The sequence below is a fragment of the Manacus candei genome, unplaced genomic scaffold (genome assembly GCF_025592945.1).
Source record: "Manacus candei isolate 608988 ecotype Guabito, Panama unplaced genomic scaffold, ASM2559294v1 h1tg000065l, whole genome shotgun sequence".
In the NCBI taxonomy this organism is placed as follows: Eukaryota; Metazoa; Chordata; class Aves; order Passeriformes; family Pipridae; genus Manacus; species Manacus candei.
In genome coordinates this window covers 7165418-7235517 of record NW_026138113.1, presented here as the reverse complement: position 1 = coordinate 7235517, position 70100 = coordinate 7165418, and the positions used below count along the sequence as shown (strand labels likewise).

Below are 70100 nucleotides of genomic sequence, written 5' to 3'. Positions count from 1 at the left end.
CACAATTACCAGAAATTCACCCCAGAAAAAGCCAGAGGCATAAGCACAGCTTTTATTAGGATTACAACTTGTACCAGTGTGATGATGGTTATGGCTGGGGTGCTGTCTGATGGAAGGTCAAGGATTAAAGGGAAAACCAGGGCTCAGAAATCAAGTGGCAACCTCAGCTGGGCCTTCTCCCCATACAAAGTTTGACCATCGGACAGTGAATGCTGTTAGAACAAACTTGCTTTGGTTTATTGGTGCACAGGGGTTTTTTACATCTAGTTGTGAGCCACTATTCCCACATGACACTTTCCTGTGGTTCTGCCACAAGAACATCAAAGGTGTTGCACTCACAATCTCAGTCGAGGCTCAACACAGCGCACGAAGTAATCAAACTCATCCTCCTCCTCCTCGTCCCAGGTCCTCCAGAGCCACTGGTAGAAGAACCTTTTGAAGCAAAGTAAGAGTTTAATCATGGAAAGGAGGAGAGTAGAGGCAACAGCACTGGAAACACAAATGGAACCAATCTGAGAATTCGTCCCAAAGCATCACCGCTCTCCAAATCAGTGCTACTGTCAAGTAAGCTGCTTAGTATACAGAGAAATCATCTTCTTGCCTGCTTTTTAACTGCATAAAGAGTTTTCTTTTGTATGTCTAAGTTCAAAATTCATAATGGTCTGAGTCCCACATTCATCAAAAGAGAGTAAACAGCTAAAAGCTGGATTTGAAAAACGGGACTGACTCTCTTTGGATCCTCTTTTTTCTTGTTGGGTTTTGGCCACAAGACTTCAGGACATGACCCACGGGGTATTAGCAGTGTAACTGTCCTACCTGACATGCTCTACAGCCAGTGCTGTCTGGTCAAACTCTCCTGACTCATCATACACAACCCACAGCTCCTGCAGCAGGATCTGATATTGCTTCAGCTCCAGGAGTTCCTGCATGCACTCCAAGGTAAAGCTGCTGTCCCGTGACTCGCACAGGAAAGGGTCACCGAGCTGCACAACTGCTTTCAGAGACGAGTAATCCACATCAACAACCTGTTGGAACAAAGAGCTGTGAAGAGCTCTCAGAACCTTAGATCCAGCTGAGAAAGGGGGACATGACATGCCTAAGTCAGGAGGGCACACTGGCTTCCAGCTGACCCACACAAACCAACACAAATGGCACAGTACAGCCAAGGCCACCTCTGCAGCTGAAGGGATAGCCCAGAATGAAGCCTCTCAGAACCACACCCCTAGAGAGCCTTTTCCACATTCAGAACTTCATTCAAATCCCTCATAATGCTCATAACAAGGCCACGAAGTTTCTCCCTAGTTAGGTTTCTTGTTTTGCTGCTTTTACAAAATGGCAAGAGCAATATCCTCAGACTCAAACAAATCAACACTTCACAGTTCTTTGGGACTCATTTGTCAAAGTGCCCACAGGATACAAACAATCCAAGGGTTGGTCTGGGCCAGTGAAAGCCATTTTGTCAATAACTGGGCAGAAGAGCTGAGGGGGTACAAACTTTTTCCCTCTTCAACCATGTAATGGAACTGCAAGTTTGAACATCCAAGGCTTGCAACAAAGATGTACGACCTGGACATTGAGAGAACTAGAAAAGGATTATCCCAGCTGAGTCTAAGACAGGTGTATGCAAAGCACAAGAGCCACTGTCAGTACCAAGGTGGGTTAAAAAGAAGAATCTTACTGATAAAAAAATCAACTACATTACAACCAACAGCTCTGGACTGAGTATCCCCTCTGTGCCCTTGCAGTTCTACCTCACAGCTCATTCACACCAACTCGGTGTTCCCTCTTCCATTTCAAGCAATGAGCCCTTAGAAAAAAATTCCTATTGCCCTGGCCATCACTGGCACCTAGATATGACAACATTATTATTATTATTTTCTACCAGCTGGTAACTTCATAGGTATATGACCAGTCTGTTACAGACGTTAATTGGAGAAAAATGCCTGAGCAACAACATTCCACTTACCCCAACAACAACCTGAAACACATCAGTGCGCCAGACTGCCTGCCAGCCAGATGGCTCAAGGACCTTCTCCAGGTACTCAGCTATGAATTGCTTCACCTCAGAAGCTTTGCAGTCAGCTAAAACAAAATTGAAGACAGTACATTTATGCAAGGAATGAAAGAAAAGTCCTTCAGATAACTGGAAAATGAAAGGCAACGCAGTTCAAATGTTCCTCTACCACCTCCAGAGTTTTGTTTCTTCTTTCTTTCTTCTTTCTGTTTTGCTCATGGTCAGAGTCAGCTTTTTTGCTGTTTCTCTTGGTATTGACAGAGTTGGAGAAGCATCTGTTCTGTGCTTCTCTGGAAGAAGAGATCCAGTACTCAACCCTCAGGGTATTGAAGATTTCAGTGCCAAAGGTACTAAACACATAACCTGTGCCTTACCTTAATCAGGCTTACTACACACAAAAAAATTCAAGTAAGACAAGTTAAAACAGGCACGGAATCCACTGTTAACATCTCTGCCTTCCCAGCATTCAGATTTTATTAACTTATATCAAAACCATTGCCTCCTGGTCCACCAGCTAGAGCAGCTGAGGTTACAGCATGAAAAGCATCTCCCAGCTTCACATACAATTGACTCAATTCAACTGGATCATTTAAACAGTCACTACAAGAAAACTGACACCACCTTCTTTTTCTACTTTGAAAGTACTTACCCAAGATGTAATCCTGGTAAGCACTAAATCGCTCGTAAAAGAAAAGATGATCGGTGTGAAAAATATCTGGAAGAAGCACATTCCCATCTGGCACAGCCCTTCCCAAAGCAGTCCCCACGTTGCCACGACTGCCAGAGTCACTCCCGGAGTCAGCATCTTCCTGATCTGTGTCTGGGAAGAGGAGAGGGAGCAAAGCAAACCCCACAAATTGTCAGTTCAATGCAGTTATCACTCACTTCTCTATTCTCACAGAATTCCTGTTCAAGACCTATCATGAACCTGTTGTCTACAACACATGTGAATTATTCTTAGTGAAGAGACTATCCTACTTGGTTAGTTACTCTCTTCTCCAGAACATCAACCCTGTCCCAAAGAGGGTCTCATTTATCCCCACCTGCCCTGAGCCACAGTTACTGTACTAATTTACTCTGTTCTCCGGGTAAGATCTAAAACCCTTTAGGTATTACATTGCCATTCATGTACATATCAGGCCTTGTTAAACCCCGCCTACATCACCCAGACATGGTATCAAGCAATAACCCAAATTATTTTGGAACATGCATAAAGACAGCTGATCCCGGTTCCCCGGGGCAGACCCGACCCGAGCCGAGCCGAGCCGAGCCGGGCTGGGGCAGCTCGGGCAGCCCGGCCCGCACTGCAGCTGCGGATCCGCCCCGGGCCCATCGCGCGTCCCTCGGCACCGCCCGAGCGCTGGGCGCGGAGTGCCCGCGTCCCTCCCGGCTAGCCCACAGCCCCCTCCCTCCCCGCCCGGCACTCGCAGCCCGCACCTCTGTCCGCCTCCTCGGCGCCGTCCTGTGCGCCGGCGGCTCTCCCGGGCGGCAGTGCCCAGCCGTCCCCCTGCGGCCCCAGCCATCTCGGCTCGGCCATGACCGACCGACCGACCGACCGACCGCCGCCTTCAAACCGCCCGGGCACAACGGCCGCGCCCCCCTCCCGACCGGCCGCTCCGGCGCCCCGCTCTCATTGGCTGGCGGCAGCCAGCGCTCCGCCGTGATTGGCTGCGGGCAGCAGCGGCCGTTGGTGCGCGGTCCCCTCAGCAGCGCCCGCCGCTCCCCGGGGCCCGCGAGCCCGGCGGGGCTCGCTCCGGAGCGGGGAAGAGCCTTGGGAACCTGCCCCTGTCATCCCAACCCATCCACCGGGGCGCTCCTGGCAGCCGGGACAGCGCGGGCGAGGAGCGCCCTTCCGCACACAGTGTGGCCACCGGGGCTGTTCCGTCCCTGCGCAGAGAGATCCGCGGCGCACGGAGGGACGCGCGGCCGCGGAAATGTTCAAACACCCAACCATCTCCCCCCTCAAAGAATAAACACTCCATACAAACCCAAACCCAAAAAACCCCACCACACAACCCTCGCAAAAAAAGTCTCACCCCCGCAACAGAAGGGAATTCTCTGAAGGCCAGGCAGGCCCGCTCCGCTCTGAGCTCTGACCGGTCCCTACACAAACACAAAAGACATCCGAAAATATGAAGCCCCGGCATCTCCCCTCCGGTCTCTTCCACAACCGCAACTCTTCTCCTCAGGCAGCTCCGCCTGTTCTGAGCTGGGCCCACAAGCGCCGGCAGCGATTAAAGCCCAAACAATCGCTCCGGCACAGCAGCGGCCACGCGGGGGCTGCCTGAGATCTCTGACAGCGCGGCCAAACGCCGCCCTTGGCTCCCGAGCATCGCTCCTTGGGCAGCAGCAGCGCAATGCCCACAGCATGACCCGCTCAGAGGAAACCAAGAGCCCAAGGCATCCCAACATCGCACGAGTCGGAGCTGCCAAAGGGCCACTGAAATCGACCTTTGTCCCTCGTAACCCCAGAAGAAAAGAGAATGTCTTAGTCCCCTGGACTTTTCTTCTGTCAGGATTTAACCATTATACCGGGCATGCATGTTTAACCACACTCATGTGGTTTTCACCTATCGTAATTAGTTACAAAATGACAGGCAAACATCTTAATCTCCTCCAAACGCCCCATTTTTTTTTTTTTTTTTGGTAAGGTCAGGCTTCAGAGTAGAGCTGGGAAGAGAATGGATCAAGAAGTTGAATTGGATATTGGGAAGAAATTCTTCCCTGGGAGGGTGGGGAGGCCCTGGCACAGGTTGCCCAGAGAAGCTGTGGCTGTCCCATCCCTGGAAGTGTCCAAGGCCAGGTTGGACAGGGCTTGGAGCAACTTGGGCTAGTGGAAGGTGTCCCTGTCCATGGCAGGGGGTTGGGACTGAATGATCTTTCAAACCCAAACCATTGTATGATTCTTAGACAATATAAGGCTTGGAAATCATAAAATATCTATGAAATGTGTAGAATAAGCAGCTGACACAAGCCAGCAAAGCTGTGATAGTGATGGGAAAGAAACAACAAATATACACAAAAGAAAAAAGAAATTTAGAAAGAGACTGCTACAGAAGACATTTCTGTGTACTTTGCTCGTCTTTGCACACATTTTCTTTGTTGCCATGGCAATCACTTTAGTCTTTCTAGGTCTCCATTTGAGCACTATAAAATGCAGTTAATATTTTTTACTGCATGTTTCAGTAATTCATTTGCAAACCACGTTTATGGCAGGGGATGAATGGTGGCACATGCCAGTAGATTGCTGTTAATTAGTTGGCTTATTATTAATTGGGTAACATAACTGATGTTCTTTGACAGGTATTTCATCTGTCATTAGATTTCCTTTTGTAGCAGTAGAAACTTAAACCATTGGAAAGTGTTGGAAGCATTGAGCATCAGTCACTTAATTTCAGAGAAAAGGCACCCTGCCAGCCAAACACCAACTTGAACCTGCACTATTTCTCTCCCAAACTGCAGAGGCACATCAGTGACTAGCACTGCCTTTAAAAACAGCTGCACAGGTGACTGTGTGAGGACTAAGAATGTGCTAATGTGATAAATACCTGTGACAAACATGCTTCACACTCTTAAACAAGCACACCAAACCTGGAGAAAAGCACAAAAGGGCACAGTTTAAAATAAACCTTTGAAGGACAGATCTGAAAGACTCTTTGAGGACTCTCAAGTAAAGTGGTACTTTGTTAGACTACTGCTTTCAGGTTTTAATCTGCTGCTGAGAGATTAAGGGTTTACTAGAGTGAGTTAAGACCACCCAGTCATTTACCAAAAATTACACAAGTGCTTCATACTGTGTGGCTCAAACTGCAGGCTGTGGACCAGGAGGTGTGTCTGTGGACCCACACAGACTGTCCTCAATCACAGCAGTCAGGCAAGATCGACTAGAAACAGGCCCAATAAAACAGCTGAAATTATTAATGTTCCTATATGAGCCACAGGGATTAAAGCATTTGTAAAAAGCAGGAAAGGGAAACTATTCCTGCTAGAATTGGATGATCAATGCACCAAGGAAGCTAAGAAATCTGCTTGCCTGTGGGCATAAGGAGGAACTCTGAGCTGAGGAGCTTCTCAGAAAGCTAAACCCTCCCTGAGAAGTCCAGTGTCTGCAGCCTATTACCCTTCCCACGTGGCATCAAAACATTCTGGAGTGGCCTCAGTATCTATTGAGATCTGGCCTGTCCCACAGTTCAGTGACAGGAGCTTTGTCTTCCAAGGCATTTGTGAGATGTCCAGGCTGGGGCAGACCTGCTGGAGAGCAGCTCTGCAGAGTAGGACCTGGGGGTCCTGGTGGACAACAAGCTGTCCATGGACCAACAGTGTGTCCTTGTGGGCAAGAAGGCCAATGAGATCCTGGGATGCATTAGGAAGAGCACTGCCAGCTGGTTGAGGGAGGGGATCCTGCCCCTCTGTTCAGCCCTGCAGAGGATCACCTGGAATGCTGTGTCCAGTTCTGGGCTCCTCAGGACAGGAGAGACATGGAGCTCCTGGAGCAGGTCCAACAGAGGGCTACAAAGGGCTGCACTGGAGCACCTCTCCTGGGAGAGAGGCTGAGGGAGCTGGGCCTGTTGATGGACCCACTGTGGTCCCTTCCAACTTCACCCACTCTGGGACTTGGTGCAGCTCACTCCTGAGAATTACAGTTCTGAAAGGAAGAGAGAAAAGAGCTACAAAATGAGGTTTTTAGCCCCAGTTCTTTAATAAGGATTACACTTGGGAAATAAATGCACAACATCAAAACACAACACAGGCATGTGATCTAATCAGTAACTGTAAAAATTGTCTGCTGCAATGGACACTCAGAAAACAAAGGTACCAAAACTTCCTTTCCCATTCCACTTGAACTGATTGCCCTCAACAGAGACAAACATATCCTGGGATAGGAAGCTTTCATCAGCTTCTGTAATTCCCAGTTCACTCAGTCTTTTCTTGTGCCTCTTGCTCTTCTTTGCAGCAGTAGCCCCAAGTTCATTTGCAATCTCACAGTTGCCTTCAGTTTGCCCAGAAGTCCCAGCTCGCTCATAACGTTCCAACTCATCAGTCACACACTCAGGTTGTTGTTCTTGCCCCACCTCCTCCACAGAGGCTGTCTCATCACCTGACTGGGCAGGTTGTGTATCTCCTAAGGCAGGAAACAGTAAGAGTGTCACCACAGTCATGCAAAACAGCCCCATCACTAAAACCTCATGGAATTCATTTTCTTCAGTCTTAACATCTTCACCTCAGCCCACTCACTCTTTGGTTTGCTACTTCGTGACAGCCACACATTTCAAATACAAATTATGAATTATTCAGTCCAAAAGCCTGGGTATACTAGATTTACTAGTTTTAGGAGTTTCTTCTAAGAAGAGAAAAATCAATACCTTTTGTTGCCTGTGCTGAAGCACCCTTTACCTCCGAGGGTCCTGGTCTAACCAGGACCACACCATATCCTTCATTATTATGGATCACATTCTTAACCATGGTTATCTTGGGAACATCATAAGGCTCATCTAAGAAGCTCTGCAGAAAACAAAAGAAAAATCCCACACGTCATGTCCAGCTAAAGGGCTGCTGAAGTCTTCCAGTTTTAGGTGGAATCAGTTCTGTGTATTGGCTAGGGTTGGATAATTTGCCTATACAAGTGGCATTGCAAAAGGCATTTTCTCTTTCTGGCAGATAAGAAATCAAACCAGTTGACTGCTGTGGTGGCCAACCCAAGGCAAAACAAGTACCATTATCATCATATGTGACATGTAGGAGTTTCAGCATAATGCAGCCAGGCTTTAAGCCAACCTAAACCTGAGTTACTGGCACTAATTCTAGCAGCTGTAGGCTTTTGGAAAACAAGTGCATTGTGCCTGGGACTGACCTTGATGAGTATTCCCTCCTTGCAGTGGTGGATGCTGTTGCGGCGAAGGGTGCACGTACTCCCTGGATAAATTTCCACACCAGCTCCCTGCAAGACACAATTGGCAGCAGTTCACAAATAGTTGAGGCACATTTACAATATCACTTGATGACTCCGTTGCAGATCTGTGTGTTCACCTCCCAGATTGCACAATGCAAAATTTTGTTACCACAAATTAAAAAGCAAGACTCAAGGTTGAGGCCACAGGGATTGTATTATTGCCACCAGGCCATAAAAGCCAGGTGAAGAGTAGCTGCACAGCCTTGCATTACTTTCTTGTTCTTTAATCATCCCTCTCAACACCCCAAGCCCCATCATTCTTCAAAATGTCCTAATCACAGCTCATTTCTGTGTTTATCATCCTTCTGTAAGAATCCATGGACAAGGAGTCCAAAAGGGCATTTCACTTGCAGAACAAACACAAGGTTTCATAAGCAAACTATGTACAGGCAGAGAAAACAGAAAATCACTTTAAAAATATTGCAGGATGTGAATCACTCCAGCAATGCATCAGTTATTATTTCATAGATGTCTGCTGCTGCAACATCATTTCCCATCATCACACTCAAACCAGCATGAGACATTTCAGTAGACACTGTCAGAGGATACAAGACCCCTGGGACCAATCTCTTCAACTCAATAACGTGTAGCTGTCTCAAATTAATTTGTAAAGGTTCTCTCCAGAGCGACAGAAGTCACGCTGTGACTGGCTGTACCACTTCCAAACAGAAACCTTCAGTTTAATTTAGGAAATAAGGTAGAGTTAAGGATTAGGCTCTACCTTGGCCCCGTAGAGATCAGAGTTCTTCATCACCAGCTCAGCCGACATCCGCACTGTAATGCCTGTGGTTTCACACTGTAACACACAGTTCTCCAGGGTGGTTTTCCCACGATGGATATCTGCATGCACAGAAACCAGTTATTGCTGGATGAAACAGTCATGCAAAGACAAAGCCCTCCTACAGATAGACAGCCTTGTAGCATTTTTGCACTGTGATAAAACTCCCACAACAGCTTGGAAGTACAGAGTATAAGTTATTTTGATGACCACATTAGAAGCAAGTTGAGAAGAGGAGGAAGCTTTGATAGTTATACCTGTAGGGCTCCTCTCTAGAATATTTTGTTGGAACTAGTGAACTCCAACACTGGGTCCCAGCTTTAATTCTAACACTAAATTATGAAAGAGTCACAAAAAGGTCAGGATGCTTTGACACTTACTTATAATCCCCTCCACAGCATCGTGTTGCACCAGCTTCAAACCGGAGATCCTCACATCGGCTCCTGTACAGTCAAAAAAATTGTCTCCTTTGCCCTGCTTTTCTATCACGATATCATCTGGCATCCCATAGCCTGAAAGCAGAGGGGAAGGTGCAGGTGTGAAGCATAACTGGTGACAAAGAGGTGCTCAGTACCTAACAGACCTTTAAATTAAAGATGGAGGTTTAAAACTTGAAGTACTAATACACTGAATAGGATTTTCTACCAAGTGCCAGGCTACACCCTTCCCTGGGCCCCTCTGTGCCAAGGTACAGGCACTCAGAACCCAACTCAAATTTACCTTACTGGAATGGCACACAACAAAATGCAAAATTAGCTGAGACAGTTGAACAAATGGGTAACTGAGCTCACATTTGCTAAGGCCAAAGTTCTCACTTCTATGCCTTGCTCCTTAAAATAGAGCACCTCATCCTTTAAGGGGTGCTACTGCAGCATTTGTATTACTGCTTCCTCAAAGCTTGAAAAGCAACAAATACCACCACACACAATTTGAGATCAATGTCAGTCTTGAGATAAATAAAGCACTTTATCAAGGTTCCTTATCCTGCAAGTACACTGGCTATCAGCATGTTTATCTGTATAAATCAAAGACACAAGAGATGGGCAAGAAAGAAAACAACACTCATAAAACAAAAAGGGCAAGAAAAATTGAAGTCCAGAAAGGCAAGAAATTAAACTCTCACCCTTCTTCCCATTAAGAAGCTTTGACAAGATAAAAATGCCACTGTATAAGTATGTGAGCTGCACAAGCCCCAGCGATAAACAATTACACTGCAACAGAATGGGCCTGCCTAAAGCAGAGGAATTGCACTGAGTTATCAAGAAGAGTGAGGAGAAACACATCCTAGACAAGGCAAAAGGATTTTAAACACAAATATTTTGCAAGAAAAATCATAGAATGACATATGCTGTGTCTGTTTCTACAGAAAAAAATGTGTTACACCAAAAGGTGCCTCCTTTACCCACATGCTTCACAAAATACAGTCATTGCTGATGTGCTCCAAGTGCCGTAAACCAAGTTCCAACAGCCCCTGGCTCCTTCCCTCTGCATTCCCCAGGGCTGTACTGACCGTGGGGCTCAGTGTACCCCTGAAGCAGTTTAAGACATGCAAACAAGGACATCTCTCAAGTACTCAAGTCAGTGGCTCTAAAAACTGAAGCCTCTCAGAATTACTTCTGTGCTTCCTAGATCACAACAATCCTGTAGAATCCTCTCTATTACCTTTGTAATCACAATTTATACAGATAAACAGGAGGAAATAATAAATTCACCATTAATCAGCAATATCTGCAGTTTATTTGCACCATGGCTAATGAGAGAACTTACTCCACCCTGCCTTAGACATGGCACTAGAGCAGAAACAGCAGAAAAAAGCAAATGTTCCCAGCAAACTCTGCAAAGAGTAAATCCTTATGCAGAGCTAGTTTAATTCATTCCATTTCCTTCTTTCATGGACCTTTGTGCTATCAAACCTTCTACCTTCTAGTTCAACTGAGTCAGCAATGCAGAACACGCCATCTACAATGTAATGCCCAGGAAAGATGACAACTGTGTCTCCTTCATAGCAGGCACTTACAGCTGTCAGGAGGTCACTGTGAACCTGCAAAAGACAAAAAGAACAACAATCAGCTCCTGAAGAATGCTATAAAAATGGATGCATTTATGCCCTTAGACTTTGCTTTTCAATTAAATGTTGCTGCTTTTGTAAAGAAACCCTTTGTAATGGCACCAATAATACACAGTTTCTGCTCTGAATTCAGGAATTGTAGCAAACATCTGAATTGTGCCTCAAGTGACTTGCCATGATTTACTGAAGAAATAGGTGACAGAAGGTAAACAAAATAAAAAAGAATTATTTGTATCATCCAGTATTACCACTTATTGTATAAATTACAGTGACTTTTTTTTTTTGAACTGACAAAAAACCAGCTCTGGGCAAATGTAATATCTTTCACATGATAAATTAACTTATTCTTCCGCTTTGTTTCATGAGGGGAAAAACTATCAGCAGACAATTCCTATTACTGCACCTGCACTTGGACATCTTCACCACCAGATTTTGGGGAAAGTTTGTCCATCATCATCCACTGGAACTCATCTGCTTTAATGGTTGACGGTACAACATGTATGACCTTGGTACCCGTTGTCCTCAGTCCTTTAGCCTGGAGACTTCCATACTTTTGGTAACCAAACACATACCTACAACAAGAACAACACAGCCATCAGCTCCTTCTTCAGAAAACACAACCTATGTATCATGTTATTTTGCTCAGGGCCTCCTCCTTGCACAAACCCACCAAGTACCTCAGCTGAGGATTCTCAATCACTTTTAGCTTTTGTTTTAAGTGCTCTACTTTCTCATACAATTTGAGTCCTTCCACCATGGAGACGTTTTCTACTTCCGAGTCCGAGTCACTGGTTGAGATGCTGTTCCTCACGTTTAGAAACTTCCCATAGAGCTTTTCACATTGAGACAACAAGTTCTGGTAATCAGCTACAAGCCCAGAAGGCACACGGTGTTCAAGGATGTCATAATGCCTGCAATTCAGAGCAAGGGGTCATCTACAAGTCTCAGAGATCAAATACAAGATTGCAGAGAACCTGAGCAGTTTTGCATCACTACTTTAGTGAAGATTCTCTGCAGCCTATATTATTATATTACACATTTCATTTCAAAGTAGCAAAAACAGAAAATCTGAACAGATACAAACATTTGACTTTCTAAATAGGTGCCCATCCACCTTGAAAGACGGTACACAATTACCAGAAATTCACCCCAGAAAAAGCCAGAGGCATAAGCACCGCTTAAATTAGGATTACAACTTGTACCAGTGTGATGATGGTTATTGCTGGGGTGCTGTCTGATGGAAAGACAAGGATTAAAGGCAAAACCAGGGCTCAGAAATCAAGTGGCAACCTCAGTTGGGCCTTCTCCCCATACAAAGTTTGACCATCGGACAGTGAATGCTGTTAGAACAAACTTGCTTTGGTTTATTGGTGCACAGGGGTTTTTTACATCTAGTTGTGAGCCACTATTCCCACATGACACTTTCCTGTGGTTCTGCCACAAGAACATCAAAGGTGTTGCACTCACAATCTCAGTCGAGGCTCAACACAGCGCACGAAGTAATCAAACTCATCCTCCTCCTCCTCGTCCCAGGTCCTCCAGAGCCACTGGTAGAAGAACCTTTTGAAGCAAAGTAAGAGTTTAATCATAGAAAGGAGGAGAGCAGAGGCAACAGCACTGGAAACACAAATGGAACCAATCTGAGAATTCGTCCCAAAGCATCACCGCTCTCCAAATCAGTGCTACTGTCAAGTAAGCTGCTTAGTATACAGAGAAATCATCTTCTTGCTTGCTTTTTAACTGCATAAAGAGTTTTATTTTGTGTGTCTAAGTTCAAAATTCATAATGGCCTGAGTCCCACTTTCATCAAAAGAGAGTAAACAGCTAAAAGCTGGATTTGAAAAACGGGACTGACTCTCTTTGGATCCTCTTTTTTCTTGTTTGGTTTTGGCCACAAGACTTCAGGACATGACCCACAGGGTATTAGCAGAGTGTAACTGTCCTACCTGACATGCTCTACAGCCAGTGCTGTCTGGTCAAACTCTCCTGACTCATCATACACAACCCACAGCTCCTGCAGCAGGATCTGATATTGCTTCAGCTCCAGGAGTTCCTGCATGCACTCCAAGGTAAAGCTGCTGTCCCGTGACTCGCACTGGAAAGGGTCACCGAGTTGCACAACTGCTTTCAGAGACGAGTAATCCACATCAACAACCTGTTGGAACAAAGAGCTGTGAAGAGCTCTAAGAACCTTAGATCCAGCTGAGAAAGGGGGACATGACATGCCTAAGTCAGGAGGGCACACTGGCTTCCAGCTGACCCACACAAACCAACACAAATGGCACAGTACAGCCAAGGCCACCTCTGCAGCTGAAGGGATAGCCCAGAATGAAGCCTCTCAGAACCACACCCCTAGAGAGCCTTTTCCACATTCAGAACTTCATTCAAATCCCTCATAATGCTCATAACAAGGCCACGAAGTTTCTCCCTAGTTAGGTTTCTTGTTTTGCTGCTTTTACAAAATGGCAAGAGCAATATCCTCAGACTCAAACAAATCAACACTTCACAGTTCTTTGGGACTCATTTGTCAAAGTGCCCACAGGATACAAACAATCCAAGGGTTGGTCTGGGCCAGTGAAAGCCATTTTGTCAATAACTGGGCAGAAGAGCTGAGGGGGTACAAACTTTTTCCCTCTTCAACCATGTAATGGAACTGCAAGTTTGAACATCCAAGGCTTGCAACAAAGATGTACGACCTGGACATTGAGAGAACTAGAAAAGGATTGTCCCAGTTGAGTCTAAGACAGGTGCATGCAAAGCACAAGAGCCACTGTCAGTACCAAGGTGGGTTAAAAAGAAGAATTTTGCTCATAAAAAAATCAACTACATTACAACCAACAGCTCTGGACTGAGTATCCCCTCTGTGCCCTTGCAGTTCTACCTCACAGCTCATTCACACCAACTCAGTGTTCCCTCTTCCATTTCAAGCAATGAGCCCTTAGAAAAAAATTCCTATTGCTCTGGCCATCACTGGCACCTAGATATGACAACATTATTATTATTATTATTATTATTATTATTATTATTATTATTATTATTATTATTATTATTATTTTCTACCAGCTGGTAAACTTCATAGGTATATGACCAGTCTGTTACAGAGGCAAATGACATTAACTGGAGAAAAATGCCTGAGCAACAACATTCCACTTACCCCAACAACAACCTGAAACACATCAGTGCGCCAGACTGCCTGCCAGCCAGATGGCTCAAGGACCTTCTCCAGGTACTCAGCTATGAATTGCTTCACCTCAGAAGCTTTGCAGTCAGCTAAAACAAAATTGAAGACAGTACATTTATGCAAGGAATGAAAGAAAAGTCCTTCAGATAACTGGAAAATGAAAGGCAACACAGTTCAAATGTTCCTCTACCACCTCCAGAGTTTTGTTTCTTCTTTCTTTCTTCTTTCTGTTTTGCTCATGGTCAGAGTCAGCATTTTTGCTGTTTCTCTTAGTATTGAGAGAGTTGGAGAAGCATCTGTTCTGGGCTTCTCTGGAAGAAGAGATCCAGTACTCAACCCTCCAGGTACTGAAGATTTCAGTGCCAAAGGTACTAAACACATAACCTCTGCCTTATCTTAATCAGGCTTACTACACACAAAGAAATTCAAGTAAGACAAGCTAAAACAGGCACGGAATCCACTGTTAACATCTCTGCCTTCCCATCATACTGATTTTATTAACTTATATCAAAACCATTGCCTCCTGGTCCACCACCTAGAGCAGCTGAGGTTACAGCATGAAAAGCATCTCCCAGCTTCACATACAATTGACTCCACTTCAACTGGATCATTTAAACAGTCACTACAAGAAAACTGACACCACTTTCTTTTTCTACTTTGAAAGTACTTACCTAAGATGTAATCCTGGTAAGCACTAAATCGCTCGTAAAAGAAAAGATGATCGGTGTGAAAAATATCTGGAAGAAGCACATTCCCATCTGGCACAGCCCTTCCCAAAGCAGTCCCCACGTTGCCACGACTGCCAGAGTCACTCCCGGAGTCAGCATCTTCCTGATCTGTGTCTGGGAAGAGGAGAGGGAGCAAAGCAAACCCCACAAATTGTCAGTTCAATGCAGTTATCACTCACTTCTCTATTCCCACAGAATTCCTGTTCAGCTTAAGACCTATCATGAACCTGTTGTCTACAACACATCTGAATTATTCTTAGTGAAGAGACTATCCTACTTGGTTAGTTGCTCTCTTCTCCAGAACATCAACCCTGTCCCAAAGAGGGTCTCATTTATCCCCACCTGCCCGGAGCCACAGTTACTGTACTAATTTACTCTGTTCTCCGGGTAAGATCTAAAACCCTTTAGGTATTACATTGCCATTCATGTACATATCAGGCCTTGTTTAACCCCGCCTACATCACCCAGACATGGTATCAAGCAATAACCCAAATTATTTTGGAACATGCATAAAGACAGCTGATCCCGGTTCCCGGGGCAGACCCGAGCCGAGCCGAGCCGGGCTGGAGCAGCTCGGGCAGCCCGGCCCGCACTGCAGCTGCGGAGCCGCCCCGGGCCCATCGCGCGTCCCTCGGCACCGCCCGAGCGCTGGGCGCGGAGTGCCCGGGTCCCTCCCGGCTAGCCCACAGCCCCCTCCCTGCCCGCCCGGCACTCGCAGCCCGCACCTCTGTCCGCCTCCTCGGCGCCGTCCTGTGCGCCGGCGGCTCTCCCGGGCGGCAGTGCCCAGCCGTCCCCCTGCGGCCCCAGCCATCTCGGCTCGGCCATGACCGACCGACCGACCGACCGACCGCCGCCTTCAAACCGCCCGGGCACAACGGCCGCGCCCCCCTCCCGACCGGCCGCTCCGGCGCCCCGCTCTCATTGGCTGGCGGCAGCCAGCGCTCCGCCGTGATTGGCTGCGGGCAGCAGCGGCCGTTGGTGCGCGGTCCCCTCAGCAGCGCCCGCCGCTCCCCGGGGCCCGCGAGCCCGGAGGGGCTCGCTCCGGAGCGGGGAAGAGCCTTGGGAACCTGCCCCTGTCATCCCAACCCATCCACCGGGGCGCTCCTGGCAGCCGGGACAGCGGGGACGAGGAGCGCCCTTCCGCACACAGCGTGGCCGCCGGGGCTGCTCCGGCCCTGCGCAGAGGGATCTGCGGCGCATGGAGGGACGCGCGGCCGCGGAAATGTTCAAACACCCAACCATCTCCCCCCTCAAAAGAAAAAAAGAAAAGAACACTCCATACAAAACCAAAAAACCCCACCACACAACCCTCCAAAACCAGCGCCAAACAAACATTAGGCAAAAAAAAAAAAAAAAGGAAAAAAGGTCTCACCCCCGCAACAGAAGGGAATTCTCTGAAGGCCAGGCAGGCCCGCTCCGCTCTGAGCTCTGACCGGTCCCTACACAAACACAAAAGACACCTGAAAATATGAACCCCCGGCGTCTCCCGTCCGGTCTCTTCCACAACCGCAACTCTTCTCCTCAGGCAGCTCCGCCTGTTCTGAGCTGGGCCCACAAGCGCCGGCAGCGATTAAAGCCCAAACAATCGCTCCGGCACAGCAGCGGCCACGCGGGGGCTGCCTGAGATCTCTGACAGCGCGGCCAAACGCCGCCCTTGGCTCCCGAGCATCGCTCCTTGGGCAGCAGCAGCGCAATGCCCACAGCATGACCCGCTCAGAGGAAACCAAGAGCCCAAGGCATCCCAACATCGCACGAGTCGGAGCTGCCAAAGGGCCACTGAAATCGACCTTTGTCCCTCGTAACCCCAGAAGAAAAGAGAATGTCTTAGTCCCCTGGACTTTTCTTCTGTCAGGATTTAACCATTATACCGGGCATGCATGTTTAACCACACTCATGTAGTTTTCACCTATCGTAATTAGTTACAAAATTCCAGGCAAACATCTAAATCTCCCCCAAACGCCCCCCCTTTTTTTTTTATTTTTTTTTTTTTATTTTTTTTTTTTTTTTGGTAAGGTTAGGCTTCCGAGTAGAGCTGGGAAGAGAATGAATCAAGAAGTTGGATTGGATATTGGGAGAAATTCTTCCCTGGGAGGGTGGGGAGGCCCTGGCACAAGTTGCCCAGAGAAGCTGTGGCTGCCCCATCCCTGGAAGTGTCCAAGGCCAGGTTGGACAGGGCTTGGAGCAACCTGGGCTGGTGGATGGTATCCCTGTCCATGGCAGGGGGTTGGGACTGGATGATCTTTCAAGTCCCTTCTAACCCAACCCATTGTATGATTCTGTAAGTAATTAAGAATTATGAGATTGTCCCTACAAAACCTGCAGTACCACTGAACATGGCATTATATTAGAAATGAAATCCCCCATATTTAAAGAGTGAAGTGACACAGTTATTCACACAAATTCTTTGCTATAAATCCACAGCATTGAGATTCTACAGTAGGCAATACACACTGGTTATATGCACATAGAAGAATGTCTCTGATATGAAGGAAACTTCACTGAATGAAGAAAGATTTTTAATCTAACCTCAGCAACACATACTAACAAAATTTTATTCAAGCTGTACACTGAGTTAGGAGGAATAGAGTAATGGTCAAAAAGAGAAAATAAAAAAGTAAGAAATAATCAAAGAGAGAGGAAAGATAACAGAGGAACAGCAACAATAACTTTCACAATAGGAATGGGAAGAAAGAGAATATTTTGAAAGAAAAGGACTGGAAGAGGAATATTCCACCAAGGGAAAGAAGGTCCTCTTTTGGCACTTAGTCCCCTGGTGGGATGTTCTTTGTCTTCTATTTTTTTCAACACCTAGATTGAAAAGAGACTATCAGCATGAAAGGCCAGAAATAGCAAACACAACAGGAAGGGAAAAACTAAACAAATAAACAAGAAAGCCCAAATAAAAGGGAGGAAAAGCAGAATATCAAAGATAGCCTGGAAGATCCATGAGAAGCCAGACTGGTTTTGTGACTACAGGAGCCAAGCTTTGAACAAGCTCTTTTCCTGAGCACAGGAGCTAAATAAAGGATTCAATAAAAGGCATGAGGTGGATACAAAAGGAAAGAAAGGGGTAGCAAGTGAAGAGCAACCAAAAAAACCTCATTCTGTTATACATTTTAGATATCTGCTGTTAAATCTCCACTATTATAGATTTATGTCCATAACCTTAGGCCCACAGTCTTGCCTGTTCATATGCATAGAAGTAACTGTATGGCCATAGTGCTCTATAACTGTAAAACTATGGGCATGTAAGTCCATATATTATTTAAATGTTTGGATTATTTTTCTCCAAAGAGATACAATGAATTCAGGCTCAAAATGGGCAGATCAGTTCTTTCCCACCTGGGTGAAAGACTGGTGATCAGGACAATCCATTTATCCCTATTTGTTCCGTTTGCAGAATAGCTGGGGGCAGACTGTGTTCCATTATATAAGACTTCCACAGGTTCAGTTAATTATCCACAATCCTTGTAAAAGACAATTCTCTTGTAGTATTGTACTGGTTTTTACTGAAGAAACAGTTAAAGGACATATATCCATCTCAGCTGAGAGCACAGGTTGTTTATGCCTTAAAATAGTGTCTTGTTAATCATGTCCCACTGCAAGGCAACCTTAAATTACAAATAGAATTAAAAGATCACATAATTTTATGGCATGCAAAGAAAAAAATTATTAGTCAATATAAGGCTTGGAAATCATAAAATATCAATGAAATGTGTGGAATAAGCAGCTGACACAAGCCAGCAGAGCTGTGATAGTGATGGGAAAGAAACAAGAAATATACACAAAAGAAAAAAGAAATTTAGAAAGAGACTGCTACAGAAGACATTTCTGTGTACTTTGCTCGTCTTTGCACACATTTTCTTTGTTGCCATGGCAATCACTTTAGTCTTTCTAGGTCTCCATTTGAGCACTATAAAATGCAGTTAATATTTTTTACTGCATATGTTTCAGTAATTCATTTGCAAACCACGTTTATGGCAGGGGATGAATGGTGTCACATGACTGTAGATTGCTGTTAATTAGTTGGCTTATTATATACTGGGTAACATAACTGATGTTCTTTGACAGGTATTTCATCTGTCATTAGATTTCCTTTTGTAGCAGTAGAAGCTTAAACCATTGGAAACCTAAATAAACTGAACCTAATTAGAAAGGCAATTAAATTTTGAAAACCTGTTCAGTTTCATTCCCTCAAAAAGTCAAATCCAGTTATTTTCTTATGAACTATTTTGGAGCTTCCCATACGAGTTTGCATCCCAATATTTACATTTATCAAAGAGGGAGCCATACCACTGAGATCAAGATATCTGTCTTCCAGAAGTTGTAAACGTTAGAGCTGGAAATCATCTGCTTCTACCACTGCTTCTCTCTATTACCAGAGGATGCTTTCTCATGTGTGCTTTCTAGTGTGTTTTGAGTAGTTTTCAGCATCTTCTCAATATTGGCTTCTTCAGGAAGCTACTGGCTGGGTTTAGAATTGTTCTAGCAGCCGCCTCATATTTAAAAACCAACAATAACAGCATTGCTTATTTGGATTTTCATGTCTCTAGACCCTTCTTTTCTTGCAATTCGCATTAGCTGCTTCCAAGATTCTTACTGCTGAGCGCTGAGTTTTTCTTAACCACAAACATGCCTGGTATTGCTAACTCCTTAATCTTCAGAAATGTGAAATTTCAGCTGAATGACCTTGCACACTGAACCTTGTTTCCTTAATAAGGTGGTAAAACAGATGTTAGCCTTTCTGCTCACTGCAGAGGATACTGCAGGTTGTGTTTTTAAGATCCACTGAAGAGCAGACAAAGTAAGGTGCTCTAGGAACCCTGCTTTGAGCAGGATCAATGACCTCCAGTGTTCTCTTCCAACCTCTCTGTGATTCTGTGAAGTGCTTCACTAGAACTGGGTCCAACTGAGAACTGATCTAATTTAGGTGGGCTTTTTTTCCTCTCCTTTTTTTCTTTTTGTAATGCTGGAGAATTCAAGTTCATGTAGAGAGCTTGACTAAGATTCATCTACAACAGAAGAGCTATTGATCATGCTCCCTTAGGTTTGGGTAGGTCCCTTCTCCAGATACTCATCTCTGGAGGAAGATCTTCAAAGAGCCAAGAAGCAGCCGCTTTTAGAGGCTTCAAAGTTGTCAAGAGCCCCAGAAGAATAAAACAAGTCTTAGGCAAGGGGTCATCAACTGGCTGCAGAGATCCAAAAGGAACACAGCCCACAGCAAAATGTTTCCTTTCTCTGGAGACAAACAATAGGCAGGCAGATTGTTCCAACAGATGTTCAAATTGAAATCGAGGGTTGATGGGAATAAAGAGGGACCTTGGTCAAAAACAGAAATTGTAAACAGGCTTTGGCTTTATGACTAATACTGTGAGATTTATATATTGTATAACAGAGGGAATGATGTATTTTGCCCTATTTCTGTCAAAATTTTCACTGGCATTGGTAAGAAAAGGCGTCATTGCCATCACTGGCCCCTTAACTGCCTGTCCCTCTAGAGCTGCTGACCACATGTTTGAAATGAGAGCAGAGATGCTGTGATTAACTAGAAGGATGAAATCATGATAACTGCAGATGCAGAACACAACAAATAGTTAGGCATAATTATGCAGGAAGAAGGCATGTTTGAAAAGAATGAAAATCACTTGCACTAGTGATTTTGCATGATCGTTGCACCTCTCCATTCACTGTAAACAAAACAAAATCAAATTTACCAATGATGCAAAAGAATGCAGCTGTTGGTGATGAGATATGTTGTTTTGATCAGTGCTTCCTTTAGTTTCAGTTCAAATTTGAACATGGCTATTTAAAAACAATTCTTCTATGGTTTTGTGATAGTTCAAGTCCTTGAGGTTATTTTTCCAAAGGACAGCTGTGTGGTTATCTTTGATGACTAATGTGTAGTAGTGATGGATTTGGGGTCTTAAAAATTAGCTACTGAAGCGTGTCAGAAAAGGGACCAATTAGCCTGAAGTGATTTCTGACAAGCACTTGTCAGTGGGCTTATGATTGTCTTGGCAGGTGGTGGTTTGGAAGGTTGGAGCTCTCTGAAATGTGCTACTTCCACTGCTAGTCAGAGCAGGGAGAGACAGCCAGTTCATCTGGGGCATTAGAAGCCAGAATAAAGGCTGCAGAGTACACTGGACTTGTCTATTTGCTTTTCTGTGCTCTGCAATCTGTGCATAATCACAGTAATTTTACTACATGCTCCATAAATGTGTGTGTGTAATAATGATGCACCATAGAACTACTTACACATTTAAATTATAAAGCCAATTCCTTTTTCTAATGGAATTCTTAAGGTATTTTGGAGTTTTAAGAATATGTTGAAGGCCTTTCAGGAAAAAAATATTTCAGACAAAATACAGGTTTTGTGCTTGGTGCAGCGGGTACTGGGGTACATTCTAAGGTCTGTGGGTTATAAAACAATAGAATGTGTGACCCAGTGACCCCTAACAACTGCAATCTATTCAATTAACAGAACAGTTTGTATCAAAAAAGGAGGTTTTTTCCCTCCAAAATATCACAACATATTTTGGTTATTTAGGGAGGTGTTTTAATTCAACTATGAAAATAAAGAGATGCATTTCAACCCCTATCTTTAAATTGGGCTAACTAACTAAATAAATATTAAGTAGTGTAAAATAAATTAGTATTTTTCTTTTGAATTACCCCTTTAGTTTTATCCAAACCAATTTCCCCTCTGGTGGTCCTTTAAGTAGCTGCAACTCTCACCTTCAAAAATAAAAATTATAAATTTAGAAGTATTTGAAGCTACTGCATTTCTTTCCTTTGTATACATCTCCACTCTGTAATAGTGTCTATGATGTAGCAGAGATTTCCACTGAGATGGGAAATGTATCTTGTCCAGCTAAAAATAAAAAAAAAATAAATGCCAAGTTGCTGATGTTGGTTTTATACTCTTTTTTTTAGATATATCTTTTGTGTTGGGAGCAAAGCAGAACACTGTGTCCTGATGACAATCCAGTGCTATGTCTGTACAGGCAGGCTTCTTCACAAATTAACTAGAGATTTTCCTTGAGACAGGACTGCTGCTAATGAACTGTCTCCCTTGCTAACTTCCCTCCTCACTTTCCAGCACACGAAGAGCACAAAGCAAATATCCAGCACTGCAAGCAGACACGTATAAGTAAAAATCCCCAGCGTGAAAAATAGTCTTAATTATATCAAAAGTATGCAAAGTCAGTAATTTTGCAAGTCCCCCTCAAGCACAAAATTCTGTAGGTAACCCCACAGATAACTGGATCTCCACAGGCTCAATCCAGCTCACAGCTTTCCCTGCCACGTACAGCACCATCAGTGTGCAACAATGCTCACAGGGAATGAGGAGACAGCTCAGAACCAGGGTGGATCCATCCTTACCCCGACTTGTGGGCTTTAGAAAATCTTATTTGCACGGAGGACCTGATTTCCCAGATCGTCAAACACTCATTCTCCACTGTCCCAACCCTGAGCAGCATTACAAGGAAACCAAATATTTTAAAAAAGAGCCTTCAAAGTTTACTCTTCAGGTGCCGTGTACTATATGTGGCCATTTGAAACTAAAAACACAGAGACAGCTTCTGAGGCTCTGCATCCCTCACGGCCAGGGGGATGTGTGAATTGAGTACTTTGGATTATACCCAAAGAGAAGGGACACCAAAAGGGCAGATTAAATGCCCTGGTGGCAAATAGAGCATCCTGTTGATGGAAAGAAAACTGAAGCACTCAGGAGCACCTGCCCTGTTTGAATGGAGTGTAGCCACTCAGCACATCAGCCTCAGAATGCAGCATGACACCAAAAAGAACATGCATGAAAGGAACAGGACAGAAGGCAACAGGCAAGTTTGCATGTTCTTACAGACCCAGAGGAGAGGACACTGAAATATTTGTGGCTTGCTCACCACTTTTTAAAAAAATGAAGGGAGAAACCAGAAAAGGTTTTTTCAGTTTGCGACCAAAGGGAACTAAAATCTGGAAAGACTTTGTACCAAGAGAGACTGAAATTAAGCCTGTAATTCAAGCATGAAATTTTTAGGTTTTTTAGTGTTAAAATGAACAGTTTTTTTCACGTTCACATATAATAGGCATGATGTTCTGTGACAAGCTGGTCCTCTCCTCTTAGAGAAGACAGATAAATGATGAGAACTGTATAATGAAAGAATTTACAGCCAGTTCCTGAGCTACAGATTGTGACACTAATATTCCAATAGGAAGAGTTATCATTGAGATAGTTTGTCTTTGTATTTCTTTTTCTATTGTTACTGCAATTCCATTTAGAAACAGAGAATGCTCACTAAAGAGAACTTGTTCTTCCACCTCTTTCATTAACATAAACCGTACAACATCAGCTGCTTTTGCATGTTCCAGCAGAAAATACTGTATTTGGTATTTCTGCATAGAGGAAAAAGAAATAAAAGACACACAGGGTCACACCAACCTACTTCACATGCTGTGCAGTGTCCTCAGTGTACCAGACAGGATGTGCCAGCTGTGCTGCAGCACCTGTGTCACGGCACAGCAGCTTATCTGTACAAAAGGAACATTAATAAATAACGGCAGCCCAGCAGGTTTGATGGGAGGACAGCACTTAAACAATCCACTTGGTTCAAATGCTTGTTATTCCTTAAAGCAGTGTCCTCTCAGGCAATGTGACACATGCTCTGTGTCAGCGTACAGCTCAGAGCTCCTGTTTGCACAGACTTCTGTCTGTGGGAACTCACAGCCTGGAGGCTGCTAATGGAGTGAATGAGGCCCACTGATTAAGTGCTTTGGAGGCAGCACATCCTGACTCTTCTGGGAAGTAATGGGGCCTGCAGCAGAAGCAGACAAGCCCACACTCACAGCAAGAGTGGTCTAAAGGACACTCCAATGTCTTCTCATCTTTCAGAAAGTGAAAAGCAAAGCAAGAGAGCGTGGGTTTTCTCCAATTCAGTTCCATTTTTGTAGCCAAATCAATATTCTCATTTCTGAATAAGGGACCCATTATTCAGCTGTTGTAAGCTACCATATCCCTCCCAACACTCCTGAGACAACACTGACATGAACAAGCTGAGCCTCTCTGTATCTATCTCATCTCTTAGGTCAGGATAAGGCCTTCCCTGCAGGTAACAAACAAACATTTCATGGTCTTTATTATTTCTGTGCTGAAAGTACTGAGCCTTTATGCAGCTGACACAGTGCAAGGACACATAAGTATTGCTTAGCATCGTTCAGTGCCGTGACTTCCACGAGCTGGGCAATGACTGTGACACTGCTGTGGCCTTTGAGTTATGACTTCTGGAGGTACAGGAGAAAACTAACACTCAACATGAGTGACAGTATCCCTGCTGCTACCACTCTAACCTGCAGGAGATCTGACAGTACAACTGGACCTTTGCTTTCTAGACAAAGTTTGTCCAAAAGGAAAGAAGTGACAGGACAGAGCTTAAGGTGTCTTTGGCCTGGAAGCATCTACAGAGTTCAGCAGCAAAGAGCAGTTAATAACACAAAAGTAATTACCAGAGAGTAATGACAAATGCTGTCACTGGTTTTGCATAGTACTTTGAAATGCACAAAGAACATTTTCCATAGCAGGATTGCTTCCGCTTCTTTTTTCTGCTTATTTCCCTTATGTTATAATCCAGAGGATCAAAATAATGGTTTCAACCAGCTGTGAAAAAGTGAATAGACTGAGATTTTTATGTTAGACATTAGGAAAAAGGGATTGAGATTATTATGCCAGACATTAGGAAAAAGGATACTTCTGGAAATTTTCTGGGCAGTGTTGAGAAGCTTCCAGCATTAGATGTTTTTAAGAAAGGATAGCCAAACATCTGTCCTTAATGAAGGGGTTATAATGAGTTCATCTTTGGCTGATGAGGCTCAGCCCCATGACCCAGTGTGCTCTTTTGTAAACTGAGTTTTGAAAGGCACTTCCAACATTCCAGTGCTTTTTCATCCTTTAAAAGGAGATGAAGGTACACTTCACCTGGGATCTGCTTTTCTGAAAGGAAAAAAAAATGTCGTATCTGTAAGTATCCCTTTGCAAAGATCAATTCCCCCCTCTTTTCCCATCTGCTACTATGAAAATAGAGCTGTTTCTCCATCAATGCTGAACTAAAGCAGCTGGAAAGAAAAGCCTCAGTTGGGTGCTGTGGTGATTTATGGCTGTATGGACCTCCAGACAGCACAGCAGCGTTGTGGGAGGCCACGACTTCACCTTCAGAAATTCCAGGCCCTTGAGGCCAGTGGGAAAGCCTGGAGCAAGGAAGACATACCATCAGTAGGGGAGGAACAAATCAGGGAGCATTTAAATGCAGTGGACATGCACATGTCTGGGGGAGCTGATGGGAAGTGCTGAGGGAGCTGCTCAGTGTCACTGTGAGGCCACTCCTGATTATCTTTGAAGGGTCTTGATGGTCAGGGAAGGTTTCAAAGAAGGAAAAAAATGTCACTGCTATCTTCAAGAAGATGCAGGACACTGCAAGCCAGTCAGCTTCCCTCAATATCTGGGAAGGTGACAGAGATAATCCTTGGTAGTTGGCTGCTGGAAGCTGCACAGAAAGGAAAGGATGGGGCTCTACAGCTAAAGAATTCCATCACCACAGCTACACTGCTCCTCACCAACTGTGCTCGCAGGACAGACGTTCACAGTCACCTTCTTTTTATTCTTCTTTTCCCCAGGTCAGAACCTTTAACATTGGGTGTTCCATGCAGATTAGGAACAAACAGCAGGAGAAGAAATACTTGTTTTTCAAGTGGGATCCTGATCTCATTAGGTTATCTGGGGATAGAAGTGGATCCTTCAAAACATGACTGGTTTGTTGGAGCCAAAGCAGATGGAGAGCAGACTGCTGAAGCAGCAGCTGGAAAAGACAGCTGGTTCATTTAAAGCAGCACTGCTGCTGGTTTTAGGTAGTCTTGTTAGGAAGCTGGAACTGGAATGGAGACTGCTCAGGGTTTGGTGATGAATGTGCTGTTCTGCTGCCTCTGCAGCTGAGAAAAAAGGCTGTTCAGGGAGGATCTCTCCTGACACTACCTCAGGAGCAAAATTTGTATAAGATTTTGCATAAGAAAATGAAGGTGCTATCACCATATCAAATTATGGCCATAGGGAATAAAACAACCCTAATTTTTCTTAGTTCTCTATCACAGATGACTAAGTAGAAGAATATTTTAAGATGACACTTTCTGGTTGGTTTATCACCACTGATCTGCTGATTGCCAAGAATCCTCTCCATTGTACACTTCTGTTTCTAGGAAAAGTTTCTGTGAAAATGCAAAGCAATGTCACAAGCTGTTTTTTTATGAATAAGACACTGAAAGGCCACTCCTTGAATCTCTTAGTTGAAAGCTCAAATCTTTTGAGAAAGATTTAGGAAAAGAAATGTTTTTTTATAAACAGGGTGAGGTCACTTGGAACATGGAAGGCAGTATAAATGAAATCAAGAGTTAAAAAAATGTTAATATTAACAGCTGACGGAAGATAAAAGGTGATGGGATTCCCATTTCTGAATTGCCACTGAGGACTGGTTCAATAACTACAAAATACAGTGCAATTCTCAGAACAAGCTAATCCCCCCTGTCAATAATTACCAGGTCCTGAGATTAACAAGAAAAGGGCATTTTTGTTATTATAGGTGTAAGTAGCAGATACCATTAAAGTCCCCTATTATTCTGCTGTCAGTTACCATCTGTTAACAAAGCCTTCATGATCTGACAGCTTTTTCTTTAATTGTCACCCTGTGTTGGTCTCTAGTTCAGAGCCACATTGGGAGCTGAGCCTTTTTATGTCATACATATCATGTAGTGAGTTTTCCAAGCTTTGGAAAAGGTTGGATCACCTTTGACATGATCTGTATCTCTCTAAATGACATTCTCCTACACAGCCAGGACATGGCTACAGAGAATGCTTAGTGGGCTGATAAATTATGTAGAATCTGTGCTCTTTTGACAATGGAAGAGTGTCCTTCTGATCAAGAACTTCTTTCATATATAAACCTCAAGTTTGCAAGTCTCCTGTGAGAGACATGTCAACTCTAACACTTGTCATTAAGGTCTTTAATGCTTATCATCCTGCCATTCCTCAACTCTCTCTCAAGCGTAGTTTTTAAGTTTCCATAGATACCAGCTCTGTAGCTCTGTTATTGTTTTCCCCTTTCAGAAAATTATATTTATTCCCTCAAGAAGAAACTGCTTATACCAAGAAACCTGTACAGCTGCATTAATGTGTTGTAATGCCTCTCAGATGCCAGGCTCCCTGTGTGATATTCCCACCCCTTCAGCTGTTGTATTGTGTGTGTGGCAATTTAAGAAAAGGTCTGCAAACCTTCAGCACACTGAGAGGGAAGCCACAAAAACAAGCCAAAAGGAAACCCTCAAAGAAACATATTTTAATTACTTTTTTTCTCAGTTTTAGATGGTAAAATCTTCTTTAGAGGAAGCTGTGCATATGCTGGAATTCTACAACCATAGCGTTCTCTTGGAGGGGAAAAAAAGGCCACAGCTTATACATCAAAAACCAAAGCAAATGTCCAAATAATCAGGTTGCAATGCACGTTCCCCTCTTCCCCCACCCTCCCTGCAATAGCTGTCACTGCAGCACTTCTCTAGAGATGTGGGGAACTCAAGTTCAGTTTTCTCTTGTCTTTTAGCTTCCATCCTGAACACATATGCATGAAGAGAGAGCTAAACAGTTCTACCTCTGTCACACCACAGACAAGTAAAATGTAAGAAACCCAAGCCTAAAATTCTTTGTGATATAATCAAGTTTCACCTATGTAAAGATCTTAAGGTAAAAAAGTAATAGGGCCAATAGAATTAATCATCACACTATGGGTTTGGCTATGGAAGAGACTGAAGTTAGGAGCAAGCTTTAGGATGAGGAAAGAAGAGCTCAAAAAAGTCTATTCCTCAATTCCAAAAAATAATAGCAGGCTTTTTTATTTTCTGTAACTTACCCACTAAAATTCAAAGTTAAAGACAGAAAAAAAATCATCAAGAGACAAGGATCAAGATTTATCTCCTACAGCAGGAACCAAATTCAGAAGAAATCCAAAATCAAAACAAAAGACAGTTCACAGTAGACTTTGATGAAAACCTCAGTGACTGAAGGCTTTAGGCATTTATGTAGAACCAGTTCTACAAAACTGCTTTTTCCCAGAGTTCATGATACCAAAACTCACCTCAGCAAGCACCACACCATTCAAAGGGACTTGTGCTGCTCAGGTGTTGGCTTGCAAGGCTCAGCTGTTCCATGGAGTTGAAATCATCTCCAGATCTTCTTAAGCTTATTTCTTGGGCTGCAATGCCAATCAGCCAAACAGCCTCTTCCCCCTGCTGCTGATTCAGGCGGGGTCAAAGCCTCCTCTGAGAACAGCTGATACCTCTGGGGCTGGGGGCAGCTTTGCTTCAGTCACCGGGCTGTGCTGTGTGAGAGCAGGAAACACCCCTGGGCTCCATGTGCCCCCGGCACCTTCTGCAGCCTGGGGTGTTCTGCAGGGTGTGCTGGCAGCAGCCACACACACCTGCTCACTGCTCTCTTCTGCAGAGCTCTCAGCCACTCTGATAAGCAAAGCTGCTTTTCCTTTTGGCAGTAAAGAGTGACATTGTATTCCAAAGCCAAAAGCGTGAACTGAGCGCCTCGTTCCATTAACATTGCCCTGCAGTTTGCAGGGGTGGGTTTTGACAGCTCATGCACCACACTGATTCTCCCCTTTGAAAGTGCACAGGGAACAACAGGGTGCTTGAATGTCAGGCAACTGCTGCTCTTTTGCAGAAAACCACTTTTATTGGGCTTGATAGGAAAACTACAAATAGAGGTAGAAAAATAGTCTGAATCTGAATCTGTGCTGTGTTTTTCATCAGACAAATGACTTCCCTAGAACTTTCATTTCAAATACTGGATTATCTTCTCTAATAAGCAAAAATCCAATGAGTTCACACTGACAAGATAGCATTTATTTTACTGTAGGGAAATGCATTAGTACCTGCAAATCAGTTTCTTGCAAGATGTTCCTTAGATATTCACAGCAATCAATGCACTGTTTTGTAAGCACCAGCCCACAGATCTGAAGCCCAGCTTGTAGCTTCTCCTCTGTTCTTATTAAAACACAGTCACACTCAGATGTAAAAGAAGGTGTTGTGCAATTGCACCCAAATGCCAAAACCACTGCTTTCCTGGGAGTTCAGTATCACTCTGGCTAGAAATATGGTTGCAGATTAGCAAGATTATATATCTGGAAATTATAAGTGCAAAGGAAAGAGGTGACAAGCCAGGAGTAAAAGGAACTTTTCCAAGGATTAAGGAAGAAGGAACTAAGTATGTGAAATAAGCCACAGTCTGGGCACCTCTGATTTTTACAATGCTCTGGTCACCAACACATTGTTAAGAGATATTTTTGGAAGCTCTCACTGAGTGCAACCAAAGAACATTTAGTCCTCTGTTATGGACTTGCAGCCAAGAGACAAAATTGTGATGAAATCCTTTGATGCTGGCAAGAGAAATGAAACTGCCTAAGTGAAATGCTGATGCACAAAGTATCCAGGATTGGAAGGATACAAATGGCAAACTGCTGAACTGGTAATACAAGGTACCAGTCCTAACTAAATAACTTTATAAGGAACAAGAAGAAGAGGAAGAGACATTATGTACACTATAGTATTTGGCAAAAAGGCACAACAGTTTAGCTTTGAGTTCAAATTTAGGCAAAGATGCGATGTAAATCTATTTACTACCTTACTTATTGTACTGCAAAGACGACACCAGCTGAGAAGATCTTCTGCATCCTCTGGCCCAACAGGCTCCATAGCCAGCTGGGTTGTATCCCCCTCTATGTGGCTACCTAAGTCTTTTTGGAAGCTGAATTTGGCCTATTCTGGGAAAAGTGTTATCCATCTGCACTGTGGAAAAAAACATTCTGTTTCTCTATCATTTCTCTAGATATACTCACCCCCATATGCTGGAGTCATGGGAAACAGCATGATTCAGACAGCTCTCAAAAATCACTGAAGAAAGTCTTATGGAAACGAAAACAATTATCAGGAAATCACAGGAAACAAAAATCAAAATTTCAGACCATGTCAGTATTGATATGTCTTGGAAAACACTATTTTCTTAGGATATTATTATTCCTCTTTGCCAACTCTAATAATTCATGACTCTTGCTCCAAGGATTAGATAAAGATCAAGAACAAAATATGTTTTCAGAAGACTACGATTCAGCCTTTTACTTCATCCTGCCAGGATCCATTAATCAGTGTTCTCCCTCTGGGACAGGCTGCTTGGACAATGGTCCAGCTCTTTTCACTTTCCCGGGCTCATTTTAAGATTGTTTTTCCCAGTGTGTGCATACATCTACATCACCATAACATATAATTTGAAGTAAAGTGAAGGTCTTCTCCCAAGAATTAATGTTCTTTAAAGAAAATGGACATAGCACAGTAAAAAAGACTAACTCACAGGACATGAAAAAATCCTCTTTTTTTCAGGGAAAAAGGAAATGCCTGAAGTCTGGATTTTAAAACCTGCTGTTCTGAGAGTGCTGCCCACCGAATGCACACATGGCTCTGCTGCCTGCAGGGTCTCTGGACAGCATTAGTACAGTCTTCAACAATAAGTCCTCAAAATGCAGAGTTAGAGACTGCATTGATTCAGGCTTTTAGGAAGTTTTGTTAAGAGCTGCAGACATCTTGTCAAAGCAGGAGTAATAAAGGAGCACCACAAGGCAGTAGAGGTAGTTATTATGGGACTCAGAGAGATCTCAAAATCTGCCAGGAGGTAAAACACTGCAAAAACTACTTCAAATTTTATTTGTACACAAAAGTGTACATGCTGCCAACTCACTGAGCTGCTGTAAAATTACTTTACTTTAGAGGAGTTAAAGAATATAGCAATCATTCCTGAAAGAATAGGTTCTCCCATGTTTTCCTGGTGATGAGATATTTATTTTTTCTCCTTTGTGTCAATTGGCTGCCTCTTTTATCTTTTATATTGCACAGCACAATCAGATAGCAGTAATTCTCAACAAACCTGATCCTGCCCAAACTGAAGTGAATGGAAAACTGCCAATTGGGCTCAAAGGGAAGTGAAAATGAGTCCCCAGATTAGGGAATAATAATAATCAATGTGGTAACAAGCTAAGACTTCAGTGTTCCTTTTACTTTTACTTTGTGTGGCTTTAATTCTTTGCTTTAGGGAGATAATGATGTGGGGGCATGTAAAAAGAGTCTTTTGCTCATACACATTAGACATGCAGATGCCATTTCTGTCTCTGGACTGACATAAACAGAGAGGCTGTATCATAAGCAGTGTAAATTGCAAAATATCCTCAGTGGAGCTCTGATTTATAGGGATTAACTGGCCTGGAATTTATACTGCCAACATTGACAAAGGCTTGATATTTCCCTGTGAGGAAAAGGCCAGTCCACTGTTGCCCTGAGAATACATGCTCAGACAAATAATAGAGAAGTTATTCAGCTGCTCCTGTTGTCCCACCTGATGTCTATTTGAATAGTTCTCTTCAGAAAGCTGCTGTGATTGCTCCTAAACCTGTAATTTCAAACTGCCGATTTATGCAAATCTTTTATAAAAGAGTTCACCCTCTGTGAAACATTGCCTGAATTAAGGGGAGATTATGCATTGGTTTTGAGCAAGTTCTGTTGCCCTTTGATGATAAAGGGGCCATACCGAAGGCAGCAAGTCCCAGAGGCTTCCAGGCTCTACAGAACTCTCTTGGAAGGGGAGGCAAAGCACATCCATCAATGGCCTCATATCTTAAGGCAGAGGAAGATTCAGTGGGCCAAAGCAGGAGAGTAGAGGGAAAGCTGCATTTCCTCTTCTGAATTACCCTTCAGATTCCACAGACCTGCAGCCTGTGCAGCTCACTCAGGGGTCACTGTGTCCCCCTCCTCCCCGGGCTGCCTCAGCCTTCTTGCCAGAGGTTGAAGGAGGTCTTACCCCTTCCTGCTGCTCCTCTGTTTGGTTTCTGGAACAGATCTGCCTTCTGAGATAAAACTGGCTCTCTGAAATCACTGTTACCCTGCACTTTAAAACACTGCCCAAGTCCATTGCCATTTTTGAAGAGAGGTCTCGGAAATACTGTGTTGCTGCAAATTTTGTGAAAACGAGTAGCCAGGCACAGCAGTGAGCCCTTGTTAGTTCTCCTGCAGAGGGAAAGGCTGCAGGGGCCGCTGGCAGAGCTCAGCGGAGACGGATCGTCTAAGGAGGGGCAAACACAAGGGCGAGAAGGAGGAGAGACCCCTGACACGGAGAGAGCAGAGATCATCTCAGGGGCCTCAGGGCCACGGGAAAGAGCTGCAGATACGATGTAGGGCACGAATCATAGGAACAGGGCAGGCACCCGAGGGTGTCCCACCAGCGGCTGCGAACGAGGAGGAGACTGGGAGAGGCGCCGGGAGAGCGGGCGGGCGCTGGGACAGTCACTGCACGGGCTGGGCAGGGACCGGCCCGCGGGCAGCGGGAGCGGGGCTCTCCCACCGCAGTCCCGCGTAGAATCCCAGAGAAGTTGATTTTAGCCGTGGGCTGGATCGTGCTGGTGCATCCCCTGCCCCCAGCGCCGGCCGCGGTCCGGGAAGTTCGGGCTCACCGGAGCCGTCCCAGCACCGGGCACGGCTGGGCTGGGCTGGGCTGGGCTGGGGAGGGAGGGCAGGGCAGAGCTGGGCTGTGCTGTGCTGGGCAGAGCGGAGCAGGGCAGGGGAGGGAGGGCAGGGCAGAGCTGGGCTGGGCTGTGCCGGGCAGGGCTGCACCGCCCTCCCGCCGCCTCCCAGCCCGGCCGGCCCCTCGCTCCGCCCGGCGGGGCTGTGGCGGTGCCGACACAGCCGGAGCCGGACCGGGCAGCACCGCGGGCTCTCTGCGGGCACCATGGGCCAGGACGGGCCGTGGCTCAACCTGTCCGGCAGCGGCTGTGCGGCGGGCGGGCCCTTCGCCGCGGGCACGGCCGCGCTGCTGGCCGCGCTCATGGGGCTGCTGGTGCTGGCCACGGTGCTGGGCAATGCGCTGGTCATCCTGGCCTTCGTGGTGGACCGGAGCCTCCGCACGCACGGAAACTTCTTCTTCCTCAACCTGGCCGTGGCCGACCTGCTGGTGGGTGAGTGCCGGGGCGCCGCGGGGCCGGGCTGCGGGTCCGCCCGCGTCACCGCCCTGCTCTGTCCGCAGGCGGCTTCTGCATCCCCCTCTACATCCCCTACGTGCTGACGGGCGAGTGGAGGCTCGGCCGGGGCTTGTGCAAGCTGTGGCTGGTGGTGGACTACCTGGTGTGCACCGCCTCCGTCTTCAACATCGTCCTGATCAGCTTCGACAGGTTCATCTGTGTCACCAGAGCGGTAAGGGCCGGCCAAGGGCTGCGGAGGGGGGGCAGCTTTTGCTTAGGGCGCCTGGCTCTCGACCCCCCGAACCTCTCTCAAACACCACACGTAGCAGGCAGTTCCCCTCGGTCCTGGAAATAGTTTTGGGAGCGATCGGCTTTGGTGGAAAATGCCTTTTCTTCTCACTTTTACAGTGGAAGAGGTGCTCTGCTTTAGAACCGGGCACAGGCTGTGTGTGCAGAGGGAACAGGGTGTACTTACTTCCTCCCCGGCTGCACCTTAAGCGTTAAGCTTAGAAAGTGTTACTCAGCTGAACTAGTCCGGCTCCCTCAGAACACGGCAATGCACGTGTTGCCCACTGACAGCCCAAGCCAGCCCAGCTGCAGCACGAGGCAGAGAGAACTCCTTGCAGTGGGTGCCAAACTGTACCCGGAGCAATGAGGTGTGGACAGCTGGGTGGGGCTGAAAAGTGGCAGAATATAAATCAAGGTTAAGGATGCAAATGCTATTTCCATGTGCCGGCCACAGGAACAGCTGGAGCCGCACCTTCAGCCTGTCAGCCAGCAAAAAAATGAAGACTAGACTTTGCAAAATCGAAAGCCAGCTTCATTTTCCCCTAGACCATACTGCCTCAAAGTATCCTGGATGGTGCCAAAATAACACATTTTACCTAACAGGTTTCACACTTCCACACACACTTCTCAGTTATGTTTCACCCCATTCCACCCACATTTCCTTAAAATGTTCATTTCGCTTCCTTGCTCATTCTAAATCACAAACAGTAAAAAGAGAGGCTGCAGCACCAATTCAACAGTTTATATGCACCTTGGTGTTTTACCAACTTCTTTTTCACGAGGGAGAAATGAACAGATTAATTCTCAACAGTCAACACTCAGAATTCCTTTATTATCTAGGTTCTGAATTAGCCATGAATTTTCTTTCATTAACCAACCTCTCATGACTGTGCACATAGTATAAATATATAAACTAGATGGTTTCAGAAACAGAAAGGGAAACTGGTCAGAATAAATGAAAAAGATCATCCACTTGAAAATACTTCAAATTAACCCCTCATATAAAAATCTCTCCCCAAGCAAGAGTACAGAAAATGCCTGTTGGATTAGGGCAGTGTAAGAACATATGAACATCTGAAATTCCAAATTATTCTCCCTCTCAATGCAAATGCTAATTCCTACAACTGTTCCTGAAATCATGAGTAGCTTTGTCAAGGATTGCAAAATCAGACCCAATTCAGACAAACTCAGGATTCCTCAGCTGTGTGGCTCTTCTGCCAGAACAGCACTGGCTGTGGAGATGAAGATCCACAAAGTGGGGCAGTAAATGTAAATCCTGGACAATCCAAGCTTGAGGACTTCATATTCCAAACACTGTGCAGTCACACTGGAGATGTGAAGATGAAATTCCAAGTTACTATATGAGTATTTGTCCAGTACACCAGGGAATGAAAATACTGAGAAGCAGATGATCTAAAGATTCTGATGAATTCTATTGCTGATATGGATTACTGACATACTCACTATTTTTGCACCTTAGCTTCTCTAGTTTCTAACAGAAATTACTCTTCCTCTAAAGCACTTTTCAGACCTCAGCGCTCCATTTATAAGTCTTAACTGCAGATAGGAACTCTGCAAGTACTTCATGAAAGAATGAAATTAAGTATACCAAACAGGAAATAGATATTATACATTAATTTTTTTGTGTATGATTTTCACAGTAAGAAAAAAATCTCTCTCTACAAAGCAGAAAGAACTTGCACGAGTGTTCTGTGAATACAAATCCTTTTACATATTTCAGATTAAGTTACTTAAAAATTTAAAATAAGTGAATTTTGAAGGGGTGTGTTTTTAACCATTCTGTAAACAGGTATCACAGCTAATGTGAAGCAACTGCTGACAACCAGTTCTAGGAATAGCAGTGGTTATTTGCTGTGAAACAGATTTGTTTTTCTAGCTTTTAAGATCTGATACATGTACTCAGAACTTATCCAGTCACCTTGATAACATTTCTTGGAATGGATATTTTAGAAATAACTTTTCTGTGGTATTGGAAAGCTTGGTATAACCCCCCTTCCAAAACCACTCTGTCATCAACCCTCCCAACTGACAGAGAGGGCCACATTCCAAGGCAGCCTGTTTGACACACCTGTAATGTTTGTGACTTAACTTTTCTCTCTCAGGTCAGTTACAGGGCTCAGAAAGGGATGACCAGAAATGCAGTACTGAAGATGATGGCTGTATGGATTGCTGCTTTTCTTCTCTATGGTCCAGCCATTCTCAGTTGGGAGCACATTGCCCAAAAGAGCATCCTCCCTGAAGGAGAGTGTCATGCAGAATTTTTCTACAACTGGTATTTCCTGATGATTGCCTCTACCTTTGAATTCTTTACACCTTTTATCACTGTTACATACTTTAACTTAAGTATTTACCTCAACATCAGGAAACGCACATCCCTCAGAAACGAAAGCCTCTCACCTGGTCAAGAGAACTGTGAAATGAGCTTCCAGGGGAAAAAAAGGGAACATGCTATATTTTTTGTGAAGCCAGCTAACAGAGACAAACACAGGAAGGCAGCAAGCAGCCTTCTTCCCCCAAGAAAGACTTCAAGGCTTCAAGCCTCAGCTGAGCGTGGCAGTCGCTCATTAAATCTGAAAGTCAGTCCCGACCTTCCACCGCTGCAGGTGGATGTGAAGATGAAGCCTCTTGGGAATGGTTTCTACAAAGCCACAGAAAGCGGCTGCAACGCCCCCAGAGTGGACTTTGCCAACACTGTGGCAAATAGATTGAGACTTTCCCGGGACAAAAGAGTAGCAAAGTCTCTGGCAATTATTGTCTGTGTGTTTGGTTTGTGCTGGGCTCCGTACACACTTCTGATGATCATCAGAGCAGCCTGCCACGGGCACTGTGTGCACTATTCCCTCTATGAGATTTCATTCTGGCTCCTGTGGGTGAATTCAGCCATTAACCCTGTTCTATACCCACTGTGTCACATGAGCTTTAGGAAAGCCTTTATAAAACTCCTGTGTCCAGGAAAGGCCAAAATTCACCCTCATATTTTTATGTGAGAAGTATGAAGGCTGACAATTGGTCCAACTTGCTTTTGGTGGGAGCACCTAAAGGCAAGTATTGCAATACTTGCAATTATGAAGTGCACTGGGTATTTTATGGAACACTGGTAAGTCCGTGCAAGTGTAGATATTTATGAATATACAGAAATACAGTCATCCATGTAGCTGCAGAAATCACAGGAATGCAAAGTCATTTCTCAAAGCTCCTTGGGAAATTACACCAACAGTGTATTTTCTGGTAATGGTGCACTAGCATAGAAGTGCTGAAAACAGAATACAACATTCATGGCCAATAATTAGAGTCACTTTTAATAACTGTAAATATTGCTGGTAAGGAAGTCAATGAAGTATTAATCTGGGATCAGTGATACCTTACCCCAAAACCCCTCTAAGACACCAAGGGGCTCAGTTGTTGCGCTGGAATCTACTCTAGTCAAAACCCTTCTCCATACAGGACTCAGGGGCATTACTCTATGTTTTGCTGTTAAGGACAGAGTAAGCCTAAGTAGTCTGTGAGATCTATGACAGACAGATCTTGTTATAGACAGAGCTTTAGGTAAACTGCCCTCAGAGTAATTTTTAAAACACTTCTAACTGGACTTTTACTAGTTCTGGTTAGTCCTGAAAGAAAAAAAGCCTTGTTTTCCCCTACCCCACCCCTTGGATCTGTCTATCCATCCATCCATCCATCCATCAAGTCATCAGTGATCAAAAAAGTATTACATGAGGTGTTTAGACATTTCCCAGGTCATGCATCATGAATGGCATGGTTCAAAGCCTGTTAAGATTTACAGCCTTGCTACTGACCATAAGTGTGCAAAACAAGAACAAACATAATTACATAGTGTTTCTGCCATTCTGCCTGTGCCCCAAGAGAAGCTCACACAGCTGGTTCCTGAGTTCTGACTGGATTTGTCCCATAAAAGGTGTCAATTTGAACATCACTAATGATACAAGTCTGTACCACCATCACTGGCACTCACTCCATAACCTGACAGATGCTTTCCTTTGCTGACAAGTGAGAGCTATTGAACAGCTGTAGTTGTCCATTGCCACAGGCAAAATGTATGTTAGTACAATTGATCTTAAAGTTTACAGGCAGTATTTTGAAATTATTTACTTTGTAAAATTTCAATAAAGGTAATTAAGAGCTGTGGAAGAGTCATGACTTTGTAGCTCTAACAAGTGGGAGATGGGGAGAAAGTACCTGTCTACATCTGGGTAACTGCATTTGATACCACAAAACTCATTGCAAAGACAATTCCTAATTTACAGGGACTGACACTGATGATTAAACAAACATGGTTAGCAAGAAGTATAAACTAGGATGGCATATCCCTACACTATGAATGTATCTACATGAACACGATCATAATGTCTGCTATGATGTGCTGAAACAAAATAGCTTAACAGTTCCCTTCAGAGGAACAGCATCAACAGATACAGAGCAACATTAAGATTCTTGAAGTAGTATTAATTGTACCCCTGGGCAAGTAAAGCCCTTAGATTATCTCCCCATTCCTCTTCCCCTCCAAGCCAGACTTATTCATCAGTATATCAGTTATCCAATTGTTGTCTACTCTGCAATTCTTGTTTCCTAGGATCTTACTTGCCTTTTTCAGAACATAGGTAGCACTAAATTACTGAACAGTCACACCAAAGTCTCATTTACTATCCAGTCAAGCCAGGACACATTTTTAGTGGTCACTCAAGGAGTAAGGCAATTCAATCAGTTATCTTTAGAACACTGTGTTCAGTAAAGGTAAACCAGACATGTCAAAACTTACAGCAACTGGCATTAACCCACAGACAGACCAATTTCACAGGAGCTGTCACTGGCACTTGCTCCATGCTTACTTTCCTACAGCACTGCAGTTTAATTGCCACTTATCTCTCTAGCACAGAATTCAGGAGGATTCTTTATCCCTCAAGGTATGTCATAAAAGCACTCAAACATGAGCACACATCAGCACAGCATCACTTGGAAAACTACCAGTCTGAATGATAAACTTCTAATTAGAAGTGCCAGCAGCCTCCCAGCTTGTCCTGGTTAACTTGCCTTGATTCTTCTGTCCTTACAAAGCAGAAGTTCTTTCACTCTTATCAAAAGGTTCAACATTAGCTTTGGGTTCAACAGTGGGCTCCGAAGAGACATGAAACAGCAGATGTTAATAGCAACTTTATTGTTCCACTGGTGCAAAATCATGATACTGAATAAACTTGTGTAATGCATTTTCCCCTAAATTTACAGTAATGAAGGTTATACATATCTATATAGATTGCAATTTCTCTATTTTTTATACTATTTGGAACAAAATTATCTTGATAAATATGCCCTGTGCACAGTACTGGCCCTCGCTGAATGTCACAGAGCCTTAATATGCAAAATATAACTTCTGTTTTTGAACATGGTACTTTAAAACTCTCCAAACATGCATTAATATATTCTAGTTTTTAGGGAAAAATATTACACTTAGTCTTAACTTGCATTAAAAGGAAAGCACAAGCAGAATTTGACATACAATAATCCCAAAAATCTGATGCTCTGTAAGGATCGGACACAGTTGCAGATGACAGTCACTGCCAGTTTAGAGCTCTAGTGCTACAGAAGCAACAGTGAACAGACAGGAGAGAAATCAGAACCAAAGAGCCCTACCATGTCACATGGATTTCAAAGGAAGTTTCAGCCATGCTAACTGATGAAACCTGTAGTTGCTGGTCCAACCTTTCAAATTTGTTAGAGTACTCAACACGAGTGTTTGAAGTGCCAGACTGAACACATGAATGTTAACTTAACTGGACATTTCTGAAAGGCACAACCTAGGAATCTATCTTAAAAAAAAACAAACATACAGTATGTAAATGAAAACAGGTACAGTGAGTGTCTACCTAAAGAACAAGACCTTCATAAATTGGCCCCTCAGATTCTGGTGATTCCCTCCTCAGACGCAAGTGCTCCAGTGTGTTGTGAAAGTGTTTGTTAATTTGTTCTGTTTCTTCAGTAGACTCAAGGTTTGGGAGATCTTCTCTGATCTTCTGTATAAGCTGATTCAAAACCTGAATTGTCACCTACAGAACACAGAACAGGAGTCATCAACATCACCTGTGTACAAGTGCATAGACAGTAGTTTTAAGAGACTTGTCTCTGAACTATTTGTATGGGACAGTTCTTCAAAATATTGGTAAGACTGTATGCAGACAAACTCCTGGGGGCTGCCTTCTCTTGCTCCTCACAGAACCCTTCCAATTTCAGTTTTGTGGAAGTTCTCCCATCCAAGCAAATGTAAAGAACTTAAATATTTATCCTGATAGCTTTGTAACTGCTACCACAGCATTTCTTTCCAATGTATTCAATGCAAATTTAAAAAGCTGTAAACAAATGATGCACATAATCAGACTGTCTATGCACTCTTAATTGTTTTTGAACAGTCAATATGGTAATGTCACCTAAGCATCTCATCTAAGTCCCAGCAAATTTGATATAAAAAACATTTCAGGTATCCAAGTATCACAATATTTAAGTTCATAACTAAATTTCCAAACATTTGGCATTTTCCCCCCATGTAAGAAGAATGAAGTTTAATCCACAGTTTCACTTGCATATCAAGAATTGACTACTCTGTTTTTTAATCACCAGAACTTGTGCCTCTCGTGAGAGATTACAGGGTAAGCTGAAGAGACACAATTTGGGGCATAAGTGTGAATAAAGGGCTTAAAGAAATGTTGTTTAAAAGAGGCAACAGAGAACGGATGTCTACTCACCGCCTCATTTTCCTTTTCATAAAAATAGATATATCTATTCAGAATTTCTATGAAGAGTTGGACTTGGAGAGAAGGGTCCATGCACTGATTTGCTATCTTCAGAGCCTTCTTTAGGCATTCCATCACTCTTTTTCCTCCGTGAAGCTAGAAGGAAGAATCCAAGTTAGGAGAAATAAAAGAACTTTAGGAAGCTCCAGTATCTCCTCCCATGGCAACATATGGCATCTCCTAGGGGTGGCCACAGAAACACAAAACTACACAAACTGTGCAGAGCAAGCTGTCAGTGAAAGCTTTCCTTGCCTGACTGTATTATATTTCCTTGCCTGACTGCCACCAGTATTAGACTTTTTTTAAAATCAGACAGTAACATGAACAGTTGTTGAGAGCCTTCAATTATGAGATCAATTAACTCAATTTTGTAAGATGTACCATAAGGCATACTTTGAGAAACATGTTTCAAACACTGTTCTTTATAATGACAACAGCTTGTGTGACAAGCCCTGAAGAACAACAGAACTTTTTTTTTTTACCTTTACCTTCAACAATTTGTATCTTTAATTTGGAAGTTTAGTAGTTCACATGCAAGCACAGCTACTGTAATTCACACATGCAAAATGGAGCCTGTCTTAAACCAGCTGACACTCAAAAGCTTGCCTGGTACTTCCACCCTTAAATTAGAATTTTCTCCCTTTTGGTATTTACAGAGTTCACACTGCACTGAGATTTAAAAACTTCATATATGAGCATATATTCCAACCAAATCTATATCACTGATATAACTACTTTAGAAGTGTCTTCAGAAGAAAGGCAGAGCTGTTACCGAGGTAGGATGTGCTTCACTGTTGTCACTTTGTTCTTACCTCCTCTCCATTCTTGTCAGTATTTCGGCCAGACCAAAACAGATGGGCACAAGTGCTCACAGCCCTGCACTGGTCTGGCTTTTTCAGGAGTTTAGAGGCTGCCAGTGCACACTGAGTCCTCAAAGGCTCGTGGTTCTCTTCACTGAAGCACTTCATCCTCTCAAATGTCCCAATTATCAAGGTGATTGCAGCCAGCTGTGCTTTTGAGTCACTGATTTCATCTTCATAGAGAGAGAAGGCCTAGTCAAGGGAGAAAGTAAGACTCAATCAGAACACATCAGGAAAAAAAAAAATCACACCTGCTAGTGACTCAGCAGGAAACTGTCCAGTTTTACATTTTTCAAAGCTTCAGGCAGGAAAAAAGATTTTTCATTTAGAATGTTAAAATCAAGTTAAATCCACAGACCAGAAATAAGTCTTGCAAGAAATACTATTCAAGTAGTCACAGGAAAAAAAATGAGATCCCACATATATTCTAAAAATGGGCGTTTCCTCATTTCAAGCACCTGTTCAGATACAGAACTTCAGCAGCAGAAATAATTCTTGAAGAGTATTTGGTTCTTTGAAACACACAAACAGCAGAGCAGAGGTTGAGTGGTAGGTCAGTGATGACAGAGTAGGCAAGAAAAGCACTTGCACTGCTGCCACATGGATGAAGAATCTTTAGAGAATAGACAAGACTAAAACCTTGAACCGTATCTCTAATACAAAGTACACTTTTGTCATGCTGCTCTCATCTTCAGAATGGAGCTACAACGGCAACTGATCCAAGGCAGTGAGCAGAGGCTGAGTTTATCAGCAATTCCATTTAAAAACATGCATTAGTAGCACTATTAGAGGAAAGATAAGGACAAAGTTTACAACGTGGATAACATGAAGTACATTGGTTCTTTATCTGATGGGGAGGAGGGGAAGGTTTTTGCAACAAGTAAGGCTGAAGACCAAGGAACAAGTTCACATGGATTTTCAGAGTAGTTTATAATAGGTTTCAATACAAGGATTTTAATTAGCAAAGCCCAGCATAGCAGTTGTGAACACTGCAAATTTTAGAGAACTTCCTAAGAGCGTGGTCAGGGCAAAACCAGCTGGATAACAGGAGCTGGGAGGCAGAAGCAGTGAAGGAGCATTTTATGTTGAGAAAGCTACACTCCTCCAGTGAACCAACTACTCGAGTAGGAGGCAGCATTGCAACATACCACATGTTGTCAGACTGAGTACTCAAACCAGTAGCAATGGAGCTTAATCCCACAGCAGCCTGGGAAGCAAGAAGGAAGATGAGGATTTTCTACCCAGTAGCATTAATCTTCCATCATTTCAAGTGTTTGAATCACACTGGATGGTTCAGTGTTCAGGAAACCTATCCCAGTCAAATTAAAGGTAGCACATGAGACCAACTGCAATAGTTGGACACTCACCTGGGACATGAATTCATAGGCCACAGTTTCATGATTCTCAAAGCCAATCTCTCCTGCAGCCAGTGCTCCCTGCAGGAAGAGACGGAGGGGCAGCTCTGCCAGCTCTGCTTTGATCAGAGCACTGATGGTCTGATGAGCAAACGAGAAGATCTTCTGGCACTTCTTTTCCCATTTGTCATCCTACAGAAGAAAAACAAGTGAAAGCTTGAACAAGAGTATTGATATAGGAAAAGAGAACATGAATTGTACTAAGATCTGTTAAGTGCTCCAGCCTGCTGCTCTCTGATGCCACTCCAATCACTTATTTACTGAAGCAGTAATGAGTGCCCCAGCAGTACTGTGTTGACCTCAGTGGGTCTTCACAAAGTATTTCTTTAATTTACAAAAATTTCACACCCATTTTTCCTACCAGCTCATAGAAACCTTCTTCAGAAGTCTACACTGAATTGCAGCTACAATAGCTATGCTTAGAACATAATTGAGCAAAAGCCTAATTAGTGCTAACAGAAAAATTCTGTTCAGTCTGGAGCAATCAGAAGTGGGAGAGAATATTAAAACCTTCATTTTGAAGAGCACTTTAACAAACAGCAATTAAACTTATTTCCCCACAATAAGGGAAATACATATATAAGCTAACTATCTCCATCAGAAAGCATTAAAGGGCCAAATGGATCAGTCATTGTTTTAGTGTGCAGTTCTGCAACTACTGTGTAAGTTAACCTATAAAAAAGCTCTTGTTTTTAGAAACATTAAAATAGTGTAGCTACAATTTAGAACTTGATGAATTTCAATATCCACATTGAAATCAGATGTTGCCATCACTTGTCTGGTCTCCAGCAAAAGCACATAATCAGTAACCCTCATGAATAAACGAAACTAGCCCACTTCTGCTTCACCATTTCTCAAGTGCCAAAGTAATTTAATATGACTTGATAAAAATCACTAGATTAGAAAGCATTCAAACCTCAAGCAAAAATCTGCCTTGAGCAAAAAAACCCCAAACAACCAACTAGCATTCTGCGTCAAGTGTTAGCATACTGAAGCCAGACAAAATGCACTTTTAACAAAGTCCAAAAAAAGCAAGCATACCAGAGAAGCCAAGAGGTCAACTTACCACTTTGGAGTTCTCTTTGTAGCGAAAAGCAAGCTGGTATGCAGCAAAAACCAAGGGGGGCAGTGTAAAACGAATCCGCTGGTTCCCACCTGCACCAAAGTGCTTCCGGGCAGTGTTGAGGATCTAAAGCAGAAGCACTGTAAGCTTAGAGAATTCTTAAGAGAGGTGTGTTATTTGCATCTGTAACTTAATCTCTATGGAAAGACATGGTGTTATCAGCAGATAAATTGCAGTATTTTGGGCGGACTTGAATTTAAGTTAAAGTTGCTTTACTGGAATTAAATTTGTGCTGTCTCTGCAGCTTTTTATGTGGTATCAGCCTGAACTTTCCCTAGAGCTGCTCAATAAGTGTTAGGCAACACCTGCTGCACTGTATTAACTGCAGATCTGTTTTGGATTGTGCAGCCAGGTGGAAGTTGCCTGAGCTTGCATTTAATAATGACATCAATACATTCTGTCCTCAACTCAATGGAAGCTGCAAAAAGGACCATTCCTTCTTACAGCACCTGTGAGAAAAGTAAAAGAAAGAAAACAAATTTCATTAAAGTAAAACTGTAGTGCCACATTCTGGTCGACACACATGCAACTTTTGCCATTTCCCCCCTTGTTTAGTGTTTCATTGTGCTCATTAATGACAGCTCCTTTCACTGCCATTCTTAGTTTTGGGTACAAGCTGCACAGACTTCATAAACGTGATGCTTTTCTGCCTTATTGCCTGTGTGCCAAGCCTGTGGAGACAGGCCAAGGAACTCTACCTGTTTGTACTGTTAGCTTCTCCCCTTCCCCTTATTTTGAGAATATTTCCATCTATTGATGTAATTAGTCATGTCGTCTCATAACCAGAATTCTCCAGAACAGCAAGAACTCCAAGTATCAGAAATCAATCAATCTGTTCCACACAAGGTAAACATCACAGTAGTCATTTATAATAACCTGACTGCTTTTCAAAGGGGACAAAATTCAGACATGCTGTATTTTACACTAGAAGTTCTAAAACCAAACTAAAGAGAATTTCTAATGGAGATCAGTTACAGGGCAGGGTTTTTTTGTTGTTGTTGCTTAAGTGTCAGAACAAAGACACTACAGCCAGGTATGACCTTGCTTTCTGGTCACAGCAGTCCCATCACCACCTTGAAACAAGCACTGCAAGTGAAGTTCAGTGTCCAACCCCACATATATTTTTAGACTAGATACAGAATTCATGTAAATAACATGAATAGATAAGAATCTGTAATCACCCATTATACACTGTATTAGCCACTTTGGCTAATACACTGACTAAGGTGTTTGAAGTTTCATTTCTTATCTCTCCTATACCGAATGCATAGTTTAATGTGAGATACTGTGAAAGAGCTGTGAAAAGTCCATAGGCTTGGACTTTTTCCTGCTGCTCCAGTACCATAGAAGAATTTGATACAAGCACCTGTGATGCTCATGGAGGAGCTATTCAGCATTTTTATCACAAGGTGTTAAGTACCTTATAGAATTCTACCCAAAAGATAATCTGACAAGTCCTCTGATGGCATTTAAAATACATCAACTCCCATAGTGCCAGCATTCCTTTGAGGGAAGCTTTGCTCTCTATTAGCAAAAAAAAAAAACAAAACCAAAAAAACCACACAAACCCAACCCAACTCCTCAAAACAAACAAACAAAAAAAACCAAACCACAGAGGTATCCTGGCCCTTCCTACATGAATATGGTATTTGCCAGCTGTAATCAACCCATACAGCTCTTGAAACTAAAGAGGACCTGGCTGACCTTCCTGCCTTACTCCAGCAATATAGAGAAATAATGCAGCCAATGACCAGCAGGTCCTGAAACAACTGTCTCCAATTCTTACACGTACCTTAAAGCCATGCTTCTCCCTATTACACGAGTTTCAGCAAATCTCAACATTTCAAGCACAAATTTTTTATACCAGATTTTAAAGCCAAGCCAAATGAATGCCAGTAGTGTTATACATAGCTCCTACTTTATTCTGTTTTTCTGTTCTCACTGTTTATACAGTGTGATGTTGCTGCAACTTCAGATGAGAATCAGCCAATTGTATTTCAGGCAAACAAACTGTAACTTCACTGTAGTCCCTACTCAGACCTGACTCGGACTAGAGCCAACTAACTGCTGCCATCTGTAGCAGAGTTCAACTTCAGCACACCTGTAACCAAGCAGCAGCACACTACATGCTGTCTGAAGACCATGTACTTACAGAAATTAAAATTCCTGAGGCCAAACATATTAAGGTGTATTTTCTGAGGACTTTTTTGTGTATTTTGATACCAAAAGAATGCAAATGGCACAATACTCCAAATTCCACCTGCTGACTTTCAGATAGATGGTCATATGGAGTTGTCAGAACATCAAGAGTTCCACAAACTAATAGAGATGGTTGCTCAGTCATGGGATGAAAACTTTAAATCAGCAAATGCCTAAGTCCTCACCTGCTTTTTCCAAATAAACATATCATGCTACCATTGAAGGTGTCACACACAGTTGTTAGTTACTGAGTCTGTAGTGCCAAGCAGTGATGCCCCAGCTCCCAGCTTCCCCTGAGCCTTGGATAGTCAATGCAAGAAGTGACAGTCAGAGCACAGACACTCAGCACCCCCAGTGCCATACCAGGTACTGCTGGTCAGGGTCATCGGAGCGCAGGAGGTGAATAAATCTTCCCACAAGGCTCTGCTCATCAGCAAAGTCCTCAGGGTCAGGATCTTCAGCAGGCTGATCTGGTTGGTCCTGGATCAGTGTGGATACCAAATTCATGATAGCATCAACCTGTTAAAGGCAAAAGAAGTTCTGTTTAAAGCAGAGTAGTCTACAAGCATAAGCTGACAGCAACTGGGAACATGTTTACAGCCATTCATAGTGCTGATGTTTTAGACATAGGTGCCTTACTCCCTGAAGAAGGGTCCCTCTTGGCACAAGTGGGATGGGACAGCACAGCAGTGCAGAGGAAATTCAGATTCCAAAAGTACTATCCAACCCTCTTTAGGTAGTAGGCCTAGTTTTAAAGGGATTCAGGGTCTCTGTTCAAACCTAACAGCAGTAGTGTCTAGGCTGAGGTTGGGTAAGACCAGAAATAGTCTCTAGGGTGAGGTTAGGTAAGATGTGTAAAGACGTTTAAAAACATGAGGAGGAATTATCAAGAGGGATAAAGCCTGTGCCCAGATGGGGAGGCAGGAGCACACAGGCACGAAGGCTGGGAAACAAAGCATGCCCTGCATGAAGTCACTTAGTATGTGTTTTCAGGTGTTCAAATGCTATTTTAAATACCTAGAATTTCAAGTAAACTTATGTCATACCTGTTCTTGGGACACAATTTCTGTGTTATAATCCAATACATTGCTAAGCACGTAACAACTCATGCTCTTCCTGGACTCATAATCAAAGTATTCAAAGAGTGGATGAAAATGTTTTAGCTTCAGAACTGTCAGGATATTGTTGTAAGTATCAACAGGAATTTTCAAAAGTCTAGTCAGCTCCTTTGAAACAGCACTGCTTGTTGCAATACTAAAAGAAAATATATGCAAAAAACACAATTAATCCATAGTTCACATATGTAGACAGATTTAAAGCCTGCCTCAGAAAACCAATTCTGAGGCATCCCACAACAACTAAGCAACTTGTTGCTAGGGAGAAAGGAAATAAAAGTATCAAAACAAGTCATATCTTGTTCTTTGGGACATACAGTGGAAAAATACATGTTTTAAGTTGCTGACAGCAGAAGCAGACTGTGGCTGCAAGTCTAGCTGTAGACTGCTGTAAGGGATGCCTGGATAATGACTACACACAGCTTAGCATGCACATTGTGTAGCTGTACAGCTGCACAGTGGGATTTATGCACAGGTGAGCAGTTAGTCAGCAGTTTATCATTACTGCTTTTGGGCCAAGCTGTAGACAGTCATCTCACACATCCAAAGCATGTCTCTGCTATCTCACCAAATGTGGTGCAATGCACAAGTCCAGATTTTAGGTTATTAACTGCCATGCCAAAGAGAACTCAAGAGACATTTACTTACTGTTCCAGATTAAGTTTATTGAATATTTCCACAGTTGTCTCCAACACCTTGTCAACATAGTCAACACGGTCTGGGTAGCATTTCATAGCCAAATTAATGAGAGAAACTTGCAAAGACACCACATCCTCTGAGGGCATGTCCTGCCGAGACTGAAATTTAAGACAGCGCTGAGCTGATACAAAAGCACATAACTTGGCAAAAACCCACCCCAAGCTGCATGCAAGAATACCCAGCATACCTGTATAACAGTAGCAACCTGCTGTGAAAAGATGTCAAAGAGTTTGATATCTGCTGGGATACCAGGTCCATCTTCACGATGTGCAAATAAAGCTAACCTGGTGACACAGCAAGGAAAGCAGCTTGGTCAGCACAGTTTTTCCACTCCTCAGACACAGACCAGAAAGAGGTACTGGCAGAGAAAGCAATTCCTTTAGGTATTTTTGGAAGCTCTATTACAAGCAAAAAGGAAATTAATGGAAGTCAGAAGCCTTACGAGCAACTGAGCCTGGTATCTATCAGTCCTGGAAAAGAGTCTGACAGAAAAGGCAAGGTGAAGAAGGAGCAATAAGGACATTTCATAATCGATGTTCTTCAGCTAGAAGCAAATGTTCTGTTCTTTCCAGCAGAGAAAGATGTATAGAGCAGGCTGATGGAAGAGCAAATATCCTGCACTCATTCAGTGATATTAATGAAATTAGATACCCAATAGCATTCACCACAAAACAGCCTCCAGAGGGAAAAAAAGAAATACACTGATTTAACTATGCTTTGTCTCTAAAGACAGACTGACATGTTTGGGACTTCTATTGTTGTCAAAGAACAAATACAAAGTAAACTTGAAGTGGAGAAGAACACCTTTTTTGGGGGGGTGGAGGAGGGGAAAAAGGCAACCAATTTCTGTCCAGCAAGCATTCAAGAGATGATGAGAGGTATCTCTATCTGTAAGGGAACAAAGTCATGCCAACCACCACTGCTGCAGAAATGAGATACAAGGTAAGAAGAATCACTACAGGAAGGCTAGCACCTTACCAAAGCTGCTGCTTAAGGAGCTCAACATTCATGTCTTGACTTTCTAATTGTTGAGATTATTCTACTCTGAATTAGAGAAAAAACTATAAAAGTACTTAGGAAAAGGCAGCAAATAAAAATTTTTAAGTTATTTCTTACAGCATTTCTAAACTTTGATTCTGAATGAACTTTGGGTCTGAAACAGAAACAGGTAAGAAAAGGTTGAGGTGCCAAAAAACTTCACTGCCAGGAAACACAGATATTGAATTTATCTTATATTTCATAGGGTGGTAAGAAGCAGACTTCCTAACATCAGAAGCAAACACTGCTTTTTCTCAAAGGAACAAGGCAGCTTATCTTGGCAACAGCTCCAAGTGTAAGGCCAGCATGCTACAGAGTAAGAACAAGTTGCAGGCAGATGGCAGCATAATTAAAAGCCATGAATGGTTTAGTAAGGCAAGAAAGATCCCAAAGCAGCAAGACTATTTGCAGAAAGATTCCTTTAGCAGGAAAGCCCCAAAGGAATAAGAACAAAATTGTCACAGGTTTCTTCAGCAGTCAGTGATGTTCAGATTCAATTATCCCACACCAGATGAAACAAAGATGAGAAATGCCAGCAGGTACTACCTACATGGGGCAGCTTCCCATCTTAACACTGAAACACTGAGCAATTGCTCCTAACAGCTCCAATCACTGCTAGTCAGTCACTTACTGCTGCTTCTAACAGTAAGAAGAGAAAAACTTTGGCATTACCTCCACAGTAAGTTAAGTCCTCAGAGCAGACGTGACAAAAGAAGCTACACAACAAAATCCTTCTCACAAAAATGACATTGCCACACTGTCATGTAAGAACCTGGCAGAAGATCCTGTGATCTCTTTGAAAGTAGGCTCAAGATAGACAGTCTCAAAAGTCAGGTTGCTATGGGCAATGCTTCTTGGGATCTGGGTTGTTTCGGGTTTGGGAGTTTACTGTTTCCTTTTTTTTTTTTTTTTAAAGCTGACAAAATTACAAAAATTCTCAGCCATGGCAGCAAAGTGTAGGAAACCACTGAACTCCTGTGAACACCTCTGTGCTGCTTCTCTGGCACAAATACTAAAAGATTTTTCCAATAAAACCAAAGTCTTGAACAAATAAATTTGACATAACCAGGAGAAAAACTACAGATCCGGTAAGCAAAAAATTCAAGATCTTAAGTTATACCAGTCATGCTCAGTAAAATTACTCCATCTCCAGGCATCAGAGGAGTTAAAGTAACCCTGCCCATTGCTGAAGGCCAGTGGGACCCAAGATCCCTATGGTAACTGAGGTCCATACATTAGTACATGGACCAGATATACAAAGGCACATGTTTGTGTGCAAATGCAAAAAAAAAAAAAAGAAAAAAAAGGCTTTTTTGAGGCTTCAACAAGCCATGCAACTGCACTTCCTGTCTGCAGTAAGAAAGTGCAGGTAGTCACTGATAGTCTGTGTTGCTTCCTTTCAAGATATAAATCAAAACTTTAGTTTGATCTTAAAGGTCTTTTCAAACCCCAATGATTCTAGGATTTCTCCCCTACATTTGAATTCACTGCAAGCAGCAGCAATACCTCCACAGGAAGAAACACATTTCTGGGAGAACAGGCAGGATGCTAGTTGCAAGAATTAAGAAGGTAGTTCCGTTTCTTACTAGCTCCTTTCTGAAGAAGCATTATGTTCTCTAATCAAAACTGCAAGGTGAAGTATCCTTGATACACAACTTAGCCATTGGGATCTTCACGTTTTCAAGAGGTACCTCTGACCAATATAGCTGTCAAAGCAGAACACTGCTGCCACTTCAGAAACAAAACTGGTCAATAATAAATGGACTATTTCCTGGTTGAATTAGTTTACAAGTTTTAATCAGTCCATAAAGCAGGTTTCATTGGAAGCTGTAAAAACAGAGTCCAGAAAGCAGAAGCTAGAGAAGTAATATTCTTCGCAGCTTGAATTACAGCTGATAGAAAGATGTGGAAACAGTGGAGTTAAGTGATATCACAAGTTAAAACACATTCAAATAATAAAAGAATTATCATCTCCTTGTGCACAACACAAACTTAATTTTGAGCCAACTTCCACCCCCTCGGTCACTCACCTGTCAATTAAAGCAATAATTATATTTTTCACATTCACATTTTGGTGCAGCTCAGCACAGGCTCTGAGAAATGGGTTCAGGGTTTGGAGGTGAAATTCATCTGGGAAAACCTGAAGTTTTAGATCAATAGTCATCAAGTTATAAACTGAATTTGCCCATTGTCACACAGCAGTAAAATGCAACAGAATAACTGTAAAGTAGATAGCCACACAGTAAATACAGTCTGGCCTATGAAGCTGACCTTGACTGGGTAAATGCATGAAGCAAGAGATGTAAGACAAGTGGGTAACTTGAGGGCTCAGCTATCTATTACAACTCAGGCACTGCTACTCAGATGCTTACAAGCTTCTGCAACAGAAGGAGCACAAAATGGATTCATGTCCACTCTGCCCATCTGGTAAAAAACATCCAGGACAAGCCACCGTGTAAAAGTCCCAGTGATGAAGTTTTCCAGTGCATGAGGAAGTTGCCTGAATCTGACTAAGTATAGAGGTGTCCCTGAGTCCCATCACTGCAACTGAATTTAAGCAGCTCACCTGTATGATGCACTCCATGAGGTACTCCTGAGCTAAAGCATCTCTACAGTTCACAACCTGCTCCAGTATTCCTGGCAGAACAATCTGGAATAGGGAAAAAAGTGTTGCAGTGATTTTACAATTACTTTCCAAGTTTATATTTACATATGCATTTAATCCAAGCAAAGTAGCATTTCTAACAGTTCTCAGCTTATTCTGTACATAAAGGCTTTCTGACAAAAAGTCTCACTTTTCTGAAGTTCCATCCTTCAGATAAAAAAAAATATCTGCTGGTCTCAGACATCTGTCCCTTTCATACACTATGCAAGTTTTGATTTAGTAAGTCAGTGTTACTAACTTTGCTGGCACCTACCACTGCTCAGGGTCTCAGCAGCACCACTCAAAGTCCTTTTCAACACCTATATGGTAGAACTTACATGGGACAGACTTTTAAATAATATATTTGCTTCACTGTGATTTCCTGCAATAACAGTTCTCTTTAATGCTTTGGGAAGAATAGCCACATAACTTGTAAAGTCTACCACAGAATGCTGTATATGTACACTACCCTTAAACCGACTCCCTAGTCTTCAAATAAAGTGGGAGTCAAGAAGGAAAGTTTTAAAAACTAATTGCCAAAGTTACACACAATCTTATATGAAAAACGCATGAATGATGTCCTTAGCCTCACAACACACTGTATACCTTCATTAGTACTCAGAACTTTGCCTCAGGTGAAGAGTTTGAGAAGTACCAGGATTACTGAACTTTTAGCATAGTTATAACACTTCAAGCTGCTCATCTGAGAGTACAAACTAGCTTCATTTGGAAAAAGTTAGTCAGAAAGGATGGACAGACATCCCACCTGCTTATATCTCTCCACATTGACACCTTCCAGCTGGCTGAGGCGAACCAGGTTTGTTCCCACCAGGATTCTCAGTTCCTGCCTCTCACGCTCCCTCTTCTCCCTGTCCCGACTGTGGCCCTGGTGCTGCATCCGCACCCAAAGTTTGTTCATCTCTGCAAAGTTCAGCAGCACAAAATCCATCGAATCACTGATGTCTCCAGTGGTTTCTTCACTGCAATTGATAACAGGTTAAGAACAGGAAAAGCTGGTCAGAGGTATTCATCCTTCCACCCACTGGTGAACAGAGCTTTTAAGGCTGGAGGGTGGAGAAGTGTGTGGTGGGATATCTGGGTTCATAAGAAAGGTTCATACCCTCACTTGTATGAAACCTTTAGTTCTGCTAGGGAATTCTTAATGGACAAAACACCTGTCAAGTTTCTACTTCTCTCAAATATGAAGAAAGTCATACAAAAAATTTAAATATTCTCTGTTAACAACAATAATTCTACCAAGTTATAGCTCATCTTTCTTACTCTGCTTGCTCGCCTTCATCTGGTAAGATATTCCTGGTACACTGCAGGAGATAGTTCCTAAGGAAGAGGCCTCTAAGAGGATGCTGTACTCCACGGCACATCTCCACCAGGTCTTTCAAAATATCTTTCCTGGACTGTGGAAATGACTTGACATAGACAACACCTACTGTTATCAGGAGATACCTGCAAAAAGCACAGAGTCAAACAATAAATCATAAAGTAACAACATCACACTTAAAGGCGACAGTTCCTTTCTTCCATCCTGGTAGGATTACCAAACCACAGAAAAAGCAATAAAATATCATCTAGGTCCCAAGGTTTTGGATCTTTAGTCAGCTTTCAACTCTGTTCTCTTTTGCTACAGAGCACAGCAAGTCAGAACAGCCACTTGACCTCATTACAGTGCTTGATACCTCGAATGTGTAAATGCTCAGCATGCACAAAGTTCTGAATGCTCCCAGACCAGCTTGTCTATACTTCCAGCATCCCACCAAGCTGGAAAACAGCTCTGGCACATACAGGTAAGTAATCTATGATGGGGAAGCAGCTAAGCCTCTTTCACACTGTAGTCCAGCAGGATAGGAATTAAGCCCTTCAGAACCCCCCTTGCATTCATTCCTTCAGCACCTCTGTTTTAGGCAAGAAGCAGAAGGAATATGGGAGAAACAAAGAACTGGTGCTCCAGTATATTTGGATATCCCTCCAGTGCAAAAGCATACAGTGCTCAGAACCTTCACCTATTTGGTTTAGAGCCCTCAGCTCTCCCTGCATTCTCCTCTGCCTCACCATCGATGTGCAGAGAACCCCCAGGAAAGCACCAGAAGTGTTCTCCAGGGAGAACTAGAGCCTGCATCAAGCAGGCAGGAAGACAACTCTAATCATGACACACAGTGGTAAAGACATTGTGGGAGGCATTAGCCAAGCTCCAGAAACTGCATGAAGATGCAGCCTGGTGTGTCCTAAGCTTCTTCCTGGCATGAACATAAGGTCAGGAATGAAAAACTTCAGTACCAATCAAAATCCAAGTCCCAAGACAGACTGTCTTGAACATGTTCTGCAGCCCAGTGGTCACATATATAAAGATAAGCCTTCCAAGCACTTCCAGTATAATTTCTGCCATTAAACAAAATATATTCAGAAACACAGATTCGGGTAAAGTTACAGAAATCTTCAGCTTCCTTCTCACACTTCTTATTCCCATAAGAGGCAGATGGCTATGAGGCATCTACTGTGTGTGAGAATCTAAGATCTAGACCCCCAGGTACAAGTTCATTAACAGGTAATAGGAGCAGTTAATAAATACATAGTCAATCACATTGATCAGAGTGTGGTACTTGGTTAACCTTCACTGACCAGCTCTTTACCCAAAAGCCAACTTTATTCCAAGATTAAAGTGCTTCCATCTTGGTCATGTGCAAAATTAACACACTGGCAGGAAGAACTGACCTTCTGCAGCTGCATTCTCAGCCTAATCTCAAAGTCCCACAGTAATCCACTCAAGATAGCAGAAATATTATTCACCATTGCAAACTGAATTCCTGCTGTCAAGCAAGGCAGAGTCAGTCACTGAACCCAGAGCCTGACCACTATCCACCAGTTTAAAACAGAAAAAGCAAACAAAACCAGACAGTAACATACACACACTTACAGTCTTGGAATGATATTTCCTGCATACTGTACTAGCTCATAAAGGTCTGCCACCTTCCTTCCTTTGGCAAATTCATCTGTCAGGTAGACTTCCAAGTAGTGGAGCTCATCAGAAATTGCCATGTCTTTTTCTCATAGTTAAGGATTTTAAGTTAGAATGTCTTGAACAGATTTTCATACTAATTTGCTCATTCACACCATGGAAGAAAGATATTGTACCAAATACAACCATGCCCAAGCAGGCAGTACTTCTGAACTAGTAATTGCTATTGGGATAATTGTGCAAAATTAACCCCAAACCTTCAATCATAATTTCTATCATATTAGAAAAGGGAATAAAACCCCAAGCTACTAAATCAAAACTGAGCAAATGAATGTGATTAAACAGAGTATTAAAGTGATGGCATACCATGCATTACAAAAGATTGTCATCCCCACATGGAGAAAGCAGTATTTGAATACATTCACATTCTATTCCCAGGTCTCTTTAAAAGGCTCCCCTTTTTCAGAGGCCACAGCATGCAAAGTAAATACATCGAGGCACTGACTCCGTTAGAAGTTAAGATAATGATGAAGGGCAAAAAGAAAAGTGCTAGTAAATACCTGAGACTGACAAGATACCATTGTGTCAACAAAAGCGGATGAACATTTCATTCCCAATTCAACATTTCAACTATTAGTTTCTTCTTCAAAGGATACAGAGCTCATAATAGCTCTTTGGAGATAGCATGGAAGTCCGCAGCTCCCCAAGCATGTTGGAAGCATGTTTCAGAGCATCCATGAGCTTGTTTTTGTCCTTTGGAGGAAGAAAGAGAGAACAGTCTGTTAGAAATAACACTAGGTAACTGCAGGATTTTATAAATCTACACTTTTATCTCTTTTTAAAAGCAAGTAAAGATTAGGTGAACATCAGGAAAGCACCAGTTCTAATTAAGTCAATTAGTATCTAGCTTGTATTATGCTGCCCATGCTAGTTAAGTGGAACATTACATCTGGAAGTGATAAGACATATGTGAAGACAGAGCTACAGTAATAAATCATAATACTCATGGTACAAAAATCTAAAATCATTTTGCTTATGCAGCAATCCCCACCCACCTCTCAGGTTCTCTCCAGCAAGCAAAACAGAATGGATTCCTCTCCTCCAAATCTGTTCTGCTGCTTTGTTCAGATCTCAGTAAGAAACCTCTAGCAGACAGGCAATGCACACTGCCATCATCTTCTTCCCCTACTTCTCAGCCATGAAAAACACCCTACTGAAAGCCACTGTTTATTAGGCTGCATCTAACTTACACTTCTGATGCATATAAATCAGCTGGCATTACACACACAAACACAAACCTCTAATCTCCCACCTATGCATACTTGTTCAACCCATCATAAGCAGCAGCAATAGGTTTTGAGGGAGAACAAAATGAATTGCTAGTGTGATCCACTTAGTATATTTAAATTGTCACTCAATCACTGATAGCAGTGAAAAGCTCAGCTGCAGCTACTTCAAAGATTTCAAAAGCATTCCACAGAGTACAAAACTGGAAGAGGTGTTACTTCCCTTGCTAATGTCATTTGACTGCAAACAAAGCTAGCTTGGTTAACCACATGAAAATATATGGGAATAGTTAAGTTTTCATTGCAACTTTAAGCAGTTTCCCCAAATATAAATAGGTTTCTCAAACCCAAGAAAGCTATGTGTGATGACATTATCTGCCTGCATTGGCTACAGTTTCAAGATAAAATCTCAGCATAACACCAGTCAATGGTGTTTTCCAGTCACAGAAGAATTCACACATCAGTCTACAGTTAATGACTGCAAAATTTATCCTATGCAGGAGGCAATTTATTAGCAGCCTCACAGTCTGTAACTGACACCAAGAAAAGACTACGTGGAAAAAACCAACAGTATGGTGCACAATAGTCTCATAATACAGTTCCATATAAAACGAATTTGAACAATAACCTTCTGGTTATTGCTTATTCTCAGCTTAGGCTGACTTAAATACAAGCACAAATTATAAAGGTACATCTTTTAATTTGCCTTGTCAAATACTGGAGCAAAATCAGGAAGACACATTCAAAGAATATTCAAGGCTCACTCTCAATGAGCAGCTGCCTCATTTATTTGCAAAGCCTCTGCCACAAAGGTGCACAAAGGGTTAATTTTCCTCACAGCACTAGAGATTGGTATTGATTTACTGTTTTATTACTAGCAGACAAGAAGCTTCGTTGCATTTTAAAGTCCCATTCTTACCAAGCATCTCTTCATCTGGAAAGACTGCACCTTCACAGCCTGAATGGCTTCATCCAGGAGTTTTTCCTGTTCATCCTGAGGAGATTGCTGTGTTGTTGGCTGGAAAAAAAACAAACACACCAACAAAACAAACCAGAACTCAATTATTTTTATCAAGCTGTTTACGACTTGATGAAAAGGAGGTTCCCTCAGTTTAGAGCGCAGTGCAAGTGACAGTGCAGTGTGACCACTGAGAGCTGTCAGAAATAGCTCTGAGGGAGAAAGGGAGAAAGTTCCAGCACTCTGCAAAAACCCAAGGGCAGGTTACAGGTAGCTTGTGAGCACCACTGCTCCTTGGAGTACAAAGCCAAGGAAGCAGAGCAGGGTCAACTTGTCCCTTCTCATTTAGAGGTCAAGAACCCAGCGCAAGCATCTGGCAAGGAAAAGCTCCAGGAGAATGCAAAGATGACTATGCCAAGAGGAAGCACTGCTGTAACTTCTTCCCATACAGCTTCAAAGCAATGACCACATACACTGCCACTGGACAGATGCTCTCCTGTGTTCACGAGTCACAAGTTCTCCATTAACTGCTGTCTGAGCCACACAATTCTGTTCAGGATGAGTTTCAGATGAGCAAAGAACAAAGTACACTCAATGTTTTCCGGAAGGGAGAAGCTACTTGCAGAAGGCAAGAGAACACTGAAGAGAAGCAACAACTCTTCATGTCTCCTACCTGTCCCAGTGACTCTCTTGCCTCTCCTCAGAGCCACATTCTACACCTTCAACTGAAACTTCCAATATCTTTCGACTTTCCAAGGATCATACTGCATTTTCTTATAGTATTAAATAAATCCATTGCTTAGAGCCATAGATTTCCCCTCAATCCTTCAGACCTTCTTCTGCAGTTGTTCCCTTCCTTCTACCAGATTAATGAGATTAATTTCTAAAAGCATCTTGAAGTTATCCACTAAGATGTCCAAACTTACTTAGATCACAGCCCCTAACACTCTCCCCACCCGCTCTCAGCCCTCCTCCTTACAAGGAAAAACCACCATCCACCTCTGGTTGAGGCTCACAACACCTCATTAAAGCATCTCCACCTCTCCCAGTCTTGCAGCTTGTTTTCAGATGGTCTCTCTGAAATACTGTCAGAGATAAAATCACTGATGTTGTGTCTCACCTACATCTTCTCTAGTCTTGACAAATACCAAGTACACAGTGATTTGCACAGCAGGTTCTCTGAGCCTTCAGCTTCAGTAAATTCTCAGCTATTTATACTTTTTTCCTCCATCCACTGTGTTCAGAAGGCTCCTGGTCCTCTCTTTTTAACTGCATTTCAGAAACAAGCTAGCAGGCCATGAATTACATCGCCCTTATGTTTTTAAAAACTCTGTCTTCAGTACCAACTCCCACATACCCCACGCTTGGAGTCCCCATAAAGTATCTTATGAGGACTGAGATGAAAATTGAGGTCATCTTTAAAATAGACGAGTTTTAGTTTAACACCAGTTTAATGGTTATAGAGCTTTGCACACCCGTTATTCCCCATATTTAATTGGGTTCTTGTTCTGCAATTGGAACCTCCCCAATAAGAGTCACAGACAGTATCTCCCCACTATCCTCTTCCACACACAGTGCCCTGCAATGTTGTTCTTGCCTTCATCACTCCCTAACAGGCAGTGAAACTCCACTCTTAAAATTTCTCAATCACCCAGCTGGACAAAACCAAGGCTGATCTGATCCAACACTGGCGACATACCTGCTTGAAGAAGGTCATACAAGATAAAGATTCCTTCCAACCAACACTTCTGACTCAATGTGCCTCACTAATATTCAAACTATGCACAGTAACTGATTAAGAAGTCCATTTAGTCAACAGAAAAAGCCAGGTCTGCTAATTAGAGTGTCTGCACCTCTTAAAGCTCTTTCTATATATAATTAATCACACAAAGTGCAGGTCTTCCAAAAATGATCTAAGCATAAGGCAAAAGCAGCAGCCATGGTTACATGACCCTATTTCCCAGGCAATTCAACAGCTACAAACCCTTAGAAAAACTCAAACTGTGAAACAAGTATGTTCTGCCAGCAGAAGTTTGCTGTAATTGCTAAGCTTTAATTATTCCATGACAGATCAGACTTTCAAGGAACAGCAAATGACAGTGCTGGGACTTGTGTGCAACAATCAATATCGAAACATCACGTAACAGACTTGCTGAATTATGTCTGTGCCAGAACATTGGTCACAGTCTGCAGTCCCCTGAACCCACAGCAGTGCTTTGGAGAAGATAAATCACTCCTGAGGTGATGCCATACACTCTGACTGCTGCACATCTCTATTAAAGCACAGCTAGAAACAATTCAGCAATGCCAACAGTAACCACAGCTTCCAAAGCCCCCTTCCCCTAATGGGCACTAAGCTTACAGAGCTACCAGCCCTGCTCTTCCAGCCCCAGTTGTTCGTGGGACATGTTCATAGTGCTGGGAGAGCAGTTTAGACTGTAAAACATCAAATAAGCTGGAAAACCAGCCCAGCTGATGGATGGTTTATTATTCACCTATTACTTCACTCCACAGCAACAAACAACACTACAAATGGGGCCATGAAGAGAAGGCTTTTTAACAGCAACACCAAGTTAAAGCATTTACTGAAACGCACAGTATCTGCTGTGTTGGCTGATTCCATGTACATTGGTTTCCTTACTTTTGATGTGAAAAACATGCTGGTTACAGCATAATGCTACTACAACTTTGAGACTATGCTTTAGATGATACCAACAATGATCTCAGCAGATGTATCTATTTTCTTATAAAACTTCAACTATTGTCTTTTAGCAGCAGGTGGGGAAAAACTGGAATTTCAGAGCCTTCCCATTTATAATGAACCAGAGTCAGCTTTACATCAGATTCTGTCTGCGTTAACAGAAGACACTGGCAGTACTTCCCTTTCTGCTCTCAGTTTGAGCAGCCAGGTCCCACACCCTATTCAGCACTGGGACCACAGTCAGTGCTTGACTGAATTCATCAACAGGAGCATTTTCGTGTTACCACAAGAAGTTAACTTTTTTCTTCTGTATCTCTTGAAGATACAGAGAACTAAGAAAGAGGACAAAAATTAAATTTGTATTTGTTCTGATTTGAAGACTGAGAAGGTGATTGGTCTAAACAAAGATGTCTTTACCACAAGGGTACTGCACTTCATGTCTAAAGAAAAGGCAACTGGAGCATTTTACAGCAGCACAGACAGTGAGATAATCTACTACTACTGTCATAAGCCTGTAACAGAAGCAGTAGTGTTGCTTGAGGTGTTGTTTATAGCAGCTTTACTTCTGCAGGAATAGAAGACATTTTAACAGCAGCACCACTTAAGTTCTAAGCCTTTCTTACCTTTCAAAGTCTGAATATTTATCAGCTTACCCTTTTCTTTTGACTTCAGAAAGCAAGCTACTTTCAGCTTCAGAACTGTAGATATTTTGAAACATAACCTGGTTATTATCAAGTGATACACAAGATCAGAGTAAGACACATATCCTGATACACATGCTTGAAGTTTGAGGATCTCTTGGCAAAAGGCAAGTGAAGTGAAAAGAACATATGGCAAAAGCCCACCAGTGACATCTAGCAGGGCACACACTGAATTAGCACACAGTTCTTCTGTCAGATTCAATGCTGAATAAAGCTGTTTATGCTCTGTATCTTCCACTTAAATTAGTAACCTAGTAACACAAGATGGTATTTTCAAATGTTATTTTATCAAAAAAGCAACTGTGATGTGGAGTTCCGTGCCCATTTACGAGCAACAACCTTGAACAGAGGCCTTTGAAGTGGAAGATACTTTGACACTGGACAAAAGCAGCAGTACTCCATAATCAAGGCACAGAATATCCTGCCTTGTACATGAACAATAAGGTATAATCTCCTGCATGAACACAAGACAAGCAATTTATAGCAATTATGCAGCCATTCAGACTTTAGAAATGCCTGAGCCTTACCCACACTAGATACACTACAAATGTTGAAGAAAAAAGGAGAGTTGATGTAAAGGGTTTTCTGCTTTACTCGTTCCCTAACCTTTTCTCTCCTGAAGCGACAAGGAAGCAAGTGAGCAGTGGAGAAGGGACAAAGAACAACCTCCCACAGCTGCACCATCAGTTTCTGTTCAAGAGACAACAGCCTTTTTCTAGCTTTGAAGATAGCACTATCTTAAGTTACCACAGTTGTGGAAGTCACAACACACAGCAAGATGACTTTGGAGGGAGAGTGAGGAAAGCTCGCTTTTGGTGGGGGATTTTGGTGTGCTTTTTTTTGTTGTTGTCTTTCAGGTTTTGTTTCTTTGGGGTTTTTTTATCAAGGCCAGTGAACCTTAAGTTGCTTTGGAAAACAATTTTATTTTTTTTTTAAACCCAAACAGCTTGAAACCATCTGATCTGAGTGGGTAATATAAGTCAACCTGCAGATAACAATTGCTGAAGTGTATTACAGCAGCAGCAAACTTTATTCTGGCCTGTGCCTTTCCTCATGATAGCAACTACTCTTGAAACATGCACAGCAAATAGTACACCTATTGTGTACAACTTTCTGATTTTCTAATGCTCAGTTCCATGAGAAGACTTGATAACAGTCATATTTAGTTCCATATTTGACAATGAGCTACACTCTAGAGCTGGTTATTATTTTGGGCCCATGTGCTGAGTTATTCCACTCAAAAATCTGGTACCTTGCAGTACTGACATTGAGCAGAGTTGGAGTGAGCTTGTCAAGCTACCAAACAGCTCATACTCTGACAGCAGGTATCTTAAGCAGATGTAGAGTATAAACACAGAGTAGAAGGTTTTGCTTCCATTCTAATGTGCATTTTCATCTAATCTCCAGAAGTCTTTTCTTTAGGTAACTGATGTGCTTACACAGCCTATTCCACACATGACACCTCAGTTTGCTCACATGCTTGTGTTTGATACCACAACAAGTGAGACTTACCCAAGGAGGTTTTCCTGACTCCTCCTCCCAGTTGGATGTTGTTAGGACTATCTGTGAATAAATCACTGTTGAGCCACTTAAAATTAATGCTGCCCAAGAGAGAAGATGGGTTAGCTATGGAAGTGGATTGGGACAAGTGCCAGCCTGCAGATGAAGCCTGGTGCACACAATGCACTGCTGTGGGAGGCACTGAGAGAATTATCCCACAAAAAGAAGCATAAGTGTTTGATACCATACAGGAAGCATCACTCTGCAACACCAAAGGCTCCAAACTCTCTATTATATCTCACAGTACAGGAGCTCAAAGACAAACCAGAGAGATGAAAACATTTTTCACATGTTGAAACTGCTACTTACTGCCACAGGAAGCCACAAGACATTAATGAGATGGACTTTTTATTTAGGGCATCATCAAAAACAGCCAGAGCCCTCTTAAAATGAGTCTTGTTAAAGGAACTTAAGCATTCAGATTCAAGGTTTAAACCAAGCTTAGTCATAGGAAATCACAGTGGAGCCTAATTTGATAGAGGGGATTATCCCAAATTTAATATCTGTGATTATCCCAAGTTTAACACCTGTAAGTTTATTTTTTTCTGAACCACCTCATATCAGCTATTCTTAGAAAGAGACCATGAGACCATATAAGTCTCAGGCCAATTCTCATGGAAATGATAGGCAGAGAAAACTTGTGTCATTCCTCAGTCAATGACTACCACAAAATATTTATGTGGGGGACAGAGACTGCTGTCTACACAGATTTAGCATTTCTCATCACCCAATTCAGTATTTACCACTCCACTTTCAAGTATCATTACCACTCCCAGGATACAGGATTTAACTGATACCAACATCCATAACACTTTAAAAACAAAGCCTGTTCCAAAAGCCTAAGAACTGCACAATCTCTTCTTTATAAATTATTCAGTTATTTTTTGCCTATCTCTATACTGCTAGTACTGTTTACACTCCACACTTAGATTAATTAACACATCATGATGGTTACAGCAAGTGCTGCTTAAAATTTTATTGAATATTAAATAACACTGAAGACACACTGAAGACTTGAGTTTTACAAGGAAACTTGATCACTCCCTTATTCTCATTGAAGACTGAAAAGCATTTATCACCAAATGTTATTTCCATGTGGAAATTTCAGGTCTCACATAATCAATTGGGATGGAAAAGACTTCGAGATCATCGAGTCCAACCTGTAACCAATAACCACCTGGTCAACCAGACCAATGGCACCAAGTGCCACGTCCAGTCCTTCCTTAAACACCTCCAGGGACGGCGGCTCCACCACCTCCCTGGGCAGCCCATTCCAATGTTTAATCACCCTTTCTGTGAAGAAATTCCTCCCAACGTCCAACCTAAACCTCCTCGGCACATCTTAAGGCTGTGTCCTCTCGTCCTGTCACTGGTTGCCTGGGAGAAGAGCCCGACCCCCACCTGGCTACACCCTCCCTACCTCCCTAATGAATAAACACCAACATTTGCGCCAAACAGCACTAATGAGCTGGGCCCACCAATGCAAAACCACTCTTCCTGCTGGAAAAGAAAAGAAGTTCACTGGGGGAGCCTACGACAGCAGTTTTGAAAGGTATGGGGGGCCAGGAGAGCGGGCTAGAGGGCGGACAGCCCGGGCACACGTGCCCAGCACCGGCAAAGACACAACGCCGGGTGCATCGCAGGGGCAGCGCGATAAAACAGCCCGAAACTCTGCCCGCCGGTGTAGCAATAAAAACACCCCGATGAAAACACCCACTTCCCCTGCGCCCCCACGAGCCGAACGCGGCGGGGCGAGCCCCGGCCCCAGGCCCAGTGCCCAGCCCGCACCTCCGCCCCGCCCGGGCCGGACCGTGCGGCCTCCGCAGCCCCGCACCCGCCGGGCCTGCCCCGCCGCCGGCTCAGCAGGGAGGCTCACGGCGGTGCGCGGGGCCCAGGCGGTGCCCCAGGCCGGCCGTGCCCCGGGCTAGCCGTGCCCCGGGCCGACCCCGCGGGCCGCTCCCCGCGGGCCGCTCCCCGCGCGCGGTGCCCCCTCACCCTCACCATGGTCGCGCCGCCGCCGCCCCCGCCAGCGACGCCCGGTCATGTGACTGCGCCGCGCGCCGCCCCGCCCCCGTCGTCTCGCCGCGCCCTCCCCATTGGCCCGCCGTCCGCGAGCGCCGCGCCGCGCTCCGATTGGCCGGAGGGGCCGGTGATTGACGGCCCGCTCGGCCAGTCGCGGGGCGGCGCGCGCGGGGCAGCGCGCGGTGGGCCATGGAGCGCGGGGCCGTGAGGGACATGGCGGCCAGGCTGGGGCTGCACGGCACCGCCCTGCTCGGGTACCGCGGGGTGCGGGACACCGGGACACACACCGCGGGGATCAGGGACACCGGGGCACACACCGCGGGGATCAGGGATAGCGGGACACACACCGCGGGGATCTGGGATAGCGGGGGACACACACCGCGGGGATCTGGGACACCGGGATACACACCGCGGGGATCAGGGATAGCAGGACAGACACCGCGGGGATCAGGGACACGCTCTGCGCCGTCTCCCCCCGGCTCCGCACCCCCGCACAGCGCTGTCCGGTTGTGGGTGTGGTGGAGCCGCGGACCCCAAGGCAGGCGGGGTCGGTGGAACGTGGCTGACCCTGCAGTGCTGTCCCGCTGCACATCACCAGAGAACACACCGCCTGGTCCCCGAGCGTGTGCTGCAGCCGGGGAGCTGGGCGGAGAAACCTCCGCACATTCTTACTGTCTCGTACCTGTTAACGAGGGCTTTGTGTTTTGCAGGAAAGCTGAGGAGTATCTGCGGCTGTCCCAGGTCAAGTGCACGGGGTTAATGGCTCAAATGACGGCGACGAGCAGCGCTGTGATGTGCCTGGACCTGGCGGCGAGTTTCATGAAACAACCGATTGACAAAGTAAGATGTGGTGGCTGTCAGTGCATTCTGTGTTAGTCCACTGAAATCATTGTTCTGTGAAGTGTATGCTGGGAGCAGGAAAGGGAAATAATAATTGACTTACTAGTGTGCTGCTAGACACAGCGTTAGAGCTTTCACTGTTCAGAATTTGAAACGGCAAATTGAGATCAATGTCATAGTCACTTCTCAAGTTGAGTTTGCTTTGGTATAATTTCAGCTCTTTCGGTAACAAATAAATTACTAGCAGGAATGTTAAATATAAGATCTATCCCTTTTACTGTGGGAGGGAAGCAGGGGCTCCAAGGAATCCCTCTCTGTAGAGGTACCATAAACCTCCACCTGCAAACCTGCCAAAATAATGCCTGGCACAAGATGTTCATCGTTGTCCGTTTACAGACAGAGGAGAATTTAATTGGACCTGACCCCATGAGGAGTAGCAGGAAGGTGATGCGCATGTCTTCAAATTGCCCAGATTTTGCTAATCCTTGTTTTTAACCATGTTGTGATAAAAGGGACACGTCACATTATATGGAAATATCAAACCTTGTTTCCAGTGAAATGGTCTAAAGATATCACTGTGTTAAAAGCTGTGGCATTCCTAGGTGGTTAATCTTTCTGTGTGCAGTCAAAATGTGCATTATTCATTGCACAAATTTGTTTAATGTAGCAATTGAACTTTATGGTGTTGTGTTGATTGCCTGATTAAGATGTCAGGAAGGAATCTTGCTAATTCTTGGGGTTTGTCTTCTTGAAAGAGCTACTGTGTTAAACTCTCCGGGTTGAACAAGAACACCTACCAGAACTCTATGAAGTCCTTGGAGTGCTTGCTGGAGGTGAACCCCAGGCTGGGAATGCGAGACTTGGCTGTGCAATTTTGCTGCACAGAGGCAGTGAACATGGCTGCAGAAATACTTCAGAGGTGAGGAAGCTCTCGTGGTAAACTCTAGTAAGATTCTTTGTTCACTAGATGTGTAAAGAGCTTGATGTTTGGAAGGGGCAGATATTCCTCACTGACTGGAGCAGTGAGGTGAGTTCTTAGCACTGCCAATTCAGCCATGATCCAGGCCACTTTTTAGAATACATGAAAGAAAGACTTAGTCTGTGAATCTCAGTAAGTCATTGTCTGACTGTTCAGCTGGGAATAGTGTAAAAAATACAGCACTCTTAGTCCCCATATTTGTCCTTAGCATCAGAGTGTCATCCATTTAACTGCTGATCACAGCACAGTTCAGAAGTAATGCTCAGTAGAGAGAAATCCTCCCTTCTGGAGACACAGATCTCTTAAAATGCACATTACCTGCAAAACAAATAGGTAGAACACTTCAGTGGATTCAAGAGAGTTAACTAAAATTTTCTGTTCCATAATATCTACTTTAACCAGAGCAGTCCCTGAAGGGCTCTGTTCTGCTGTGCTGTAACCCTTATAGCACATTTAAATGCTGCTAGGTCAATGAATAAAGGCTGGGCATGCTTGTTGATGCTTCTTACAAACTGGAAAAAAATAGCCTGGGGACAGGTGGAACAATAAAAAGTTAAATTCTTCAGTGCTGCACATTCACTATGTCGTTTTCCATTTTTAAGCCTCCATCTGTGTAACATACACATCTGTGCAGCATACAAGAAACTATAATGCTGCCCTCTCTTGTAGGATGGATTTATGCAAAGCATCTCGTTGTAATTTTTAGGTGTAGTGTAGAGCTAAAAGTACTGTGTGGATGGGGAGCACAAGAAACAGATTTTACTGACATGCCTCCATCCAGATCCCCAATTTAAAATACCTTTAATTCAAAAAGAGGAGGTCATCCCAATCCCCTTCTTTTTCCTGGTGTCTTTTGCTCTTCTCAGCCAGTAGCAGCTGTTTCTGCTTGACTGGGTTGCAAAGGACCAAGTGGTCCATCAGACCCATTCAACTGCTGAGTCCCACATGACAGATGTATTTCAGCAGCTTCATTTGAGGCAAATGCAGTGTCCAATTATCCCTTGCTGTTCTCTAGGTATGAATCCAGCCTTTCTGAAGCACAGAGGATGGACCTTGATTTCTCAAAACCACTTTTTTTAACAGCTTCACTATTCACTGCATGCAGGTGAGTGTAGCTGGGGGATCTTCTTCAGGCTGAAATGCCTGGTGACACACTGAACAATCTAAGCAGCTGCTTCATCTAGGGTCCTGCTTAGCATATGCTGCTACCCTGCTCCTGAAAATAGGGACAGCTGTAGCAAACCAGGTCTTTCTTTGCAGTGAAGTCTCCAACCTACATTACACAAAGCAGAAAGTTACATGGATTTTGGTGAAATACAGCTCAAGGTGTAAGAATGGTTGCCAGCTCGCTTCTGAGCACCGAGAAACAGCTGTTCTGGAGAAGGAAAAGCCCTGAGCCTACACCATCACATCCTCAGGGTGCTCTGCCTTTGAAGATGGCTCTGACAGCTGTAGGCCCAGATCAGGAAGAGCTGTGTGACTCAGCCAGCACTTGGCAAGAATTGGCTTGTGTGCAACGATCTTCCTCAGCATTACACTTTGTAATCTTAGCAGCGCAGGGACTGTGTAGCTGCACAGCTCCTGAAAAAGGTTCTTTTGACACAGGGGTCTCATTCAGCTTTTTGCAGTAGTGGGACTTTGTCCTGGTTCCCTGTAAATTTGAAAAATACTTTTTCCTAATACAATTTCCTTATGTAACTTGAACTCACCCTGAGTTTCAATTCCTGAGCTGTATTGACTGAGTACTGTAGGGGTCTGTTTTTTTAAGCAAATTTCTGGGTGAGACAAGGATAGGTAGGACAAAAACACAGGCCTGCCTTTCTCATTCTCACAGGCAGTGTTGGTACAGCAATTATCACCTCACATAAGTGATAGTTGCTGGAGTGTTGCTTTCTACAGAGGTAACAACTCTCTCTTGTAGGTGTTTGAAGCTGAAAGTGGACAAAACTAAAATGGTGGCTACATCTGGAGTGAAAAGAGCAATATTTGACCGGCTGTGCAATCAGCTGGAGAAGATAAGCCAGCACCTCAGGAGTAAGTCTTTGCCTTTATCCCTGTAAGACAGCACACCCATCCCATGGCCTCACAGTTCCCCATCCTATTCCACTGATAATTTCATTCTGATCACTTCTAGCTGTCCCCTTTCAGCCAGATCTGCCCAACCCATTTCATCATGTTTCCTGCAGCCCAGTTCCCACTCACAGTCATTGTTTCTGGGGAAGTCACAATAGCTTAGCATGCGGAAAGGCCAAAAATAAGTATTTTCCTCTCTTCTCTGCTCCTTACAGTGTCTGCTGCTGCAGTTTCTTCCCTGCTTCTCCCATACTACCTGACCCATCTTGGATTCCTCCTTCTTGCTTTCTGCATCCTGTTAACATGGCAACATGACACATTTTAACACAAACATCATGCTCTGACTGACTCACTTCTGTGCTTTCCTTTCCCCACTGCAGCATTAACAAGCATAAGCTTTGCTCTTCTGGTAATAACTGAGCCATTCCATGACACCATCTCTCCACATACAGTGAGCAGACCTGAGGAACCATTCTCACCTGTGGTTAAGCTTGCAGTTCTCTCCACTGCTTTTGTTTGGAGGAAAAAGACTAAAATATGATCCACACCCTCCTGTCCTTATTTCTCCTGCTTTTTACTTCTCTTCTTTTTTCCTTTCCCAGGCTTTCACTCTGACTTTCCCACTGAGAGTAACCCTTCTTCACCCTATCTTCATGCTTCATATCCTGAAGTTTTGTGGAACGTGCTGCCTGAACCTAAACCAAAAGCTGCTGCTCTCTCCCAGGCACGGACCTTCCCACAGTACAGTGCCCTATAAAAACCCAAACCTTACCCCACCACTAAAGCAGCTAAAGGCAGCTGGGAGTTTCTGTACCAGTGCAGGGAAGATCATGTATCTGTACACATTGACAGCCCCGTGCATGTTGTGGGTATCTATAATACAAACTGTGGAAATGGAATAGAAGGGGAAAAAATAACTGATAATCCCACCAGAGTAATCTAGAGGGGTAGATTTTGGGCAATGAACATGGTGGATCAATGTAGATACAAATGCAGCAGCAGTTTGCTGCTAATTAGCAACCTAATTAAAGCATTCAGTCAGTCCATGCAACCCTTCAAGTGTACTGGCACCTCTGCATGTAGAGCTTGAGCATCAGTCTGGACCTGCTCTGACTGGGTGACATTATTTTTGGAAGGTGGCACTGCTATCTAGGAATTACATGTAGGCCACCCTCGGGGCCCCAAACACCACTCAGAAGTAAAGCAACTTACTTATTTTTTTTAGAAGAAGATGTTCCACTGGCTGCAGAGACACCTGAAAGCCTGCAGGCCTGCCTGGAGCACTGTGAGCAGGAAGATGGTAAGTTGTGCTCAGCTAGGAATGAAAATTACCTCACCAGAGTAGTCCTGAGCTGGTCAGTATTTTAGTGGTGGGATAGGCCATAATCTCAGGTTCACAGCAGCTCACTCCATCCTGCATCCATTGGCTATGGAAGGATGGAGAGAACCTGGCAGAAGGATAATGAAATTTATACTGAGTAATCCTAGTAGAATTAAGGATAACTGTTCTGTTCAGACACAAAGGTAAAGAGGAGACTGTTCCAGCAGGTGAGAGGAGCAGCAAACCATGGGATTAGATAACACAGGGACAGACTCCCTGCCTGTGTCTGTGCTCACTGCCACAGTTATTCCCACCAACACGTGGCCCATGATGGCCTGTCATGGACTTTCTTGTTTCCTCCCAGGATCTGAAGATGATGAGGAGAAGCCACATAAACGGCCAAAGACTGAAACAAAGCAGGACTATGAAGAATGGAAAAAGAAAATCCTGGAAAATGCTGCTAAGGCACAAGAGACAAATAGTACTGCCCCTGTAATGCCACCCAGTAATGCAACTGCTGCTTGCTCTTAATCTTAACTCTCCCTGTGCTCTAACAGTAGTTCCAGTAGCATGGGTGATGGCTGCCTGGTAGCCAGCTACCTAATTTAGCTTTTAAGTATTGAAAAATGTTATTTTTAATAAAATGACACTAGGATTGAGGTGATTTTACAGGAAGCCTGTCTTTGACTACTCACCTGGCTGGTACCTGAGCAGCTTTGGCATTAAGGGGGTAAAATAGCTTCATTCTCTTGCTGCAAGAAGCGGGGAACATTCTAATGCTACGTTCTAATGCTACTTTAAGTGTAAATAAGTTATAAGTTACAGGCCCTTGAGCCCTTGGCTGGAAGCAGTCAGTGAAATAAGAGGGAGGGGACTAATGGTGCCTTGTTAAACTGCAAAGCCAGCAGAGAAGTTAAGATTTTTTTTTAAATTGCTTTTATTTTTTTACTGTTGAAGAAATACTGTTTAGTAACTGAATTTGACTTATTTTCATGTGTATGGAAATGAAGTCTCTTGTGCTTTTATAAAGGGGTCCCAAATATTTCAAGAAACAATAAAAGTACTGGAAGGAAAAGCTTTGTATTATGACATCATGTTCTTGGCACATGACTTAGAACACAAAGTAAAAGACTCACAGGAGGTGCCTGTGTTTTTAGAGGGAAGATATCCAGGTGACAAGGATCTTGACTGGGTAACGGGTTTTTTTGTCTCACAGTCATAAACTTAGAGAAGAGGAGAGAGTAGTTTGTGGAGGCAACATCTGTGATGCTACACTGTCATCCCAGCTACTCAAATTGTAATTTGCTATTACTAATTTTTGAGGAAAAATCATTACTTTTAGCAGTGCAGGCCTGATGTAACTGTAACAAAACCAAACCAGATCTTCGTTCCATTTCTGTTGCATGTTTTCTGGCTGGGATGTACAAAGATAAGTTAACTTTCATAAACACTCATTTCAAAAGAAACCCAAAAGCCCCAAGTGTCCATATGAAACAAGATAAATTATCTTAAGTCTGAGCATTTAGATTTGAAACACTGCACCCACCTGAGCTTCTTAAAAGTATTTTAATGCCCTGCCAAATGTCTCCCTCCTGTGCACACTCCCTGCTCACATGAGACATGATCACACCAAGATTACAGTAGTTGGTATCATTAATTAGATATCAGTGGGGCC

General features: G+C 43.5%; 4 protein-coding genes across 10 annotated transcripts in view; 2 read left to right on the top strand and 2 right to left on the bottom strand.

Annotated features, from left to right (window-relative positions):
- The window catches only part of SHCBP1 (SHC binding and spindle associated 1), a 22626-nt gene extending 7033 nt beyond the window's left edge, over positions 1-15593 (bottom strand). The window contains exons 1-13 of one of the 4 annotated variants that reach the window (XM_051805864.1): positions 15445-15593; positions 14663-14833; positions 13965-14080; positions 12757-12965; positions 12278-12370; positions 11488-11721; positions 11214-11382; positions 10663-10783; positions 9123-9254; positions 8686-8804; positions 7866-7952; positions 7378-7516; positions 6707-7136 (exon numbers count right to left, since the gene is read on the bottom strand). In XM_051805864.1, the coding sequence (XP_051661824.1) occupies positions 6814-7136; positions 7378-7516; positions 7866-7952; positions 8686-8804; positions 9123-9254; positions 10663-10783; positions 11214-11382; positions 11488-11721; positions 12278-12370; positions 12757-12965; positions 13965-14080; positions 14663-14833; positions 15445-15544 (2013 nt within the window). In that variant the 5' untranslated portion in view covers positions 15545-15593 and the 3' untranslated portion in view covers positions 6707-6813. Of the gene's footprint in view, positions 1-339; positions 433-816; positions 1026-1966; positions 2083-2663; positions 2835-3451; positions 3596-6706; positions 7137-7377; positions 7517-7841; positions 7953-8685; positions 8805-9122; positions 9255-10662; positions 10784-11213; positions 11383-11487; positions 11722-12277; positions 12371-12756; positions 12966-13964; positions 14081-14662; positions 14834-15444 lie in introns of those variants that run through there. The other 3 variants (XM_051805867.1, XM_051805866.1, XM_051805863.1) reach the window with 3 other exon arrangements.
- Positions 15594-32422: 16829 nt separating this feature from the next.
- On the top strand, positions 32423-37269 carry LOC127479219 (histamine H3 receptor-like). Its single transcript, XM_051805893.1, has 3 exons — positions 32423-32808; positions 32877-33043; positions 35223-37269. The coding sequence occupies exons 1-3, from the start codon at positions 32583-32585 to the stop codon at positions 36105-36107; spliced, it is 1278 nt and encodes a 425-aa protein (XP_051661853.1). The 5' UTR covers positions 32423-32582; the 3' UTR covers positions 36108-37269.
- A 1007-nt stretch (positions 37270-38276) lies between these two features.
- VPS35 (VPS35 retromer complex component) lies at positions 38277-63256 on the bottom strand. 2 transcript variants are annotated; one of them, XM_051805859.1, is made up of 17 exons: positions 63192-63256; positions 56190-56288; positions 54641-54737; positions 53943-54066; positions 52295-52477; positions 51780-51993; positions 50936-51019; positions 50400-50509; positions 47519-47615; positions 47281-47429; positions 46564-46771; positions 45881-46036; positions 43262-43384; positions 42148-42327; positions 40733-40972; positions 39873-40016; positions 38277-39179 (listed from the first exon to the last, which is right to left on the bottom strand). In XM_051805859.1, exons 1-17 carry the CDS (start codon positions 63192-63194, stop codon positions 39000-39002), a joined length of 2391 nt encoding a protein of 796 aa, XP_051661819.1. In that variant the 5' UTR covers positions 63195-63256; the 3' UTR covers positions 38277-38999. The 2 variants fall into 2 exon arrangements, with proteins under 2 accessions (XP_051661819.1, XP_051661818.1); XM_051805858.1 differs by having other exon boundaries at positions 63186-63237.
- A 119-nt stretch (positions 63257-63375) lies between these two features.
- Positions 63376-69514, top strand: ORC6 (origin recognition complex subunit 6). 3 transcript variants are annotated; one of them, XM_051805902.1, is made up of 8 exons: positions 63376-63466; positions 63923-64052; positions 64808-64971; positions 66047-66136; positions 66953-67065; positions 67707-67828; positions 68333-68404; positions 68790-69514. In XM_051805902.1, the coding sequence occupies exons 1-8, from the start codon at positions 63402-63404 to the stop codon at positions 68919-68921; spliced, it is 888 nt and encodes a 295-aa protein (XP_051661862.1). In that variant the 5' UTR covers positions 63376-63401; the 3' UTR covers positions 68922-69514. The 3 variants fall into 3 exon arrangements, with proteins under 3 accessions (XP_051661862.1, XP_051661861.1, XP_051661863.1); XM_051805901.1 differs by having other exon boundaries at positions 68330-68404; XM_051805903.1 differs by lacking the exon at positions 67707-67828 and having other exon boundaries at positions 68330-68404.
- Positions 69515-70100: the final 586 nt, after the last annotated feature.

Bases quoted from the DNA above. Each gene is read 5' to 3' on its own strand.
- LOC127479219 (XM_051805893.1), top strand. From the start codon at position 32,583: ATGGGCCAGGACGGGCCGTGGCTCAACCTGTCCGGCAGCGGCTGTGCG. The intron at 32,809-32,876 runs GTGAGTGCCGGG...CTCTGTCCGCAG, and splicing joins CGTGGCCGACCTGCTGGTGG to GCGGCTTCTGCATCCCCCTC. The intron at 33,044-35,222 runs GTAAGGGCCGGC...TTTCTCTCTCAG, and splicing joins TCATCTGTGTCACCAGAGCG to GTCAGTTACAGGGCTCAGAA.
- VPS35 (XM_051805858.1), bottom strand. The intron at 50,510-50,935 runs GTGAGCTGCTTA...CTAAAACTTCAG, and splicing joins TCATGGAGTGCATCATACAG to GTTTTCCCAGATGAATTTCA. The intron at 40,017-40,732 runs GTAAGAACAAAG...TCTTCCTTCTAG, and splicing joins CTGACAAGAATGGAGAGGAG to CTTCACGGAGGAAAAAGAGT.
- ORC6 (XM_051805901.1), top strand. From the start codon at position 63,402: ATGGAGCGCGGGGCCGTGAGGGACATGGCGGCCAGGCTGGGGCTGCAC. The intron at 64,972-66,046 runs GTGAGGAAGCTC...GCTGTTCTCTAG, and splicing joins GCTGCAGAAATACTTCAGAG to GTATGAATCCAGCCTTTCTG. The intron at 67,066-67,706 runs GTAAGTCTTTGC...TTCCTTTCCCAG, and splicing joins GATAAGCCAGCACCTCAGGA to GCTTTCACTCTGACTTTCCC.